This window comes from Cyprinodon tularosa, unplaced genomic scaffold (assembly GCF_016077235.1).
Source record: "Cyprinodon tularosa strain WSP-4 unplaced genomic scaffold, ASM1607723v1 ctg46, whole genome shotgun sequence".
NCBI lineage: Eukaryota > Metazoa > Chordata > Actinopteri > Cyprinodontiformes > Cyprinodontidae > Cyprinodon > Cyprinodon tularosa.
In genome coordinates, this window is record NW_024039185.1 from 1,352,759 (window position 1) to 1,424,847 (window position 72,089).

The 72,089-nt window shown below is 37.9% G+C and overlaps 3 protein-coding genes and 1 long non-coding RNA gene across 4 annotated transcripts; all 4 read left to right on the top strand.

The window, feature by feature from the left end:
- The first annotated feature begins 17,252 nt into the window (after positions 1-17,252).
- On the top strand, positions 17,253-23,862 carry stub1 (STIP1 homology and U-Box containing protein 1). Its single transcript, XM_038301048.1, has 8 exons — positions 17,253-17,387; positions 18,091-18,322; positions 19,316-19,514; positions 20,044-20,209; positions 20,297-20,372; positions 20,479-20,535; positions 21,031-21,147; positions 22,113-23,862. Exons 2-8 carry the CDS (start codon positions 18,209-18,211, stop codon positions 22,236-22,238), a joined length of 855 nt encoding a protein of 284 aa, XP_038156976.1. The 5' UTR covers positions 17,253-17,387; positions 18,091-18,208; the 3' UTR covers positions 22,239-23,862.
- A 2,992-nt stretch (positions 23,863-26,854) lies between these two features.
- On the top strand, positions 26,855-32,071 carry crp1 (C-reactive protein 1). The gene is made up of 3 exons (XM_038301054.1): positions 26,855-27,015; positions 27,122-27,191; positions 31,063-32,071. The coding sequence occupies exons 1-3, from the start codon at positions 27,013-27,015 to the stop codon at positions 31,671-31,673; spliced, it is 684 nt and encodes a 227-aa protein (XP_038156982.1). The 5' UTR covers positions 26,855-27,012; the 3' UTR covers positions 31,674-32,071.
- An 18,209-nt stretch (positions 32,072-50,280) lies between these two features.
- Positions 50,281-51,939, top strand: LOC119793724. The gene is made up of 4 exons (XR_005282129.1): positions 50,281-50,808; positions 50,895-50,958; positions 51,412-51,548; positions 51,846-51,939. It is a non-coding gene; the product is annotated as an uncharacterized LOC119793724 (long non-coding RNA).
- Positions 51,940-64,124: 12,185 nt separating this feature from the next.
- prr35 (proline rich 35) lies at positions 64,125-70,215 on the top strand. Its single transcript, XM_038300940.1, has 3 exons — positions 64,125-64,225; positions 67,554-69,093; positions 69,216-70,215. Exons 2-3 carry the CDS (start codon positions 67,715-67,717, stop codon positions 70,033-70,035), a joined length of 2,199 nt encoding a protein of 732 aa, XP_038156868.1. The 5' UTR covers positions 64,125-64,225; positions 67,554-67,714; the 3' UTR covers positions 70,036-70,215.
- Positions 70,216-72,089: the final 1,874 nt, after the last annotated feature.

Below are 72,089 nucleotides of genomic sequence, written 5' to 3' on the forward strand. Positions count from 1 at the left end.
GTTTGTGATCCAGATGAGGGTAAAGTTATGGTGCTATAGTAAATCTTTAGGATGGGATCTGCAGGGGGGGTGTTGTTGAAGCCCAGCTGGGGGGTCAGACAAGGGATCAGCACTGTCTTTCTTATGTGCAGCGACCCTACCCCCTACATCCCTTCTAATTGGCCGAATCACTTTGGAGGGAAACTTAACCAGAAGCAGAATCCCTCCAAAAATCACAATAGGTATAGTGTTTTACATATTGTTCCCAGACAGATGTTGTCTCTCCCAACCACATCCACATTTGAATACCTTTCTCTGGACACAATGAAGGAAAATACAAAGGGGGCTATATTTTGGCGGTCAGTGCAGATGCATAATTTTAGCCACTAAGAAGGTTTGAAACTGTTGAACCAAAGATTTTTCTAGTCTTTAGATCATCCATATTTTTCATCCAAATCTCTAAAATTGTTCTTAAGCTGCATTTAACCACGGAAAAACAATCCACCCTTTTTCCACGTTAAAGCAAGAAATTTCATGATTTATTCCATTTTAAACTTTATATGGATACTATGAAGACATGGCAAAATGAAAGCTGTGGTTGTGAAGTTCTATGATTTCCTATAAGTGCTCCATGCTTGGAGAGAGAGCATTTACATATAAGAGCTGAACTGCAAAAAAAAAAAAAAAAAAAACATAAAATTTCTGTTTTTGGATAACAATATTGGTTATTTACTGCTAAAATTGTAAATGCATGATGTAAGAGACAGCTAATGTTTGTTTAGGTCACTTTACAGACAAACCCATCCTTTTGAATCTAGCTGCTCCTTCCAGCAGCGCAGGAAGCCAACATCTCTCCCAGTCCAGTGATAAAGATTTAGGTATAAAATGAGTTAAAATACTTCAGTAACCATAAAGTGGTGAGATTGATTGATTTCCTCTCTTGATCCCTGCTTTTTGGACCTTCTGTTAAAAAGCCAAAAATAAAAAATAAAACATCCTTATTCTCTTAAAAAAGAAGTGATGATTAGAAAACAGCCAAACAAAATGACTTTACTTGATTGTTGCTTGCATGCTTGTCCCTTAAATGTGTTATTCATTTACTTACAGGTTTTAACATTGTTAGTACTTTGTTAAACTAAAACTATCATTGTCCATCTTTAAGCTATTACTCCTGTTTGTAAAGTAGTTTTGTAAATGGTCAGAATTACAGTGTGTCAACGCTGGGTCAAGGATCTGGGTTAATTGAGTTAAAATGTTAATTCTTCTAATTTAAACACCAGACCTATAATTAGAAAATGAGGAACCAAAATCCGAAGAATAATCTAAAAATGACCATGCTTCCTTTTAGGTAAATAACAAAGACTATTTTGATCAACAGTGGCAGTACATTACATTAAATAAACATTTACCACTCATTGGTTGCAAAATGTGAATGATTTAAAGCCCCAGGGTTTGTTTTATGAAGCAGGTTTAGTTTCCAAACCTGAAGCAGGGAAACTGAGTTTTTTTAATATTTCACAAATAGTTTCCTCAACCTCTGTGTCAGTCACAGAAGTAACATTCTCCTCAGAGCTCACCTGGTTGGTAGTTGGTTTTGTTCAGTAAACTGAGTGTCCTCTGTCTCTGCTCTCCTTACAGTCAATTACAGTTTTTTCCTGATTTAGTCCGATTTTTGTCTTAGTTTTGTGCATAAAAAGGAAAAAATCACCCAATAGGTCCCCCAGACAGATTAGCCTTCAAAAACAAACAATGCATGTCCGTTTGACGAGGATCTTATTAAACTGTGATCGGCCCTATTTGACAGAATTAAATATTAATAGGGAGAGGATTCTAAAACTCAGCTGACAGGATATGAAATTTATTTGTTCTTGGTTTAGTTATTTTTTAATGACATACTGTTAATTTTATTTTCATTTATTTATTTTTACAGTACAAGAAGAACTATTGAAATTAGTTCCAGATTACATAAATAGATTCATTAATTCCACGGGTGGAAAAATGAGCTACTTTAGGGTTTAGGATTAGATAACTGGCACAATCTGAAGCAATTCTATGGGACTGATAACCACTAATAACGACCATTTATTTGGATGATCATGATGGTCTGAAGCGACTGCAAACAGCTGCTTAGTATTTACTGTTTTAAAAGAAGACTCAAGAATCAAACCCGCTAGAACAATGTTTTTATTCCTTCTCTTCACGTGCTGCCAGATGATTTCACATAAATAGAACTACCGTTCAAAAAAGAAACTCATGATGTTATCTTAGTCATAATAGATTCTGCGAAGCCATTTTGATATGTACTAGTTTTACTGAACATGAATTCCTGATATCTGGAAAAAAAAAAAACTTTTCCTTGTATAAATGACCATTTGGAACAAAATACCATCCTTCGCATCTAAAATAAACATTCTAGATGTATAGAAATTAATTTCAGATCTCCATAGTCCTATTGTTAGTGGTCAGCATTTGTATTATTTTTACTTGAATATACAGGACTGTATTTCAGATATCATAAATACATATTCAGTCAAACTGATAAATTTCATAACGCTTAAAATGCACTTAAAATGCGTAAACATTTCTAGCTATGTAAAACCTAATTCTTACAAGTATCTTTTTTTTCTGAAATTCAGTTTCTGCTGCAAAAATGTAATTTAGAAAATATATTATTATAGTTCAGGCTAGGAATGTGATTTTGATCAGGAAGAATCTTATTTTAGTGATCTACAAATGGAACAACAGAGAGGAACATGTTATATAATGGTTAAAATGGCCTGACATACATTTGTGATGGAAACACAGCTACAGGCACTTAAAAAGATGTCTACGGTAAATGTTGTAATGGTGCATGATTCACACAAAACCTTCTCTTAGAGATAACAGGAACAAATCTGATGCAAGACATCAAAATCTACAATCGTAAAGCATGGGAAAGCACCACAGATTTTATTTTATTTTTACTTTGGTTATGTGGTTAAAACTTCACCTGATGTAACTGGTCAGATCCCATTAATCAGCAGCTCTGAACTTATTACAACTTTCTTACTTCTTTACTGTTCTAACTGTGATCTGTGACTACAGTTTATCCTAAAAAGGAACTTTAAAAAATAATGCTACTTAAGTTTGGCAACTCTGTAGTTAAACCTTTCCTTCTGTACATACGCAAACAAGCGTTCACATTAAAATACCTGAAACTATTTGCTGTTATATACTTTAAAATAAAAAAATCTTTCCTTGGTGTTTTGCTCGATGACCTGAGACGAGCGCCTCCTCCCCCTCTCTGTGCCTCCTTCTCCTTCCCTGCACCACATCTTTCTCTGAATAGAGTTTGGTCAGCCTATAGGTCATCCTAGGCTGAGCAGGGAATAATTGCACTGCCTACAGACTTTCAGACACACACACATGCATGTCATGCTCCCACCAACACACACACACACAGACTTTAAACTTTAAACCCCCCCTTATACAATGGCAAACCAGACAATAGACACATGCCAATACTATGACCCCCACAGCTATCTCCTTAGGCACAAAATCCTCCCTGTTTATCCTTAGTCATTCTGCCCTCTTGCATGCTCAATCAGCAGAATAATGAGAGTGATAAGATTAGATTATACGTATCATGTTTCACATTAAATCATGAAAATAATACAAAGTTATATAGATAATAACTTTAAGCTGCACCCGCAAACTAGCCACTAGTATAGGGTACTACCGGCGATGGATAACTGTATAGAATTACAAAGGGTAAAGTTAATGATGCCTTTTTCAAAGCTGAATGCAGTTAAGCTTGTAACTGAATATGTAGCTAAACTTAGGATTTATTTAAAGGGAATGAATAATACCCTAAAGTCTATGCTTTGGACTAATCTTGAGGATTTTGTTAAAAGAATCTTATTTTGTCTTGACTTGTTATAAATCTAAGCTTAGTTGGCTTTCATCTAACTGCTAGTTAGTAGGAGAAGCTTAACCAAGTGACTGTCTGAAAAATGTTTTGATCTCAGTGAGAACAGATTTTTTTTGTCCTGAGATTTACCTCTGTCATACATTTAAATCTACTTACAAAGAATGCCTCTCTTTCCTGTTCAGTTATTCTGATTAGAAACGCTTTAAATGTCGAATTCTGTCCAATGATCTGTTTTGCTAAGGAATATAATTAATGTCTTATGTTCAACCTTCAATTCCAGGGTAAATGACCATGAAATGCAATAAAATTATGATTTTTAAAATACATTAATTGGCAATAGCTTGATGTTAGAGTTGAAAATGGTAACTGGCTACTTTTGACTAGTTCTTATCTTAGAAAAATCTAATAAGCAGGTCAAATATTAAATGCTTAAAAATGTCATTGGATATCACAGCTTCTCTTTACTTCTTTTTTTAACCTCATGTATTCTTTGGCTAAGACATAAAAATCAGCCCTTTAACATTAAGATATTCTTCAGCATCAACAGTAAACACAAACTTTTTTACTTTCCATCCCCCAGATGACAATTAAAATCTCTAAAATGGACTCAGTGGGACTATAATTGTGAAGATCAGCGTCCACAGTGTCCTTTATCCCCCATCATCTTTCATCAGTTCCATTCAGATTCCTTGCTGACCTGCAGCTCATCCCTAAGTTCTCTTTTGATCCGATTTTTAAAAAGAAGTCCCATCCCACACGCCCTGCTGCCCTCTCCTTTTGCTCTCTCAGCACCTGCACTCCAGTGTCCTTCACCTCATCAATGAACCTGCAATCTTTTTTTGAAATTGTAGCTATGCATCTGTTGCAAATGAGGTAGCTTTTGTATAGGGGAGTGCTCTTGAGAGGACCGCCAAAAGTTTGTATTGCCCTTGGTTCTCTACAACTCAACCCCCACTTCTCTGCCTGTGCTCTTCATTCAGTCTTACTTCAGGGGTATCACATAACCAATCCCTTAGGGCATATTTGTGTGCATCGGTGGATGTTCTCAAGATAACAGGTGTATTTAACATATACAACAGGTGGGATTAGTGCCGGAAGAAAAGCAGCCTTCTTTTGTGATACAATTGTACATCTTTTAATGTTACAGTTTATAAATATATATTCAAATTAACAAAGAGATTACCATGAAGCCCTTTTTGGTTCTAAGTAAGTCTGCAAAACGCACCAAAGCCAAAATGCAAAACTGCCATGCTTGCTTTGTTTTTCTCTCTATTTTGCTTCTTTAGAAATAAAGACATCATAGCATTTTATTGTGAAAAGTAATACATTTTAAAAAAATTTTAATGATTCTTGTCTGTGTCTTAGCTCGTCACAGTCTGCCTCTTATCTTATTTGTGCAGCAACAATTTGGTTTGTTTCCGCCTCTTCCACCTTCACCCTACTGGGTTTAAATGCTGATCTCTGGCTAACAAACAGTGCCAGATTATCGAAAGCCATTGTACGAGTAAATGACCAGCTTTCTTTTCTTGTCTCTTTGCCTGAACTAGTTTCCCGCCCTATGGATTTCCCCATTATGTCTTGCCAATGTTGGACACTCTCCTGCCATCTGATCTCTGGACACTGACCTCGTTTCTGTCTCCACTATGCATGAGTTATGGGGCTTTCAACAAGTTTACAGTCACCAGGCAGTATCAGTCAAGCCCGACCCTCAGATCCTAGCTCCTATTTCTGCTTCCCCAGTTTTGACCAAGTTTCTGTCCTCTGATCACCGATTCCTGCCAACCTCCCAGAGTAGTAAAACTAAATGTTATCCTTTTGTGTTTTGAGTGTGGCTCTGTTGGATCAAACCTCCACATAAAACCAATGATTCACATTTATATCCTGTCAGTTCCACGATGACGTCACCCTGCTGTCACCAGCCTTCTACAGTTAAGGGCCAGCTACAGCATGCACACAACTTTTAAACATTGATCTTTTGTGTCTGACTTTTTTAGGTCCTCAGTGAAATCTGTTACATAAACTAAACCAAAAAATATCTGGTTTGCTATTTTTGTTTTAAAAATGTCAAAAATATGATGTAGAATAGAGTGCAATTAACTAAATAGGCTGTAATTTTAAGTAAAAAAAACTGGCCTGCATTAGTGTTTAGCAATCATACAGAAATATGTCCCTACAGCATTGTTATCCCACTGCCTTATTTCACATAGGTGATGATGTATTAAGGGGATCTACAGTGTCAGTTTTCTGCAACATGTTTTGAATGATAGCCAGAAAGTTTGACTTTTGTTTCATTTAATTAAAGCACTTTCTTCCACAGCTATATCCATGGCATATTGTAAACCTAAAGTAGGAGATCTCGTATCTTTCTACTTTCCATCTCTTATATAAAGCCTAGATTTGTGGAACGCATGGTTATTAGTTTTCTTGTTAACATATTCATACAGTTGAGCTGTGGATGCCCTCAAGAACTACTATAGTTATTGCTCTGCCTGTCTATTCCCATCAATTTAGGGGACGATGGATGGTCAGGTTTATAATTGGGCCATCATCTTTATTGCTTAACATGAACAGAGCTCTATGTGATGTTCAGAACTTGTGAAGTTTTTTAGAATCTAACCTTTTTTTCTTTTAAATATCCAGAAAAAAATATTTCTGTCCTGTCTGCTCTGTTTCTTGGTTTCTGTGTGTTTGTTCATTTGTTCATTAATATTATTTAACATACCTCAAGGCGAAGAAAAAAAGGAGATTAGACACAAAGACACATTTTTGACTAGTCGGGGGCCGATAAAAATGTATAAAAACAATTGAAAACCACTCATCCTTATTGCTGGACTTTGAATTTATTTGCCATTTATTTAATCAATTACATCAAAATATAAAGTGAAAAAAATGACATACTTAAAGGGGGGGTGAATACTTTTGCCAGGCACATTGGGTTTACTGGGCACTTATTTCCTTATCTGAGTCGAGACAGAGACTGGAAGTTGATAGAGGGAGGAAAGAGCAGAGACAAAACCCGGTCTGTCTTTTGACTGAGTCACTCATCAACAGAAATCATGGGGTTTTTAGCGTCACAGACTAGAAAGAAAACAAAAAGGGAGACAACCAAAAGAGGAAAATGGGAAGTTGCTGAATAATTAGAGTCTGGACCACAGGCCTGAATCGGTGCACATCCACCCACATCGATGAGCACTTGCCTCGTAAGCTCACATAATTAAAATGCACATTCATACATAGCTCTAAGTCAAGGATTTTGGGCCTATCTGCACATGTATGCAGGCTAATCAGGGCCTCTTCACAGACAGAAAAGGACAGGGTCACTCAGGGTGAGATGTTTGTGATGGAAATTTGGACGGCAGGCGTAGGAAAACAAAGCCAGAGGCAAGACGCCCTAGAGTCGACATACTTTACACATGAGATAACACATACTGAGGAGCTACAGAAAGAAAAACAAAATAAGATCAAAGTTGCTTTCTAATTAATTTTATTGATAGCTAGCTAGTTTACAAAGACTCTTATCAGTTTACAAGATAATAGGTTTTCTGTTAGAACAGAGAAACATTTTGTCCTTGATACTTTGGAAAAAACAGTCTGCAGGTCTGATGTTTCAGGTGATCCTCTGGAGAGGATGTCTTGTTGTCCCTCAAATTGGGTTTTCATTTTGTTTTCCATAATTTGAAAAATATGATATCAATTCTATACTAATTGTGAAGTCCTCAGAGATGTGCAGACATGAACACAGATAATTCTTTGCCTGATAAGATTTAATGATTCTTCGATTGAGTAGTTCTGAAAGGCTGACCTCTGATCCTCAGCCTCTAACCCCCCACCTCCCCTGGAGACTCTACCATCCTCCAGGGTCCAGTGCTCGTCATTGGTCATTTGTCAAGCTTCTCTCACTGATCTGATTACCGTCCAATTTGGGAATCTGCCGACTACACACTTGCAGGATCAGGACAAGCTGCTTTTCAGCAACTTTACAAGACAACAAATAGCTGGATTGTTCTGGGAAGAGCAAAGAGATGAGGAGGCCATTGGCTCCATTCAGACCGAGGCAGACAAAAACATTAGATAGACGCCAACCTTGAATTCAACTGCTGCCTGAGTAAACCCCATATGACAAAGAGAAGATTTATATAACATTTTGTTGGAAGATCGGTGGAGAAAAGACAGTTGAGTCATCACAGGTTAGAAACACAATGAGGATGAGGTTAAAGATAGGAAGGAAGAATCACAAGAAGCAGTGAATCATCCTAACCAAACACATTACTTCACTCCAGATGTACCATTTATGAGTGCATTCACTCAAGAAAATATCAGTTTTCACCATGAAAATATGCAAGTATTCTAAAAAAAAAACTAGTAGGGTCAGTACAACACAAAAAATACCCTCTATTACTTTATAAATATAAAAGATTTATTTTAGAGATGGACGGATAGACAGATTAAATATTTTTCCAACCTGTCTTTAACCTGTTTTATAATTTGTTGCACTTTCCAGATTGAAGCAAAAACTGGAGCAGCTGAAGGGTTCACATAGGCATTGGTCTCTGTGGAAGGAAAAATACATAAGCCTTTATGTTACAGAAGTTGGAACTGTTTCTTCTATAAGGACTGGATCCTTTAAGCTGCTCACAAATAACTACATATGTTTGGCTCCAGGTACTCAGAGATTCACTTCAATACAGAAAGCCCATATTCTTATCTTCAGCTACCACAGTGCACATGTCAGATTAGATAATACTACTTATACTACAGTGATAGTATCGAGGTGCCGCTTTATTGTATCTCTTATACTATATGCTTACTTATGTATTTATTTATTGTCTTATGATGGAATTTTTATAGCAGTGTTTTTACGTGTGAACGCAGTGTGACACATAGTTTGGACTATTTAGCAGCCAGAGTTTGTACCCAAATTAAACTTCCTTTGGGACAATAAAGTTAATCTTATCTTATCTTGCCTTGCCTTGTCTTGTCTTGTCCTTATCTTATCTTATATCCGTTGGTTGGGCTGTTCTTTTTACATCTCTTTGCAGGTGATGAAGCAGACTGAAGATGTTTTATCGTTATCTCCCATTTATCTCCTCTTTCTTTCATCTTTTCTTCTTTTTCCAATTTTTCCTTTCCTGTTCTACTTACATCGCAGTGTCCATATAATCTGTAATAATGCCTGCATAATCATAATAAAGCTATTTATATGGGTAAATGAAGCGGAACACTATGGCGATAGCCGTACTGCTTCACTTGTGAAAGTAAAATCTGTTGTGCCCTTTTTTGGCATCAAGACAATTATTCTTATTGCCACATTGCCAGACAGGACACTGTTTAGAGGGGGGGAAAAAAGCTACTCTCAACAAGCTACTTACAACACAGTCACATCCTGATGGCAGACTCATTAAAATTAACAGTTTAAATCTGCAAATCATAATCGATAGTATTCTCATTCAATATTATATATAGTTCAAAGAATAAGTCTTTGTGCCTCTGCATCTCAGTATTTGGTAAAAATTGGTATTGTAACACTTGAAAGGAATGTGAAAAACCGGATAAACATTTAGGGGGTTTCAGATTTTTTTAAAGCTACAGTGTGTAATTTTCAGCGACATCTAACGTCCAGACTGCAGACCGCAGCAACATGAACATCTCCCCCCCACCGCTTCTAGGTATTTTTCTTATTACATAATTAACATCAGTTCATTGAGGTTTGAGGTTATTTGGTTATTGAGGTTATTTAATATTGATGCCAAGCTTTTTAAAGATCCCACTACTGTGTTTCTATTAGTTAGATAGAAGTTATAACTTTGACCAGGCCATTTTAATCAGATTACATTTTTTTATTGGAGATATGTTGCTTATTTCATAATCGTTATGCTGAGGAACCAATTTTAACGTCAGTCCTCAGATGAATGGCCTCATGTCTGACTGAAGAATACTTTTTTGACAGAGTTTATCATTTAATTAATGACAGTAATTGTTGCTACTAGTTCCTGTCGAAGTAAACCAAGCTCAAGCATCAATCCACTGCTGGCCATGTTAGTTAAACTGAGTCAGAGAAACGGATATGCTTTTTGGTTCTCTAAAACATCAATACATCTCATCTATAAATATTTGGGACATACCGGTAATAAAATCTGAAAAAAAAAAAAATGCAAATCTTTAATGCATGTTTTCCTTTTCTAGAGAAAATGACATTCTTTGGGGATATTCTTCAACTTAAATCTTTTTCTAATTGTAAAATGTAACTAAATCATAACAAAAACTTAGCATTTTCTCAGTATTTCCATAAGAAGGTCTGTTTTTGTGTTTTGTGAACACTTCCAGATAATGTGGCAGTTTAGGGTCTAGGAAAAATAAACAACAAATAATGTGCACACAGGCCTAAAAACAAATGTCTGGCAGCCCCCCACCGCCCAGCCAACACATACACACCGCACACACACCCAGGCTGTGCACATAACCCACACCTCATTATGTCTGCGTTTACTCCTTTGAATTGAGTTAGAACGGTTTGGTGGGACGGAGCAGGGTGGGGTTTGGTGACCCTGAAGAGCTGACCTGAAGGGACATTTGAAGAGTTAAGGGTGGGGAACATTGTCGAAGGGGGAAGGGGCATCGACACAAGGAGGGAAAGTAACTTTTTGGAGTCCTGCTGCCTAAATTATTTCTCTCTCCTGCAGAGGTGTATATTGATTTTTCAAAAGAGCTGTAGATTTATTGTTGGGTGCCATAAAGCATAACGATAAATCTGATGATATGCATAAGAAAATGATGGCATATGTATACTTTAAACCCTTATTTTATTTTTTAGAGGTCTGCATTTTAAAATAAACTTATAAAACAATGCAATAGATAGTTTTTTGTTGTTTTGTTTTGCTGCAAGCATTCATTTATTTAAGGTCAAACATGGAAAGAGGGCAAAGTTCCATCTTCAACTGTTGAACTCATGGTTTCCCTCCAAAACTTGGGCTCCATTGTAAAACATCTCTGCTGCCACTTATATGAGTCACTCAGCAGCTGCCTCCCTCCAGCCTCCTCACATCAATCTATGCTGCTCAGGATGTCTGGAGAAGTGGGGGTGTCTCAACCAGTCAGCTGTTAACCCCCAAGGGTGTGAAAATTTCTGGACCAACATTGCGTGTTTCTAAAACAAACTCTTGGATATCAGTTTACTGAAGCATTTCTCTGATCCTTTCTTTGTAGAATTAGCTTAAATAAAGTATGTATTTTTTTTGTGTTTGGTAAATGCTCTAAATTTAGCTCTACATATAAATAAATATTAAATGTATTTATTTATATTCGCAATGCTTATGTTGCTTTTGTATTGAATTATTTTACATCAGATGAGAAGCTAATTGTTGACTATCTTCTAAATAGGAATGATTAAAAAAATATGTCTACAAAATAAGAAATGGACATATATTTATATTTATTTTAAATTTACATTGCGTGCCTGATGAACACAATTCTAATGTTTCATCCTTTTTTTTGCTAAAGTTTCTGTTTGTGTTTGTTTTTATTTAAGGTGACAGAGCCACCCTCTGATGTTGAGGTTTGCCCCCTTTACTTTGTCAGGAAGTTTAATCAGGGCCACAGGGTGTGTTTGATGACCTTTGACCTTTAGGTATCGCTGCTCTTTCTTCTTGCCTCTAGGGTGGCATCAGCATGACCTCCATTTAACGCTTAACCATAGAGGTCATCTTAACTAGCCCCCTAGTTTTATTTTAAAACAGGTAGATGCTTGAAGGTGGAATATTTTCTCATAAAGTCGGTCATCTTTAATAACAACCAACCAAGTTATCCTAATAATGATAAAAATTAATAGGCCTCTGATACACATCCGCTGTATTTTGTTGGGATTTGGAATAAATAAAAAAAACAACTATATAATTGTTTCTGCAATGTTTTTGTGGTTTCTACTCTGACACTTCTAAATAAAATCTGGTTTAACCCAAATACTTTAGAAGTCACCTAATGAGTAAACAGAGACCACCTCTTTGCTCTTTAAAGATCTCAGATGTTTGTCAGAGAACATTAGTCAACAAAATTGTTTAAAAAAATTGAAAATCTACCTGTGCTCAGATCAATCCATCATCTAAACCAGGCATCCCCAAAGTCGGTCCTCGAGGGCCACCGTCCTGGATGTTTTAGAGGTTTCTCTGCTCCAGCACAGCTGATTTACATTGATAATTAATTAACGGGCTTTTGCTGATCTGTAGTCATCATAATCAGCTGTGCTAAAGCAGGAAAACCTCTAAAACCTGCAGGACAGCTGCCCTCGAGGACTGACTTTGGGGATGCCTGATCTAAACCTTGAGAGAGGATAGACCAACTTTTGATCAGAGACATGCATGGTTGTCCATTTAAACTAAATCCACATCTCAGATTGCAGAACCAGCTAAATGTGTGTTTGATAAACATGCCTTCGTGGAAAAGCAGGAAGAAAGAGAAAACACAAAAAACCCAACTCACTTAAAAGTCTTAAATGCTTCATCTTTAGCAGAGATACAGCAGATAGAGCTAAATGCAAATGCATGGCAGTGAAGAACATGTGTTAGATATTGGGACTACAGGTCGCCCTCTAGTGAAAGATGACATGACTGTAATTAAATTATTTAAGTTATCCAATGTAAATGAATGTGTTAGAATGTCCCAGTCAAAGTCCAGACCATAATTCAACCAAGAATCAGTGGGAAGACTAGAAAAAATGTCCATTGATGTGATAAGCTAGGAGGAGATGATCTGCAGTTCTACCTAAAGCAAAAAAGGGGGTTCTGTGCAGAAGGCAAAATTCAGTAAATAAATATATAATAAAATAAATACATGTGAATGTCCCAGGAAATAAATATAGGTACAAAAATCAGTGTTAATATATTTATTTAATAAAGTATTAAATAACCAAATGCACCATTAGATAGTAGAATACACTAAAGAAAGCGCTCTGAGAAGGATGCAAATACCCGGTTCGATCTCCACAGCCTGCACTCCGGGTCCGTGAGCGAGACACTTAACCCCACACTGCTCCCTGGGCGCCGCACAATGGCAGCCCAGTGCTCCCTAAAGGGATCGGTTAAAAGCAGAGTTAATTTCTTTAATGTGAGATCAATAAAGATCACTGACTTTTTGCAAAGAAATGCACTATTAAGATTTTTTAAATGAAACATTTGCATCCATTTTCTTTGACCTCACAACTATGAACTGCTTTGTGTTAGATATTACATAGCTTAGTGTTTGTACTGTAGTTTGACAGTATGTGAAAATGTTTAAAAGTAATGATTAAATGAATTACACTCTACATTTTATTATTTTGAAAATTACCCAAATCCGACCCACTTTAACAGACTGTAACAAGTCTTTAAAACGTTGTCCCTTTTCAAAATGAGCAAACAGTCCAAATAAAGGCCATCATTGTGGAGACTCACAGCTATTGTGTTATGCTTTTGAACCTTAGGTTCCCCTAAATGCTAAGGAGAGTGTGTTCATCCTTTTTTCTCTACTTCTGGCACTTAGCCGTGGGCAACTCTGCCAAAAGGAAAAGACGACAACACACGCAGAAAAAAAGAAAGAAAGAAAGACAGACAGAAAGAAAAAGCACCCTCAATCAGGAAGTGTCAGCTTTTTAGTGGTGCCAAAGGAATCGGGCAGCTTCCTAGCCAAGTTGCCAAGATACTGGAAACCCAGCCAGATGGTGCAGCCTTTAACGGTGACGGTTGGGAAGTTTAAATGTAAGCAGCATGTAAAGTACTTTACATTACTGCATTGACTGTATGTTTAAAGACGCCTACAGGAAATCTCTATTCTTCATCTCAACATTGTTCAGCAGAAATTACATCTAAATTACAACAATTCACTACTGAGTTTCTAAGCATCTTTTGCACATAACCTTATGAATATTTTTAAATAATTATAGTAAAAAGCAACACAAAATCTGTCATCAATTATTTGGAATTTTATTTATAAAGAGTAGGAATTTCATTCAACATTATCTCATCACTTTTCCCAGATGCCCCAGTTTAAAATCCTCTGCAAACCTCTTAATTTCATGTTTGGCTCTATCGCCATCCCTATCAACTGACTCATGTCCAATCCCCACACCAGGATGCTTCCATCACCTTTTCAACCAGCATTTGTGCATGGAAGTTGTGTTCAGAAGGCTGTGCAAAGGTAGCATTATGAACATAGGCCAGAAAGTTTAGTTTGGCTCTAATTTGATCACAAAACCTTCTTCTACATGCGGCTTCAAGGCTAGTGAAAATTTTAACAGGACTTTTTATGACTGTCTATCAATACTGTCTTTTTTATTTCCTGTTTTCCATTAAGGTCCAACTCAAAAGCTTACTGTCGTACCATCAGCAGATGGAGTAAAATAATAACCAAACAGTGCAGATTCATGGGTGCAGGATATGCAAATGTAAACATTTACAAGGTGCAAAGCCGTTTTGCTAATTTCAAACTCAACTGTGATCACATTTTTTGCATCTCTAAGCATTTCTAAAGCTACCAATTTGAAATGCACAAAAAAATAAATATTTAGCAACATAAAGTATATTATTTTGATAATAATTTTCATTATTACTTCCAGCCTCGGGGCTAAGAACGTCATCTTACTTTTAAGGCTTCTCTCAAACTGTCAGTGTCACATACAATCCAATAATTTTTATGGGAATTAATCAGTTTGCACATATTATTATAATTGCAGTTTACCAGAAACAGGCCCACTTATTGCATGTGCAAAAATGTAATAATAAATCTGAAGATCGAGCCTTAAATGCTTTTGAAATCTTTTTAGAATCTGCTTGTAAGCTGCAGAGGTGGTTTTGAACAATGTTTCCAACAATGTGCGCCAACAAGCAAACATCTTTGTATTCTTGTGAATACCAGATTAATTTTGATGGGTGTGTGTTGTGGGGGATCAGTGGACCAAAATGATGGGTAGTATAGGTAAACACAGCTGGGGATTCACAGCACTGGTGGATCTCCAGAAGACCCCCACCCATTCACACATTTATCAGTGTGTTTACTCAGGGGATGCAGACTAATCTTCTCACAGAGGAACCTTCATGGAGGCGCTGCAGGCTGTGATGAAAGTGACTCTGTCCACAATCACAGCCTTGCTAATTCCTCCACCGTTAAACTTGAATGATCTCTGCATTTTAATGGCCTGTCAGAGTTGTCCACACATCTCTCTGTGGGTGGCATGCTTTTAAAAATTTCATTTTATCCTTTAATTGCACCAACCTCTGAATAATGTGAAAAACTGTGTTCTTTGAACTGAGAAACCAGGAATGATTCTTTATTGCAAGTCAAAGATGAACTTATCTACAGTATATCATTATCACTATAGTTCCCAGTAATGTTTTTTTTTTACTTTTTATTGTGATACTTATTGATTTTTAAAAACTGTCTAATCTGACCTAAAGAATTTTCAATTTCTGCCATGTAGCGGATTATTAAACCTCAGTTTCAAAGCTCCATCTGCTGGTCGTGACTCTGTATTGTACTCCTATTGATTTTGTGTAAATATTAACAACTGATGTATTATCTTGTAAAATGAAAACTCTTCTTTATTGTATGCTTTATGACTTTATTTTGAATTTACTTGTCTAATCTAAATTTTGTTTCTTAAATTTGTAGGTGGGATCTAAGAGTCAACCAAAAAACAAATATTATATAGAATTTTTTTCTAAAACAAAATACATAAATTTGGGCTTCTTAAATGTATTCTTAATCAACTTGTCTAGAATTGTTGCATTAAAGTAAGAGTTCACTCATTCTAATTATTAGGATTGACACAAGCTTTTTAACTATCTTATTGTACTATTGTTGCAATAAGTTTTTATTTTGATATAAAAAATTAAGGTGATACAAAGCTGGACATAAACTCAGTTGTGTTTTGCCTCATGTGATAGAGCTTGTTATTAAATTTTGAGGTTCTAAGTCATTACTGTCTCCCGTCAGTGGAAAATCTCCTGTTCCTATGATCCTTTATGACACGAGAGAGGCTGAATTACAGAGTTTGTGAAACAGTGATTTTAAGGACAGAAAGAAAATCTACATGTACTTTATCTATTAAAATTGGTTTCTCAGAATTAATTCAAAAGACTTAGTAAATTCAATACTAAGTTAATTTATTGATGCATTTTCATTTAAATTACTAGGTTTTGTAATCCTTGCATTGAAACTGTACTGTTATCAGCATTAACTGACTGAATTTAAAATGACTTATTTTAAAAATGATTTCTTTTTTGTCATGGATATTTGTAGGTGTCTTTATTGATGGTTATGGTAATTTGAGTTTAATCAATTATCATTAAGCAAATAATATATAACAAAGCAACAATGACATGATTTGATTTCAACTGTAAATTATATTGGTGGTTGACATTTAATGAACAAATATTTTAAATGGGAATTATTTCATTGATAATTTGCCTATTTAGAGAATGTGTCTAAATAAATTTGACTTTATGCGCACCCTAGAGTCTACGGAAGAGGATCAGAAAAAACAAAAAAAAGTTAATAGATTTTTGAATTTTATTTCAGTATAATATTAGAAAAAAGTCTGAATTCTGACTTTAATCTCATAATTCTGACTTTAATCTCAGAATTCTGACTTAATCTCAGAATTCTGACTTTCTGACTTTTTAAGTGCCTGAGGTGTCCCCGATTATGCTATTTCATTAATGGAAGAGCAGAAGGTCATTAAAACAAAAGAGCTAGTCTAGTATCTAAAACAGACATGGCTACAGCTTGATGCATTTTTGTTAGCTGTTAGAATTCAGTCAGAATTCTGAGAAAAAAATCAGAATTCTGAGATTAAAGGCAAAATTTTGAGAAAAAAAAAAAACTGAGTTCTGAGATTAAAGTCAGAATTCTGACTTTAATCTCATATTAAACTGAAATAATATTTAAAAATCAGTTAATTTTTTTCCCCCCCAGTGGCCTCTTCCGTAAGAGTCGCAATGAGTTAATATGGCAAAAATGCAATGCTTGTAATTTTGCACAATTTCCCCAATATTTTTATAGACCTGATCAAATACAAAAAAGATAAAAATTTTAAAAAAAGAGAAAAAAAATCGACAATGTCAAAAAATTTAAGAAAAATGCCCTGAATTCATATTTCAAAGTATGTATTTAAAAAAAAATAAATAAATATATATAATAAATAAATCACAAAAGGCAAACATAAAACAGCATTATAGCATACTTAAATTCCAAACAGCAACATATTAGGAGTACTTTTTATTTTTTATTTAATTTTATTTTTCATTATTTCCCAATACATTTTGGACATACATTTAGGGTTCAACTCCAAATACGACACTCGAAATTAAAACTCTGCGTTCCCAGCGTGCCTTCTCGGCTTCCGTTCTGAGAGCTTTTGACGTCAGCATAACAACAACCTGTCATGACAGCTCGAAGAAAGAAATCTCCAGAATAAAATTTACATGAGTGATTATAAAGCCACTTTCACCTGAATGTAAAACTCTCTCTAAAGGTAAGACCCAGACGCTGTGGAAGATTACAACAATCTCTAAAACATCGACAAAACCATATAGCAGCTAGCTAACTTAGCATTAGCTCAGCACTCTTTTCTGATGTTGCCTCGCGGCGATGTGGTTAAAAAGAGCCTAAATCCCAGGCTTTGGCCCAACCATTCAAGACTAGACAATGGTTTAGACTTGATACACGATGTGTAAATTGTGAATAATTTAATATTAAATAGAGTTAGATGAGCTAACTTAAGCTGAACTCTGGCAATAACCGACACATTAGCCTAGCTAACGTAGCATCGCAGCGGTTGACTAAAGTTAGCGGCGTTTTTTCTCTCTTTCTGAGATGACAACATCATTAGCGCTTATATCCCAAATGTTAACACTTAAGGGTGACATTATTTTTATAGCTAATACAAAGGTAATGTTCATAGATGGTTAAAGTTCCATTAAAATTCACTGTGGGTGTGTTACTATTGCTGATGCTAGTGATGCTGTTGATTTGGTGATCACCGGTGTCCGTCATATGAATAGTTAATTTAGACTAGCCACCTAGCCGTGTTTTTTTTATCGATGTGCACAGTCAGCGAGTTAATCTAACGCCTTGTGGCTGCTGTAAAGCAACATTGCACCCAGAGACACGCATTGCAGGTGCATTGCAGCTAATGTCAACTAAACCAGCACTGTGTCTTCATTTTCTCTGTTTAGTCTGTGTGCGATCCAGGACGGACAGGACATTCTGAGACCTGTCATTTAGCCAGCCGGAGAGACGGGGAACAGGATTGGGAAGCAGGGCGAGGCGGGCCCCGCGGAGCCGGTGGAGAAGATGGCTGGCAGCCCGGAGAAGAGCTCCACCGCGCAGGAGCTGAAGGAGCAGGGGAACCGGCTGTTCCTCTGCCGCAAGTACCAGGAGGCTGCCTCATGCTACAGCAAAGCAATTGTGAGTACATCTCCCTGTACCTTTTCATGTTTTCTTAAAATTCGAATTTGTTTTATGCGTGCAACGAGTTGGATTTGTTGTTGCTGTTGGATTTTGGTGTATTTCTGTACCATCTTTGCACTGTTAAATGATGTCATTTCTTTGCAGCAATGCAAAAGATCAGACACAAATCTGTGAAAATCAATTTTCTTACCTTTTTGATGACTGAAATGAATTCTACATAATAAATAACCGATTATCCAAATCCTTTGATTATATATTTGACTTCCTATTACCTTCTGTCTCAGTCTCAAGTCTTTTGCAGTCATTTGTTCTTTTCCAGAACTCAAAACACAAACTATCTCCTCATCAGTTTTGAACAGTCCCATAGCAAGACACCCCCACTACCATGTGCTGCCATTAGTGTTCTATGTATGGATGTGAAATGTTGCTTAATTCACATATACAGACTTACTAATCAGGTGACTTTCTAAGAGAATTTGTTGCTTTGTGTTTAAGTCGGGGTAATAGTGTAAAAGTTCCTGAGTCTCATCAAAATACATTGAAGTTGGTATTTGGCATGAGGTATCAACAGGATGGCACAGTGTGTTATAACTGTATCATCATCATGTTATTCAGTGTTTTTGGCATTTGTATTCTGCTGTCATGAGTCCACATTGTTTTTTTTACACCTATCCCTGTGGTTGTGAATTACTTGCACTAGATGCTGATATCTGAGACAGACTACAGTGTTGAAGATGCAGAACATTACAGAAAGTGTTACTCCTGGAAAGACAGGAGTGAGGAACATGTGGACTTATTGAAACTCATGTCCACTGCTGTCTGTAGAAAAATGATAGTCTTTGTAGTATTTACCTAAATTGCCATCAATGCATGACTTTATATTATTGTGCAGAGCTAGCTAGGAATCCACTAGCAAAGCACAGTAAGGGTTGTAAAGAATGGGGACATGTCTGACAATGCATTTTTATTCTGTGGTTCATCTATCCTCAGAACCGTAATCCGTCGGTGGCAGTGTACTACACCAACAGGGCTCTCTGCCATGTCAAGCTGCAGCAGTATGACAAGGCTCTGGCAGATTGTAAGCATGCCTTGGAGCTGGACAGCCAGTCAGTTAAGGCTCACTTTTTTCTAGGCCAGTGTCACCTGGAGCTGGAGAACTACGACGAGGCTATTGGCAACCTACAGAAAGGTCAGAGGACACTCTTAAAATATGGCAAAATTGTTAAAGAATTCAGTGAATATGTGCAAAAAGAGCCCTTCTAGTGTGTTGCAATATTTTCAGCAGCAGCTTCCTCTGTTGCAAATAAACATTTGCATTTCCTGCATAATTGTTGTCATTGTTGCAAGGGATCAGAGTGTGGGTGTTCAAATGCGTATATATGATTATTAAACTAATTCCATCTTATGCAGAACTGTATGTTAGTTGTTTGAAAATATGAAAGATTTGATGTTTTTTTTTTTTTTCCAGTATTTGAAATGTTGATCACTAATTATAGAAAAGAAAAACAAATTTTAATCTCTGATGGATTGATTGGTGCACATCTAGTTTTGGCTTCTTGGTGTAAAATCTTATCTTTAATCCAGCTTCACTATATATAGTTATTGCTGATCTTTTCTTTATTCAGAACTATTCATAACCCTTATTACTAATCAGATCTAACTTTATAACTTAACCTTTTTTGCGTCAGGTACTGTTATTAATTTATATGTGCTTTTAGCCTATAACCTTGCAAAAGAGCAGAGGCTAAACTTTGGAGATGACATCCCCAGCGCATTGCGCATTGCCAAGAAGAAACGCTGGAACAGCATTGAGGAGAAGCGCATCAACCAGGAGAATGAGCTACATGCTTATCTGACTAAACTCATACTGGCTGAGAAGGAACGGTGAGACAGGAAATTAGTTCAGAACGCCTGACGCTTTTTTCAGTCTAAGACTGAGTGATGAATCATCTACACTTTGTATTTTTGCAGTGAACTTGAGGAATACAATGAGAAACAGGATGACAATCAAAACAGAAGTGACGCTGGAAAGATTGCATCTAAACATGTATGCTTCTTTGTCATGCTGAAAACATACAGAATTAATTAGTTTAAAAATTTTGTTCATTGCAGTGTGCTTTTTTTTTCTTTCTTCTTTAATGTGACCAACTAAGGACAAGTATTTAATGGAGATGGAGGAGCTCTTCTCACAAGTAGATGAGAAAAGAAAAGTGAGTGTGGAGAATCATTTCTGTTTCCTAGTGTATGTTCCAGCTTGTATCTCACCACATACACCTGTAGATGCATAAGTTGAGGGAAAAACAAACTAAAAGTAGACAACAAAAAAACAGACGTGAGATAAAATAGCTTATAAAGACTGTTTCCTTTTATTTTCTTTTGTTCAGCCAACAGGAAATCACCTAATTTAACAAAACATTGCGTATTTTTCTTTCTGTGTTTATTTCTGGTTTGTTCTTTTTTCTTTTTTTCTTTTTTTTTCTATTTACTTTTTTCTCTTTCTTGTTTTTGTTTTTATTATATACAGCACATTGAAACATTTTTGTTGTTGTTAAAAGGCGGGATGAGTTATTAAATCACACAAAACTCTGTAGTTGAGGATGTATTTTTTACATATATTTTTCCTCTCACAATTCCTATCTTACTTTCTCATCACTTTCCTTTGTAATGTATGTTTGTTGATTTATTTATTTTTTTTCTCTCACCAGAAGCGTGAGATCCCCGATTACCTTTGTGGAAAAATCAGTTTTGAGCTGATGCGGGAGCCTTGCATCACACCTAGCGGCATCACCTATGACCGTAAGGATATCGAGGAGCACTTGCAGGTAAGGCTGTGATCTTCTGCTAATCTTTAGTGTTGTATTGTTTAAAATCTCAACTTTTGTTCAGAACCTGGTCAATTGACTTTTTAGATTTTCAGATCTGTTGAATTTTGCATTTCTGCTGACTGACTTTTATTGCACAAATTTTATTCCTTTTGTCTGCAGCACAGGATATAAAATAGCATTATATCAATTAGATGGTTAAAACAATTATGGCATTTCAAACACAAATTGCTCACACTGATATAGAAATGGTGACATATTTCTTAGTCTTAGATGCCTTTAATATTAAAAGTTAATGTTATAACATGACTTTGTTTGGAAATGCATCATTTTTTTCCCGCTTCTTGGCGATACATTATTTAGTGTCGGTTTTTCACATTAATTCCCAATGAGGTCCATTAATGCTTTTAATTGCACCGTCGGTTCGTCAAGAACTAAATCCTCTGCAAAGTATTTCATCTTTTTAGTGTGATTAAAGTAACTAAATGTTGACAGTTACAGTTAGGCTTCCTCTCCATGTTAGACAGCCTCCTTTACCGTCTCTTTTTTTACATGCTTTTTGAGAACTTAATCCTTTTCCTGCTTTTTGACACTGCAGGAGTTGTTTGTTCTCTGTGTAAGAAGTTTTGCCAAAGATTGTTTTGTCTGTTTTTGAGTATTTTGCTTCAGTTTTTTTCCATGATTTTTCTGTGTTATCTTCTAGCTGTTTAATAAATTGAAGTAGTTCCTCTATGCTTATGTTACAATGATCTGTTAAATGCCACATGTAAAAGGTGAAGCACAGGTTAACCCATCATTTTCATGTTTTATGTTGGTTATTTCTGCTTACGTAGAAGGGATTTACCAACCTCAGCCCATTTCTGTTTTGTGCAGCGTAGACCTAAAATATGCAGATACTAAAAATGAAGTCCATACAGCATATTCTATTAATGTTTTAAATGCTTCTTTTTGTTGCCTGTGTGCAGCGGGTAGGTCACTTTGACCCCGTCACCCGGAGTCCCCTGACCCAGGATCAGCTGATCCCCAACCTAGCGATGAAGGAAGTGATCGATGCTTTCATCCAGGAGAACGGTTGGGTGGAGGACTACTGAAGAGACAAGCTTGTATCCCCATTCAGTACAATGCACAGAGCCTGGACAAGACAAGACTGTAGAGAACAGATCACTCCTTGCGTGGATACGTACCTTGGAAGCAGGAAAAGTCACACAGAGGACTACCAGACAGGAGCAACGTGTCTCAACCTGCCTCTCCTCTCCTCCCCCTTTATTTTTCCTTGTAGATCAACTTCTTACTCTTAACTGAGGCTCAGTGTTACCGGCCTGCTGCTCCCTTTAAGACCCCCTTCACTCTAACATTTCTAGCCTTTCTCTTCATCTTCCTGTCTGTCGTGCTGTTTCAGGTCTTTCTGTGCTCAGATAGGGACCGTGCTCTCAGGTCTCTTTTGCACTCTGCCTGGTTTCTCTCTCTGTGTCTCTCTTTTTTTCTGAGCCACAGTTTTCTGAAAGAATAACAATCCAGTGTTTCACCGATTCAAATATGGAGAAAGAAACAGACTTTTTTTTGCGTCAGGACTTATACAGACACTGGCCTTTTATTTCGAGGTTAATCCAAGTATATTTTTGTCATTTTTCATTAAAAAAATGGACGATCTGCCTAGTTACTAAAGTATATCTTTTGGAGAGGTCACTACAATGCCAAAAACCTATCCTCATTCAACAAGAGTGACTTGATAGTGAGTTTGACACCGTTCTAGAAGAAGGATGCAACACAGCTCCGCCTCTTCCTGCTGGTGGCACCCCGTCCGTTCATGCCCCTGTCACTTTACTGTACATTGTTGAATAGATCTTTATTTGGCATCTCAATCAAACCCCAATCCAGACAATTCAGATAAGCTGAATGTATAGATAATATATTTCTTTAGATTCAGCCATCATTATTACAAGATGTTTTTTTTTTCCGAACAGTTTAAAGGTTTGGGGAAGAAACCTTGAGCTAAGAACAGAAAATGAATAGCTGCATAAAAAAAAAAAAAAAAAAAAAAACTAAAAGAGTTTTCACATTGCTGGATATGAATATTAATTGCTTAAACGTTTAAACTTGAGAGGAGAGCCATTAGCTGTTTTGACTGTTGCTGATATCTGCTTTGACAAATGGTCTGCGCTGTAGTGTTTACAGAAGATGTTTCTGGATGTTAACGTGCTGTCTGCCTGGAATGGAAGCGGATGCTCGAATCAAATGAATTTTGTTCTTTTTAAAAGCCTGAAGATTGAATGGTTGCATCTTTTTAAAGAAATTGACAAATCTTTGTACTGTCACAAATATATGAGCTTCATTTGCATCACTGCCCCATAGTCGGCCATTCAGAGGATTGCTGGAAGAGTTCTGATCATCTTCATCTGTACCTTAGTTCAAGTTTTTGCGTGCTGGATTTCCAGCATTTCCTGTCATAAAAGGAGTTTTCAATCCAGTGCTTAGTAGTTTACAGCTGATTGTGTCTGTGGTGAATTAGGCCCGTTTGGTTGGTCTTTGTGCTGGGGTTCAGGCTTTGTACATAATTTGCTGGTGTTAATCAGATTTTATTTCTTGACAAGTTAGGGTTCTTTTTTTGTCTGGAGAAGGCCTAGAGCTTAATAAACTGTATTAAATGTAGATATGTTGATAACATGAATGACTTGTTCTGTTTTCCTTTTGGCCTGATTAAATCATTTCCTTGGATGTTTGTTTTTTGTTTGATCCTGAAGATAAAGAACTGCAGAGTATTCATCGCTTAATGCCTGCAGCACAACTCCTCACATAAACACACAGGAAATTCTCATCACTCTCCCCTAGATCAACTATTTGATGACTATTTACTGCACATATGTTGAAATCCTCCTTTTGAACAGAGAATTATTTACCAAATGACTTTTCCTTTCCTTTAGTGGCTCAGACTCACCAGTCTATCCTCCCTGTTCACATTTTGAACAGGGAGGATTTGTTTTAAGCTATGAGGAAAAGAAGCCTCTATATTATAGATAACTTCAACATAAGTACCTTGCATTATCATTTCTTGGATGAATTAAGATTTTATTTTTAATAGGATTTTTTAAAACCTTTTCATTTTGTTTGAACCAATCTGAAGTGGAGAAATTAAATTTCTAAACATCAGTAAAGAGCTAAATTTGTTTATATTATTGCAATTCTTGTAACCTATTATGAACCTCATTATAAAGGAAGCAAAAAGGTTAATATGAAGATGATGTTTAAATTTTTTTCAAGTAAATTAACAAACTGATTTATGGGGCTACATAGTGGAGCAGTTTGAAGCACTGTTGCATTGCAGCAGGAAGGTTCTGGGTTTAATTCCCAACCAAGGGTCTTTCTGCATGGACTTTGCATGTTCTTCCTGTGCATGTGTGGGTTTTCTCCGGCTGTTAGATTAATTGGTGTCTCTAAGTAGTCTTAATGTGTGATTGTGTGGGTGTGCATGGCTGTATATCTGTTGCCCTGCAATGTACCGCAACCTATGCAGGGTGGACTCCGACTTCAGCCCATAGACTGCTGGAGACAGGCACCAGCCCCACAGTGACTCTGACGGATAAACAGGAGAAGATGAAAAGCTTTCATTTATTGATGACCCCTAGTGTGAATAATTATATTCCTCTTTACATCTGAGTTGATTTTCACTAGCCTGAAACTGTGGCCTCATTACCACCAGGCCTGTGAAGTGCAATAAATCATCTAAACAAAACCTGTCCAATGAAATGAAATAAAGTAACATTTAGGAGGTTAGAAAAAAACATTATGAGCCGACTTACATGGAACAGGAGGAAGACTTCCCAGGAATGACTGGCCAACCAGTTATCCAAGATTTTTTAACTCCTTTATGAGGCAACTAAAGAACTGTTGTTACACCTGGTAAAAAACTAACACAACATCCCTTACTGAGATCATAATGTCAGTATGGTGAATTTTTGGTGCTGTTGATCTTTGTCTTTACTGATCTGGGACCTGTAAGACTTGCTGTCATTAACCATAAATTCAGTTCTAGTGGGTATTTCTGCAGTCTCCAGTTTGACCTGGATTGTGTAGAAGGACAACATTAAAATCAAACAGTAAGTAGACCTCTAAATCACTCAAACACACACAAAAAAAATGTGAAAATAATGTACCGAAAATATGATTAACTGCTAGGGAATTCCTATACAACCAATATGGAACTATGGGTAGTTTATCAATAGTCACTGATAAACACCCAGCTCCACCTTATTATGGATCTACTGCTTAGTTACCAGGGAAATTAAGAGTGATTAAGACAGAACTAATGTGTAGTTACCATGGAAACCAAAGAGGAATTAATAAGGAAGTAAATGGTAGATATCTAGTAGTTATTAGGGAACCACTTATTAGGTACTGCAAATTTGGAGTTATAAATTCTCACTGTTGGTTCTGAATAAACCCCTGACCTGTGAGGTCACAGCTTATTAAAAACCGCTTTACTGAGCACCAAATTATTGCCTTTTGGTTATTTTATGGACTTCATTGAGTCGAGCATCATATCAAGCAGTTACTAAGGAACTAGTAATTGCAATTATTCTTTTTCCTGCCACCTATTATGTGTAGACATGACATCCAAGGACAGAACTAGCCTTCAAGTTTGGACAAGATGCAGTAGGTAAAATAAGTATTGACCACGGGACCATTTTTCTCAGTAAATATATTTCTAGAGGTGCTATTGACATTTTCACCAGATGTCGATAAAAATCCATGCAATCCACGCAGACAAAGAAATCCAACCACAGATGTCCAGAAATTAGGGAAATAGCACAGGGAAAAGGCATCAAACACACTGATATTTATTTTACGTTTTGTGCAAAAGCCTATGTTGTCAATTACAGCCTCAAGACACCTGCTGTATGGAGAAATTAGTCGCATTCATTACTCAGGTGTGATTTTGGCCCATTCTTCCACACCAACAGTCTTCAAATTTTGAAGGTTTCATGGGTCTCTTTTTTTGAACTATGATCTTTAGTTCTTTCCATATAGTTTCTATTAGATTCAGTTCAGGTGATTGGCTGGCCATTAAACTGCTTTGTTTTCCTTCTCTGAAACCAATTTAGAGTTTCCTTGGTTGTGTGTTTTGGGTCATTGTCTTGCTGAAATGTCCTTCCAAGTTTCATCTTCATTCCTGGTAGATGGCAGCAGATTTTTATCAAGAACGTCTCTGTACATTTTTCCATTCATCCTTCCATTATTTGAAGTTTTCCAGTACCATATGTATAAGTACCAGATTTGGCTGGCTCCCTTTCTTCATGTTCCACTTTATTACACATAACTTAATTTCTTGACATCTATGGTTTGATTTCTTTGTATGTGTGGATTGGATGGATTTTTACAGACATCTGGTGAAAATGTCTTGTCTTGAAATATATTTACTTATTTTACGCGCTGTAGATGTTCAACTGAACAGTTTATGTTGATTTCTTAAATACTTCCTCTCGTCTGTAATGTTATAAAGCAACAAACTTATCAACCTGATACCCACTTGTATGAAGTTACAGATATTTTCCTCTTCTGAGCTGATTAAATTCTGTGTATATTGGCCAAAAGTCCTTCATGAACCCCATACACTAAAGCAGAAATTCTATTTAAAAACTGTGTATATCTGAAATCCCTCATCCTTCATGTGGCGTGTGTCTATAAAATGATGCGAGGCTCTGTCACATGAACTGACCATCATCAGGCCTGACATACCGAGCCTATTGTCCGAGCGTCTCTTCAGGAGGTGACATAATGTTCTGTGCCAGGGGGAGAAGCGGACTGGGTTGCTACAGCTGATGAGTTCGACCGACTGAGCTGCTGCAGAAAAAGGCAAACTGCTTCAAAATGGTAACTGTATTTATTGTTTTCTTAAGCAAATTTGGCAGCCATTCATAGAAATTTGTTCAGAGATTAGAGCTTTTATCTAATCTAGACAACCTGGGTGTGTTTGCAGAGTTTCAACACAGTGACGATGGTGACAGCTCTCCTTGCTTTCCCTTTGGCTCCTTCCTTAGCCACACAAGGTAAACATTTTGAAATTGTTATTGCTAGAGTGGTTCTATAAGCAAGAGGCATCAACTTAACGACTAACAAACTATCAAAGTTTATTTTTTATAGCACTTTCCAAAAATGCATATGGTGCACAAATCCCTTTACAAGTTAATATAAAAGCAAGTTTTCATGACCAAAATCGATAAAATATGGAAATGTTAGGCATAAATAAGCTAAAAGAGATAAAGACTAAAAAAATGCACAATAGTACAATCAACAACACCTTTAAAAGCTATATAGAAAAATAAAACCACAATATAAGCTAAAAAAAAAAGCAGGAGTGTAAGGACTGTCTGAGCAGATGGGTTTTTAGCTGTGATTTAAAGACTCCTCTATCAGTAATGGATTGTAGCTCTAGTAATAAAGTGTTTCACAACTTGGGAACAAAGATAGCAAAATAATGATTTTGCAGCTAGTCCTGGGGAAATGTAGGGTTATGAGCTCTGATGACAAGGTTTGAACATTTAAAAGTTCAGACAAATATCCTGAAGCAATGTGATTTAAAACCTTAAATGAAAACAGCAGGACTTTAAAGTCTAAGCAAAAGAAAACTGGAAGCCAGAGGAAAGAGAAAATAGTTAGAAGTGAGTTTGGGAGCATTTGAGGGAAACCAAGCAGCTGCATTTTGGACCACTTTGAACCTTATCAAGAATAGACTGGCTAATTCCTGCAAACAGAGCATCCTTGAACTAATGAATGCATGCATTCCCGTTTTCAGGTCAACCAGGGAAAAAAATGTTTTGACTTTTAAGCTGAAAAAAGCCAACTCTGACTACTGAGTTTACCTGTTTTTCAATCTTCACACCCTTGGTTCTTACAGCTGAAGTAAAATATGGGGAACTGGAACACGAGCTTGGAGGTTGACAAGACTGCTTTGAATAAAACTGAATCTACTCAGTTTTTCCTTCATTTATGTGAAAATATTGAGACAAACTTGATGTCAAACAAACAGTTTTGCAGAAAAAAAAGAACTATTTTTATTATTCTCTTTCATTGGTATGTAGATTTGTACATCATCAGCATATAAATGAACAGGAACCTTTTGTTTAAAGATGATAAATTTATTGCTTAGATATGAGGCAAACACCCAGAACTCTGGCCTAGACGTGCCAGATGCGTTCCAGAAGTGAAACAGGAATTACCTGGACTACACTATCAAAGGCAGCTTTAAAGTCAAACATCACAAGCACAACTGAATTATTTGTACCAATGCTCTACAGGGTATCATTATGGACCTTAGGAAATGCACACTGTGTGCTGTGACGGGGTCTGAAGCCTGAATTAAACTTTTCAACAGTTTCATGCAGCAAGACGTAATCTTGTAGCTGTGACAGGACACATTTTTCCATAACCTTAGACAAAAAAGGTAGAATTTGAGGAAAATTTAAACAAATGTATGGTTCAAGATTGCATGTTCAGAAGTGGCTTAACCATAGCATGCTTAAAGGCAGGAGGGACAGTGCCCATCCTGAAGCAATAGGAGGGGCTGCTTCTCTCCCACATCAACATATTTTTCGGATGCCCCCATGATGCCTCCCTTAGGAGGTGTTCCAGGCATGTCCCACCAGCAGGAGGCCCAGGGGACAACCCAGGACATGATGGAGGGACTATGTCTCTCGGCTGGCCTGGGAGCATCTCAGGATTCCCAAAGCAGAGGTGGAGGAGATGTGTGTGTGGAGAGGATTGTATCGGAGTCTCTGCTAAGACAGTTGCCCCCTCTTACCCATCCTGGATGAAGCGGAATATGGGGAGTACAACGTTAGATAGATATTTGGACTTTGCTTCCTTTACAGCCTATTGGTAAGAAGCAAGACACTCTCTCCATGCATCCATTTTCTCCCGGCTATTCCTTGTCAGGGTCACGGTGGGGCCGGTGGCTATCTCTCTCAGTCTAAGGGTGAGAGGCGAGGCACAAGCTGGACAGGTCGCCAATCTGTCGCAGAGCAACAGAGACACACACAAAGACCATGCACAAACACACTCTCACTCAGAAGGACAATTTTAGAGAAGTCAATTAACCCAACAATCGTGTTTTTAGACTGTGGAAGGAAGCGGGAGTACCCAGAGAGAACATGTGTGGACACAGGGAGAACATGGAAACTCCATGCAGAAAGACCCTGGGCATCAAACCCCGAACTTTCTTGCATTCTCTCCAAATGTTCACATGTAATATTTCTTCAATCTACTCTCAGCTTGTCTGCACTGTAGCCTCAAAGCACGATAGGAGTGATTGAGCCATGGCTAAACAAGCACATCTTGCAGTTTTGTGCATGAAAGGGGCAACAGGCTAAAATCTGAGAAATTATGGATCGAAAAGATTAAAGAAAAATTTAGAGGTCCATGGCAGCTACCAAATAAGGTTGGTAGCTGAAATTGCAGAAGCTGAAAATGCTGCAGCAAATTCATTGGTCGCTGTGGAGGTAATGATACGACAGCTGTGAGAGGTAGAATGTTTAGGTGTTGGTGAAGGAATTACGAGTTTCAATCGGAGGAGAAAATAATCAGATATGGTAAAATATATATTGATATATAAGATACGTAAACTGCCTCATCATTAGCTCCCACAGTGAGCCAATGAAAGACAACTAGCTCCAGAATGAGTCCAAGCTCATAAATAGGGCACGGACTGAGATCCAGAGAATCCAAAAGGGCAATAAAATGAATCGCCATCTTTTTGGAGGGTCAGTCGACATGGTGGTTAAAGTCACCACAAATCAATAGGTTATTAAATTTAGATATACACTATGCCAGAAACTCTTATACATTTCAGGGTTTCATGATGGAATTTCTCCAAACTGTTTTAATCCACTGAATGTATGTGACATAGAAAAGATGATTCTCACATTCTGGCATCACTCGCCATCCGTATAATCAACTTTTACCTCTTGCTTTGCCTCAAAACCACGTCAAGTATTTTCCGTATGATTTTGTCTGGAAAACATTCAGTAACAACAAAGCAGCATTGTTTACTTTTATGTAATGTCACATAAAATATTGGATAAAATAAAACACTTCTCCCAGCATCTCATCATCATTGTTGGTGGCGGTTATTAAGTTTCTAGTTGTGTTTACCAGTTGGTATATCTATTGCTTATTAATAAAGGCATTCCAAAGCTACTGGGAAAAAGCCTCCTATTAACTTAAAAGTATGCCGGATATCATGAAGGTGGAATAAATACAAAAAAACCTTGCCATGACCTGCAATTAAATGTATTTATTTTAACCAATTTTCTGTTTTACACTCACTAAACCTCATTCCTGCTAAGTAAAACATAGGTGGGAGAGTCCTCCAACCTTCTGAAGGACAGCATTGCAGCCAGTTTAGCATTGGTTTGGTGTGTATTGCTGTAAGGCTCCCACCTATTCTAGTGTAGGGGAGTCTGTGGACGTCCATGTGCCTTTGATTATCACACTCGTTTTAAATCAAAGATCCACCGGATACGCCTCACCACAAATCAGTATTTATGGCTCACTATAAACAGCTCGGCAGGGCAAATTCTTAACCTGAAAGGGTGCCTCACGTAGAAGAAACAATGTTAGCAGGGTCCATGACACTCATAGTATGTCTGAATATGAGGGAAACTTTAGCATCTCTATTTAGCTTTTGGTCCGATTACATGTGAATGAATATAATACTTTTCTTGTACCGTTACAATTCTGATATTTGTTGAACAAAATGCTCTCAGTAATGTTATCGGTTTAAATCCACCTTGCAAGATATCTAAATTTAAAGCCTACTTCCCAGGAAAGCATTTTGTTTACTAAACCATCAGAGAACTTGATTGAATGATGTTATTTTGTAAATTTACACTCTTGAAGATGTTTTGGTGTCTTTAACTCCAGTGGGCCTGAGTGAGAAAGTCCTGGTCTTCCCCTATGAGACGGACTTCAGCTTCGTGGCCCTGATCCCCCAGAAGGAGATGAGTCTCAGAGCCTTCACGCTGTGTATGCGTGTTGCCACAGAGCTGCCGGAGGAGCGGCAGATCATCCTGTTTGCCTATCGCACAGTCGACTACGATGAACTCAACGTGTGGCGTGAAAAAGATGGCCGTGTCTCTTTCTACCTGAGCGGCGACGGCGTCTTCTTTCACCTGCCACCGCTCGGCACCTTCCGCACCAGCCTCTGCCTCACCTGGGAGTCTCGCACAGGTCTTGCTGCATTCTGGTTGGAAGGGAAGCGCAGCACATACCAGGTGTACAAACCAGGTCACAGCATTCGTCCGAAGGGTACCGTCCTGCTGGGCCAGGACCCGGACAGACACCTGGGAGGACTGGAGGCCATCCAAAGCTTTGTTGGGGAGATGACTGACGTGAACATGTGGGACTCTGTTCTTTCTAGAAGCATGATCCAGGCCTGGCACTACGGGCATAAAGTTCCCAAGGGAAACATTTTCGACTGGGCCACCATTGAGTATGAGCTGAGCGGGAACGTGTTGGTGGTGGATGATGACTGACTCGATGAGGTGGTTCCATCAGATAGAGGGCAAGCTGTAGAAGTGAGTTCTGGACTGGTAGCTCTTGTCTTTCTTAGCCTTACAGCTTGCCAGACTCTGTTTTTGTGATGCTTCTTTTCTTGTGTTTGTCTTCCATCATCTTGACTCAATGCCCTCATACTTTGCTACAGCACAATACCCCAATACAAGATCCACAAATACTACTACCAGAGACCCACTAACACATTCTCAAAATGGATTTGGTAATTTTGAGAACAAACAACACAATATAAAAGATTTGTAAACTTTAATCGAACTTTCTGCTCATTGATTCCCAATTAAAGTTCTTAAAGGAGAATTCCGGTTTTTAACACTTTTAGCCCATTTTCTGTAGTGTCCAGGCGGAAATCGAATGATCGACACCAAAATTTTGACAATTGGTCCTGTCTCTGCTTTTTGGCTCATGCAGAATCCCCCCCTGGCTGCTTCAGAATGGCTTCCATTGTGCATGTCCGATAATGTCCTTAAAACAACCTTAAACGTTCTTTTTTTAAAATATGCTACTCACCGGGTCGTCAGCGCTGTTCAATGACGTTCCAAAAAAAGTTTCGTGAAGAAAAACCGTTCCTGTCTTGTTTTATTTAGCATTTTGTAAATCCCAGAACAATTTTTTCCGATACATCACAACCGCTTATAAACTTCCGCTTCCCGTTCGAATCTGAAGCGTTGCACACTCCAGACCACTAGTTGGCGACAATGTCTCTATATACTCCTCCTCAGTATATTCCGGTTCAAAACGGTATCCTCTACCGTCAAACTCAAAGTCCAATATGTCCTACTCAAGAATCCACCTTTCGTATTCCATTTTCAGAGTTTTTTTAAAGTGTTTAACAGAGACGTTAGCACCTACACACGTCTGAGTACACAGAGTGAAGCGAAAAGACTACAACTAAGTGTAAACAGGCCCCATTTCCGGTGGCGGAGGGATATTGACTATTCCAACAGAACTCAATGGGATTTACAAAATGCTAAATAAAACACTACAGGAACGTTTTTTCTTCACAAAACTTTTTTTGGAACGTCATTGAACAGCGCTGACGACCCGGTGAGTAGCATATTTTTAAAAAAGAACGTTTAAGGTTGTTTTAAGGACATTATCGGACATGCACAATGGAAGCCATTCTGAAGCAGCCGGGGGGGATTCTGCATGAGCCAAAAAGCAGAGACAGGACCAATTGTCAAAATTTTGGTGTCGATCATTCGATTTCATCCTGGACACTACAGAAAATGGGCTAAAAGTGTTAAAAACCGGAATTCTCCTTTAAGTGGGTAAATATAATGACTATTTTAATAGAATAAGTTATAAAACATATCAAACTCCAAAAATAATGCAATTTTTTATGATTTTTTTCTTAGATTCAAAAGATATTTGGTTAAATGATGGTAAAAAACTTGTGAAAATTTCTTGTTAGCAAAGCACATGTGCAACTTTCAGCACCTTTGAAATTTTGCCCTCAGAAATCCTCTATGCAAACTAGATAATTAGCAGATGTTTGACCACATGAACCTTCTGAGCATGCTCTGAAAATTCATGTTTATTAAAACCAGAGGCTGTTTTCAAGCAGCTGTTTTGCCAAGTTTAGATTAGACAGATTTTTTTTCTCTCTCCCAAGATTTTTTATTTTATTTTTAAAATTAAAACTCTATTATTTCCAAAACATGGATCTGATCTCATACACATATTTATATAACATACATAAATCCATTATTTATTACAAGAAGTTAAAGGTGTGCATCCATTGGAGCGTGCTGAGGATGATACGAAGAATGATCAGTGCATGTTCATGGAGACTACACAAAATAGATAAAGGTCTTTAAATGAGGATGTGGCTTTCAGAGGATGCAGAAATGTGTCAAAGCTCTGTTGAGAAAATAATACTTAATTACTTAAGAGACACAACTTTTGTCCTAAAAAGGTTTTTTCTGCATCAGCAGCACCATTTTCTAGAAGTTGAAATCTGTATTGCTTGTAAACTGTGGTCTGAGGGATCAAAATGATGGTCCCCAGGCAACAAATTAACTTCACAGCGATAAAACTGCTCCATTTTTTCAGGAAAACATTTTGTTCTTTTATTTGAAGCCTCATGTTTTGTTTTTTTTTCTTCCCTCCTACCTCTGATAAAGCGCTCCTCTTCACAGTCACTCAGATCAGCTGAGCAGCTGTTGGAGACACCTCTAAACCCTTTGTCTTTTGACCTGGAATAAGTTTCAAATTTCATTACATTTTTTTCTTATCTCTGTAGCATTTTTAGTTGCTTTTACTTGGATATTATTTCTACGTTTAATAAGGTCAATATAATAGTACCTTTTTTTCAAATTGCCTTATAAGAAAATTGACTTGACTTGGAAAAAGATAAGATAATTACCCTAAAAGTGGCATAATTTTTTACTTTTTAAAGTACATTTTTCTCTAATCACTGAGTGGATCTGTGTGTGCTACTGAGGCTGGCATGCCGGATGCATCCATAGGAGGGCAGTCTGGGCTTGGTTCCATAGAATCACTACATGCATTCATTAACAGAAACTGGCAGCGATAACTTCAAAACAAGCATACTGTAAAATAAAATTTAATGAATTTGTTCATTATGTATGTAAATACACACATAATATAGAATAACAACAATTAACTACAAAAAATTCCCTTCAAAAGAAAAAAAATCTGTTTTATTCTAAAAACACTTAATAATAACACATAATCCAGCTGAAATTATAGATTTGTTTTGCTTAAAGATCCTGAAAAACACTCCATATAAAAAGTATAAATATAATTATGATTAAAGCTTTAATCTGCTGTGAAGCATTGATGGTTTTAACTTCACCGTGAGCCAAAAGAGCAATTTTCTTGTTGTAAACCCTCTTGCTGGAATGTTGCCTTTGGTTATCACACTCACTCATGAATTTTCTATGTTTTAGCTGATGTAAGAGTGCTGTTGGGCCTGAAATAAAACATCCCCATGTGCATAACTAGAACTGGCTGTCATTAAATTATTTTGTCTTTGAACTCTAAAAGTTTTTTTTTTTTTTACATTTTTTAAAATAATCATCCCATTTTCAAAACGTTTTAGATTGACTCCTTTGTAATAACTGGTTACTTTTTTGCCACCAAATGATTAAATACTCAGTTTCACCAGGTTCCTCTTCAATGAATTAGGATACAGCAGACTATGTCTGATCATTAATTGAACAACAATATTATTAAAAGAAGTAGTATTTTTTTGTACCAGAGCATGATCCATAATTCAGATCTATAAGCTGAGATGAAGTGATCCGTTTACCTTTGATGCAGAAGAGCAAAAAGTCAACTTCTCTGTTTTTATATCTCCTGAGTATTCGTTAACCAGACATGGCAAACAAACATGAGACACATGTGTTACATATTACTTGCAGAAATCCAGGCATATGGAGTTGCTTCAGTAACAGAGGCCCCTCAGAACAGGCTTAGGGTCAGATCTTCTCCATTCAAGTGTAACAGTAACCCTGTGTGTTAACTCTGTTCATCTCCATGGCTCCGTGCACGCATCCTCCACCGCCTGCACCAACATGGTGACCTCCTTGCAGAGACAGGGAAGAAGTTTTTCCAGCGCACAGCCTACACAGGCTTTCCTTCAGGGTGGGAAAGTGCTGCTGTTCAGAGTGTGTGTTTATTCCGACCAAAATCACCCGTCGGCTCTCTCGCTGCAGCTAAATAAGGAGAAGGGAGGGCCAATGAGTTCTGACTGCGGGTCAGCAGCCAAATGTTCCACCTTCTTGGATGTTGCAATGCATCAATCGTGGTGCCCACTCACTGTGTGGTAACACCTTTGTGGACCATCTGCCCAACCCTGCCTTCTCAGCCCTCTGGTGCGCTCACAGTGACACACATAGACCTTCTCCTTCTCTTTTTGCGTCTCTGCCCAAGAGCAGTGATAATCCCTCATACATTTATATATATATATATTCATGCAAAATTTTTAAATTAATTGCTATTTTTATTTGGAATTAAAATTCAGATAATATGGAACTAAGACATCCATCCATCCATTTTCTGACACGCTTAATCCCAAGTGGGGTAACGTGGGGTGCTGGTGCCTATCTCCAGCTGTCTATACAGGCAAGAGGCAGGGTCCAACCTGGACAGCTCGCCAGTCCATCGCAGGGGAACACGGAGACAATCAACCATTCACACACACACTCACACCTAAGTAGAATTTAGAGAATCCAATTTTTGAACTGTGGGAGGAAGCCAGAGTACCCAGAGAGAACCCACACATGCTCAGGGAGAACATGCAAACTCCATGCAGAAAGACCCTGGGCCTGGAATCAAACCCAGAACCCTGTGGCGCAATGCTACCCACTGCGCCACTGACTTACACATTAAATTCCATACATTGAATTTTTATCTTGTGAAAATTTAGCTGCAGAAAAAAAAAAGATTCAGCTGCAAAAATTTCAGCTGCAGAAAAATTCAACTTCAAATGTGTTGACCTTTTGGTGATCTCAAACCAAAGCAATCTACACTCGATGCAGCCGAGCAGCTTCTAGCCAATGAAATTAGCTCATTTTGTCAGAAAAAAAAAAAGGAAGTTTGCCACCGGCCGCTTCTTCCTAATCCCGAAGAAGCGGCCGGTGGCAAACTTCCTTTTTTTTTCTGACAAAATGAGACAGGGCAGACAGGGGTCCTGCACTGCCTGTGATTGGCTCAGTTATTTCACCCAATCTGATTAGATGAAAAACTCTAATTTCTGTCTATTAGTAGCTACCTGACTTTTTTTAATCATATATATTTAACAAGAAAAACTGCTTCATTCAGCCGGGAACAAAGTTATGCCCAACTGTTGTGACCAAATGAGCTAATTTCATCGGCTAGAAGCTGCTCTACTGCATCAAGTGCTGATTGCTTTGGCTTTAGTGCACCAAAAGGTCAACACATTTGCAGTTGAATTTTTTGCAGGCAATTTTTTTTTTGCAGTTGAATTTTTTTAAAGCTGAATTTTTTACAGATGTTTTTTTTTTCACAGGCACAGTTTTACCAGATTTAAATTCAGTGTAAGGAATTCAATGTGTAAAAAAAACAAAATCAGTTTTTAAAGTTTAATGTTAAAAAAAATCCGCTTTTGAACTTCAGTGTACAAAAAAAAGGCAGATTCTAATGAGAGAGTTTTTCTTCCATAAGATAAGAGTTATTGTTTTGAAGCTAAAGTAAATTCAGAGTACATTGCAAAAATTCATACCAATTCAATTATTTTCACATTTTGCTGCAACAACACATAGAGATCTCAGATCAGGATTTTATGTGATAGACTGACAAATTTGAACATTATTATTTAGTGGAACGAAATGAATTTTTTCAAAACACTGGACATCACCCTGAGGATTTAATCTTCACAGCAAACCATATAGTAGCAGAATCATTCTGTGGAGATATTACTAGTCTCTAAAAACAGGGAAAACTGGTCATTGATGATGGGGAGATGAATTGAGCTACATACAGGAGTATTTTGGAGAATAAACCTGAGATCTTCATACTATAAAAAGTGAGAAGAGGGAAATCACTACTGAAGGAAAAGAAGTTAAAAAGTCCTGTTTTTTTTCCCACCAGTGATGTATGGAAAAAAAAAATGGAAGAAGGTGCTCTGGTTAGATGAGAAAAAAAATATATAAACATTTGTTTCCCTAAATCTGTCATCTTGTTCTGTAAAACGCAGTGGTGGCAGGGTCATGCTGAGGGGCTAGCCTTTTATCAGCAGGGGAAATGGAGTTAGATTTAAACAGATGATGAAGAAGCTAAATAAATGGATGAAGAAATGTGCAGAGTACAAAAGACAATATTAATGTCTAAGAAGTCCTAGTCAAAGTCCAAATCTAAATCTAAATGCAAGGGGAAAATGAAATGTTTTTTGACAATGTCACTTCCTTAACCTTGTCTCTCTGCACCAAACTGAATATTTGAGGTAGTTAGCATAAGGAGAAAATCTACAGAACGGTTAATTATTCCCTGTGTCCTTATGTTGCATGTATTATCCAACTGAGCAAGCAGTTGCAGGGCCTTCTTGTTCTGCTCGCGGACAGGGCCGCCATGAGATCTGCATATTGGCCCATGGTGGTGTAAGCTGTCTGGGGCGAGGCGGTGCCCACTGACTGACTGCGTATCCACGCGAGCGGAGCTGGTGAAGATGTTTTCCACGCGAGAGGAGATGGACTGCGAGAGGGAGTCCCGCACGAGGCGGTGGAGGAGGGAGACAGAAGGAGGACCGTTCTGGATTCCTTCGAGCAACTTCTAATAGATTTCCAGGCAAAACATATTTGCATATGCAAGACAGTGCTACAAGCTATCTGAGTGAGCAGTGGCGTGTGTGCATTGAACAGATGGATAATTTTTTTAGATCTTTCTTGCAGAAATTTCAGCCCATTAAAGAGAGATTTTGAGTATTACTCAACCTGCTTTTGTTTAAATGAGCTATAGTGGATTTTTAAGAGTTAGTGCCGAATGCATGATCAGAGACATTACAGAAAACCAGCTTGAAAAGTCATATATCATAAAAGCACATGATTAAAAAAATCCTTTTTAAGTCAAGTTTAGATTTTTTGCAAATTAATTATTTCTACTAAATCCTCATTGCAAAAATAAAATAAAAACATTTATTGTTTTTTTATTCATTCAGGACAGCATAAGGAAAGCAAACGGGTATCTAAACCTGATCATGATCAGAGACATTACAGAAAACAAGCTTGAAAAGCCATGTATCATAAAAGTACATGAATAAAAAAATTAATTTTAAGTCAAGTTTAGATTTTTTTGCAAATGCAAATTGTTTCTACTAAGTCCTCATTGCAAAAAAAAAAAACATTCACTGTTTTTTTATTCATTCAGGACAGCATAAGGAAAGCAAACGGGTATCTAGATCTTATTTTGTTTTCACAATAATGCACTTTCTTCCTTTCCTCTCAGAGGTTGTAACATGTCAGTGTGGTTGCTCTTCCTCCCCCTCCGGGCTGCATGAAAAATTCACCAGGGCTCCCCATTAGAGTCACCCCGAATCAGGGAGCAGGCGTTACAATGGCCACTCACAAGGCACTTTTATCACTGGCCGTTTAGCAACGCAAATGTTCACATTTCTCAAACACAAAATCACAGCAGAGGCAGCATTCTTCATTGCAGGAGGAGTCGAGTGTGCAACGCAGTAAGTTCAGATGCACATGCAGGGATGAACTGGTAAAAACAGATTTCCATAATGCTTTTAAGCTGCAGCTTTTCACTCTGCTGGTGCCAGACCTGACCTTTTCTGGGTGTGAGTGTAAAAGAGGTTGGCTGGGCCCGGCGAGATACCTGCAGGCAGGACACCTAACACCAGATCTGAGTGTGCTGAATGTCCTATGTCACAAACATTCCCTTTAAAACGATGAGGTGGAGAGCTGGCAGAATAAGAGCAACAATAACAATAGAGAAGACCTTTAATAAGAGTTTTCGGACAGTTTTAGAAAAGAGCAATTGTCATTTAAATGCTCCAATTTTTTGATTAGTTGTGTTACAGTAATTTTCACACAGAGCGCAAAAAATCATATTAAAAAAAGACAAAGAAAAAAGTCAAATGTTGAATAAGATCAGCATACGAAAAATATGTTTTCAGTTTTAAAATCATATTTTCCAATTAAAGTTTTAATGGACTTGCATGAAAATGTAGAGGGTTAAAGATAAAGTTTGGAACAAAATTTACTGCGATACACTGCTTCCGAAACGTTCTGGTCCCAAAACAATATAACAATAGAAAACAGATTTCTAAACAAAACATTAAGTATACAAGCATTACAGGAAGTAAATAAAAAAAAGTGTTAGAAAAGCAACAGAAATAGCATCAATACATTTGCCATAATACCATAATTCTTTCTTTTTTAGCATCTATTTCATTTATGAAATTTGCTCTTCTTGATATATTTATTGAGCTGAATCTCTGAAAAGGATCTGAAAACCCCACACTGGATGCCTATTTCTCTCTATTAATTTTTCAATTTTAGAAATAAGGAAAACCTTTTCTATTTTACCTTTACTGAAAGTCTAAGTAAAGAATTTATACCAGAATAATCCAGTCCAAGAAGTTGAGATTTTAAAAATGATAAATGTATATATAGTTCAGATATAGTGTCCAATTTCAGAAAATAGTGATACAGACCTTTAATTGTGAGCTGTGCCCTTTTTCTTGGTGTGAATAGACCTCCACATTTTTTCTGCTGTTCTTCAAAAGAAGGGCACTCTGGGCGGGAGTAATTTTAAAAACTTCAATTGCTTCCAGAGCAGTTTAAAATAAATAAAATCCCATCAACACATCCCCTTAGAGCTTTCTGTTCTCTTAACTCCATGGCTTAGAGGAGCACAGCATAGCGGAGAGAAGCAGCACGTGGGGCTCTGTGGTTGAATGCACTGTGGCTTTTAGCAGTGAATTCCCCTCTGTCGCCCCTGGGCTGGCCTTTCCTGTGAACATATGACCCACGCCACAGCTTGTGGTGCTGGGAGACGGTCCAGGGCCTTCTGATTAAATATTACAGCCTGCTAAATGGATGGAGATTAGCCTCTGTGGGAATGTTGGGGCTTAATTTCCCCCCAGGCCAGATGTGTCTGCGTGTGTGGATGGGAGTGGGTGAGCATGCAGTGTTAGACTTGCTGAACAAGCAATCACCCCTCCAATCCCCCCTCACCACCCGAAAGTGGATTGCATGTTTTTCTGAATAACAGATCAATTGACGATATGTTGTGGCTTCATGAGGGGATCATTCTCCAGCGGCTGGCAGGCCTGACTTTACTGATTCATTTAACCATCAAACAAATGCATCAAAAACAGCAGCTAAGCTTTGTTTTAATGTGATTTCTTTCCATGATAATTACTCAAAGTTTATATAAGAAGGATTTACCCCACACTTATTATTATTTTTTTTTTTAAACCTTTTTCCTTTTAAGAAACATAAGAAAAATTGGCAAGTTAGGAATCTGCATGTTGGCTGATAAAAGCTGTATTCTTAACAAAAATGTCTATTGTAATTTAAAACATTTCATTTGTTAGTCTCGAATTAAAAAAGAACAAAAAAAAAAAAAAAAAAAAAAAAAAACCTCTCCAAAAAAAACAAAAAAAACTGGGTAAAATTATTGGGAAAATGTGCAGTTTTCACAAATACTACTTTATCATTTACTACTATTTAACAAATTTTTAATTAGAACTATCTGATTCTGTTAGAGTTTTACATGGTTGAGTGTTTTAGGGTGTAGTAATTTTTCTCTTTTTTTGGCATTTCAGGGTTGCCATATTGTTGCATTTTGATCATTACAATATTTACTACAGAATGTCAAAATACTCTCACTGTAAAAACAATCCAGAAATATGTTAAGATTTCTTTAATTAAGTGTATTTACCCCTAAATTTGACTTGGTAAATAAGATGATTTGCCAATGAAATGAGATTTTTATACTTTTAGAATAAGATAATTAAATAACATGTACCTGAAATATGACAATGTAATTACTTTTTCTTGTTCTAAATGTAAATCCTCTTGGCACAGAGTCTCACTTATCTCCTCAATTCAAGAAAAAAATCACTTATTTTGAGCAAAATTACTTATTTCAATTTTAATCTTATGCACTGTGTACCTTTTATTTCCAAATCAAAATGAGAGTTAGTCCTCTTAATCTACAAGCCCTATTTGATTTAAACGGACACACAAATATGATGAAAAAACTCCCATTGATGTTAGACTGTTCTCCCTCTGCTGTTATGCCGTTTCCACTTCTATTGTGAATTATTGATTAGCTGGTTTGTAGTTCACTGTGTTTAAATGCTTTTAAGGACCGAGAGTGTTTTTTTCCATAATGTTAAATGCAAACCTTGAACTTTATTATTTATAAACACGTGTAACCTTTATGGAAATAGCGATCTTTTTAAGCGTCAACGTTATTCATGTCATAGTCCGTGGATTCATGATGACTGATATCTAATGAACAGCTTCTTTTCTGCAGAGAAGTGTGCATCAGATGTATCACTGCAAGGCCTTAATTCTCTGTTAATTTTCCCTCTCATAACAGGGAGACACATTCATCAAACACACACCACATATGTGTGCACAACTCAGAGACATTTCAGTTTAAACACATGCCACGTGGGCACACACACACACACCCACACCATAGCACACATGCATGCAGACAAACACTCTGTGCCACTGGGCAGGGACTAGCCTGAAAGATTGAAAGCAATTAAAACTATCATCTGCAGTGGCTCTAGGCAGGCCTGTGGCTGCGAGGGGGGAGCTGCCACTGTACATCAGCCTCTCCGTCTCAGCAACGCAAAGCGACATAAGAAGAGGAGATGCAACCTTCTCCAAAACACACAGAGCCACAGCACCCCTCACTACTATATGCTCAAACAGAGCAGCATCGGCCGCTGACACTTTCACCTGCTTTCCGCTCCTCTGTGTTATGCTAAGAGCACTGAAGTAATGCTTACATAGTGGAGCATTGCAACATAGATGTAAATGAGATGGAGAGATATTTATCAAAGTTTGCTGAATTTTTAAACCCCTATAAGGAAAGTAAAAATCACAAAAGTTTAGAATAAATCTAACACGCACCAGCTTTAGGCTAAAATAAAACTAATATGGCATAGATTTATCTTAGCAAGTTTTCACGCATTAAAAATGTATGGTCCTAAGACCAAAACCACAAACAAAATACCACCTGCTTATCTATAAAAAGAAAAACACAATGTCTAGACTTAGACTGATTTATTTTTTGCCTTTTTTGTATACACGAAGGGAAAAAAAAGAAATTTCGTTTAAAACAGCTCTAGACAATTTTATTTTTGAAACTGCAGCCTTGAAAACAGTAATAAATACATAAAATATAGTAATATAAACATATGACTGTATATTTACAGTTCTAACATTATTTTTTTTAAGCTCTCTAGTTGATCACTAAAGTGAAAACTGGTTGAATGATAGTGATGAAGAACCTATACTAAACTTTCCGTCTCAAACAAAAGAAAATCAGCAATGATCTTACCAACACATTACTCAACTACTCATCACATAGTGAGAGGCTTCACAAAAATACACATCGCAAATGCTAAGGGGAAAAACAATGGAAGAGTTTGGTAAGGACCCATCATAGAGGTCCTACTGTGGACCTCATGGAGGGTGTTGGAGCAGAAGCTAGGCGCTGTAATTAGATTACTTTGGACAGAGCCCATGGCTTGATCCAATTGCAGCAAAGCAGTCAGGATTCTTTTGACGGAGCAGAAATGCATCAGCTGCCGCCATGACAAGTGCTGTCTGAATAGTGCTTGCAGTGAGAAAGGAGGTTTTTAAGCTTAAGGATCTTGCAGAGTAAGGGAGCAAGAAAGAATCCCACAATCCTTTGTGGCATATGACCTATTAGCAAAGACCATCTAACGGAAATGAACAAAAATATATTATTGTTTCACATGTACTGCATGTGATACATACTAACTTAATTCAGCCGTTTCATGCATTTCTATAACTTGTACTATTTTTAGAAGTCTGGAGTCACTATTTGAATAGCAATATTCCATGTGTGTTTCGGCCAAGTAATGACCTTTAAAAGGCAAAAGGCTGATTGGAGTTTTGACAGCAGACTGAACTTCCTTTCCTACCTATGATACAATTCTTACTGGTTACCCCAAAAAAGGTGAAGGAACAAGAGTTAGGGGCTACAATTTGATTAATTCAAAAGCTTATATGCAGACTATTAATGAGGAGGAAGTGACATCAACAGAATGAAAGTGTGACAGCAGGCTGGAAATATAAAAATAGAAGAACACGTTTGTTGTTAAGAAACTCCTATGAACAAACTTCCCCTCCTTAGAGCACTTAAGCATTTTAAAATACTAAAGTACTCATACTTTTAAATGCTGCCATGTCTCTAAAGCATGTGTATTAATTTCTGCGCTATCGTTCTGAATAATGATTGTGTACTGAGATCAGTGACGTAGAATTTGCAGTGTTCTGCTTTGTCCTTTATGTAAATTTTCTATAATATTTTTATCTGGTTTAGCATTATTAGTTCAAAATGAAGCATCAACTGACCACCAGGGAATAAAGTTTTGACGCTCAGTTAGTGCCCCCAGGTGGTCGGAGTATCATTAGTTGAAACAGTCAACAGTAAGTGGTGGCCTCATTTTCTCTTGCAGACTTTCAGACTTTAGTATCCATCATTCTTGAATGACATTAGAATGAGCTATTTTGTGTTATTGTATTTTTTTGCATACTACAGTGGTGCAAAATAACATAACATAGCCTAATAACATAACATGGTAATTTGATTTTTTATTTATAAAAGTATGTGATGGGTGCTCTGCAGAAGTGTGATGTGGGTTTGCAAGAGGAAAGTTGAAGCTGGATGATCTGATATCTGATAGCTATTAGTGTTTATGGTAAGATCTTGTTAGAACATCGGTGTAGCTTTTTTAAAGCCAAGTAAACTCTACAATAGAGCAGAGGAGACTCTCCAGAAACAAAAAGCATGATAATTGGTGAGACAGGTAAACCATTGTCAAGATATATATTACTACAGATCATGTAATACTGATGCAAGGTTGTTTTGGGGTCGTAGGGGGAAAAAAAGTTATTCTCTAAAAATATATTGGCCTTTGCTAATTTCTTAACAAAGAGCTGTAGATAGCTTTCCGCTAATTTCATTCAGTAAATACATTTTAAGTCGAGGATGTGTCAACTCAGAAATGATATTCGGAAAGATAAAAACTATATTTGGGAAAAAATTCAGTGCAATTTCGTTGGTTTAGAAAAACTTTGTGAAGGTAAAGTGTATATTATTCAACACTGTATCGCATTAAGTTGTCTTTTTATCATGATCTCAGCACTGATGCCTGATCTGATCACTAATTCTCACTACCTGCTCATCTGATCAACCTTCATTAGTCACTAAATAACCAGCCTTCAGACCAGTCATCAGTGCCATATTATTTCGAGTCTTTGGTGAGACGTCTTCTAGCGTTCTTGTGGTCTGACTACCTTATCCTGACCTGTTCTGCCTCTCGATCTTTAATTTGTTTGCCTGAACTGTCATCTGACTCCTGCCAGATCTCTGCCTGCTTGAGTACCAACAGGAACCGTTTCCCAACCACTGAGTCTGCCTGCCCTCGTCCAGCCTGTCAGCTGCATTGTGTACTGTAACTGAAACTGCGACCCGACTTCGTCCTGGATTCTTCTTCGGCACCTAACCGGATCTCTGACCTCCCGGCTCTGACAACCGACCATGTCAGCGATATTGGGTTTGGCTTTGCACTCTGGATCATCCTAAGCAGAACTGTCTGATCAGTTCTGATCTCCTGCCTGTCCTCTGACCATGATACATCGGTGGCTGGAAGGCGACTGCCGCACCACGTTGGCAGCCGCTCGGCTGGAACCATTCTCTAGCTCTGGATTCGGACTGAACTATAAGACCAGGTTAGTGACTTGCACATTCGTGATCATTCACTTCCAGAAAATCATGGTCACTAACCTGCTGTCTCCACTGCTTACTGTGATTCTGTTGTCAGTAAACGTTCTGAGAAATCTGTTTGTCTGCCTTGAATACTGGATCCTTCAGCTCTGAGCCTGAAACTTAGGTTATCTGCAACTTTTAACTCAGCTTTAAGTATTTTTTCATTTTTGTTTTTTTTTATCAATACAGCTGCTGTATCTTTGGAAGTATTAAAGATAATTGAAGTAATTTCAGGGCTGTCTAGATGATAGGAAACAACAAATCTTGACATAATAAATTTAGTTTAGAACTTTGAACATGACATTTAATCCTCTGGCACAATATCCTGCATCTCACAAGCTGTTTATTTTATGTCTCCCCACATTTCTTATCCTGTCTACAAAAATAAACAGATATTTGACATTTTTCTACAGCAGATTTGGAATCTATCAGTGATGACCTAGAACCCTCTCTTAAAAAAAATAGAACCATCCCTACACAGAAAGACCACATCCAGTCCCCGACCTTTGATCTATTTACAGCAAATAAACTATATGGTTTCATAATGGCCTGAAGCGTTTGCATCTGCCTCAAGAGTTAAATGTGGAGAAAGTAGAGTCAGTTTAATTCTGTATTTAAACACACAACAGAAAAATCTGAAAAATGCCTTTGGTGCTCAGATAACTGCTTGTTATTTTATGTGCTTGCTGACACAAATAGTTAGCAGAGCTTTGCAGGCCGGCTGAGGAAATAGTTATTGTTCCAATAAATGGTTTAGTGTTTTGGGATGATTGGCTACTGCGCACCAGCCACACACATACCTGCCCTCATGGTGCATCAGTCTGATCTCATTAAGTGGAAGAGCTGTAACTCTGAGCGGTTTGGGCCAAACTTGGAGCACTTTACCTGCTCAGATCCCTGGGAACGGTAACTGTCTGGTTCTGTCTGGACTTGCCCTTAACAAGTCTCCTCAGGACAACCACACCACCATTATAAACCAACATTACTCTTTTTCTCTATCTCTCTCTCTGCTTCTCCGTTTTTTCCTTTTCCGATCAGCTAGCCTACTGTCATTCTCACTTAGCGTCGACATTAGCACCGGTGGTTTCCTCATCCTGGTCCTCTCTCCTCCCCTCCACCATGTCCCCTTGGTGCGTTTGAATACTCTTCTCCGATATTCAGTCTCTACTTAATTTGACAGGCCCCTGTTTTGTCAGTCTGACAGGCCCATAGCAAGACACTAATAGGCCACAGAGACCACCAGCAAAGGCACCAGCCAGGACAGCCCCTCCGGTGCCAGTCCCCATCACCCTCTACGTCTCTTGAGGCAATTCAGGCAGGGTATTTAGGAGTGGTTGTGGGCGTTACGGTGGGGGTGGAGAGGCTGCAGCGCTGTCACACCAGACCACAACAGACTGGACCAGAGCTCTGTACTGACACTCATCACTGCTCCGCTGTAATTTCCAATACCACCACTCCCAGTCAGCACACACTCAAAGGGGAGCAAAAAGAGCAGCCAGTGGGGGCGTCTAGGGATCTAATGAATGGGCCTGCCACTCACAGCCATGGCAGCAGCACTCAGAGAGTTGACTGCTGGGAAAGCAAACTAAGTCTGGTTGGTGATGGAGCAGCTGAGAAGCTGTGAGTGCATCCCTGAGGCCACCAGTCTGTCTAATCATGACCTGCTAAACTCTGATCAGAGCTAATTGGCGGTCAGTGAGTGCAGAATATACATTTGACAAGGTGAGGATTGTCTGTTCTGTGAACTAGGCGGTCACTATACAGTAAAGAATTTGCATTAATAAAAGGACAGATTTATTTTAATATCTCTTAAAAACTAGAAAGAGGAGCAAATTACTCAGAATCCAGAAGAATTGGAGTCCAATGGATGCATGACAATAGGTTCTTAAACAGAAACATGAGATCTCACTTTGTGTATTTATGCCTCCAGTAGTATCATTAATATTTATGATTTGTAAAATAAGTTTATTTTTTCTCCTTTTTGTTTGCTTTTAGTAGTGTGAGTTATTTTACTTGGGCCTGTCAGATTACTGGATGTCATAACCTGTATAGAATAAGAACTCAGGTTTGTATTGCCACCACATAGTGTGGGCATGCCACTCAAGGAGAAAAAAATCCTATTATTGACTAAATGCAGCAAAAAGGGCCCTCCTAGAGTAACTATATCTCCATAACAATTTTCAGAAACTATGCAGTCTAACAAGGCCCACAGCAGTACAGATCCTCCACCATACCTAACAGTGTCCATAAGGTACATTTCTGCATATTTATCATTTGTTTTTAATGCCTGTAAACCTGGAGGGTTTGTTCTATGAAGCAGGTCAGTATCGGCTTTATTTCATTCCTATATCCATTTTTTATCTGTGACAATAAAGATGCATGTCTTTGCAGCAGATGTCTTTATGTTTCCCCCCCCCCTTTTATTAATATTACTCTAACTGTGATAGTGGGAATGATAAGTCTAGGTCCCTGTTTAACTTTGTCACATCTTCCATTGAGCTTTAATTGCTGCTCTGTCTGTTATATCTGTGCAAATCCTAGTAAATTCTAACTTCTACCAGTCTTGCTTCCTGGCTTACATGAATGAGATGTTCTGTTTTTCTGAACATTTTAAAAATATAACTAAGGGAAACCACAATGCTAAGGCAGTTTTCCACTAATTTTTGTAACCTTGCTGTATTACCTATTGGGTGTTTCAGTGGTTAAAGCATTTCTTTAAAGTTTTGTTTCACAGATATTTTCTTTTATCTCTTTAGATTGAGGGCAATACACTGTCTTTATTTGGTCGATGATTTAGCATCATCTCTCCATAAGAGCTGGCCCAGGCAGACAGGAAAACATCAGCGCTTGGATGAGAGCCAGAGAGTCGGGGGACTCCTGGGGTCTTTTGTTTAGTGAATTATTAAGGTTTACTAATACTTTATAAATCCCCTCTTTGTCCTGTCCATTACCAGCCTGTCACATCCTCTCGTTGCAGCTATACTGACTCACTTGCTTCATCTAAATGACAGAAGTTAAACTGTGTACCAAAGGAGGATGGAGGGGGGAACCGAGGTGGAGAGGGAGGGGTCAGCAGCACTCTGTGAGGGGGGCCTCAGGGCTCGGTGGCTTGCTCAGGCTGTGTATCAGACCTTGTGTGTGTGTGTGTTGCTGCCCTGGCATCCCTGCTGCTGCTCTGTGTGTCGCTATGCAGACTCTCTTAATAAGATAATAAAAATGATGAAAAGAAAAGTGTTTCTGTAACACTGGATCTGCACTTTATAGTCACCTCTCTGTGTACCCGCACCACCAGCTTTTGTAACTTCTATCCATCCTTTAACCCCTCACCCCACCCCACTTTCTCTCCTCTCCCTCCAAAAACAGCCAACCTTGCCTCAGTGCGTGCCTGGCGGACTCTCTCCGCCGTCTCGACAGCCGAGCTGGTCGTTGCCTGGAGCGCCAAGGAGCTGTCGCCCCTCGTTAGTGTCGCTGTTGTGACCCACAGTCCTCCCTGCCTCCTTCCTTGATTAGAGAATGAGGTGGATGGAATACGTTTATTTGTGTATGTGGCTATGTAAATGTGTGCGTTCGGTGCCATTCAACCCCCTCTCTCATTATTTGCCTGCAGAGCCATTCTTAAAGATTGGTGATATGATCAATTGGCCTTACTGCTCTGGAATCTGGAAAGGGCACTGATGGCTCAAATGACCAGTCAGGCTGTCATGTCACTAAGGGTGCGTCCATGTTTGTGCATGTGTTCTACTGATAAAATCAATAACGACAAAATGTATGAAGTGGTGATTACCATGTTAACCTTTTTAAAGGCCACTTTAAATCAGATGACATCTTTTTTTTAAAAAACAACTTAGAGGTTTTCTTTTAGCATTTTTTTACACGTAAAAATAATCAAATAGCAACAAGTAAAAATGGCCAGCAAAAAGTCAAGAGGATTATCCAAGGAGACGTAATATTTAACTCATGTCAGAGTATCCGGGTTTGCTTCTAGCCCAAAACAAACGAAACCCGATAAATCCCCCCTGCACACACACACTCTCACGGATGCACGAGCAGAAAAGTTGTGCTTATCTAAAAAGACAACAGGAAAGTATAACGGTTTGCTTTTTTTCTTCTTTTTGATACCTTTCAAACTATTGCCTTTGCAGGTAGATATATTAAAAGTAGTTCTATTGCAGATGCTTGCTCTCAAGGGAGCTTTGCTTTGAACTTTTAGCTGAATGCTTTGTGTGGCCTTTTAAATTGAACCTTTAGAGCTTATGTTCTACTTTGCTATATTTGCTGTAGCGGGTAAAAAGTAGTTTTAATATCTTTTAAAGTCCACATCAAAACATCATCTGTGCAGTGAGTTCAGCAAGATTACGATCCTGCCTTCAAATATTATTTCGCTCTCAGACCAGCATGAAAACCCAATGCACCGCTGGTGTACTGTCACTGGAAATCCCTGGCAACAGCTGCCTCTGGCCCGGTAGCCTCTTGGGGGTTTCCGCCGCTACCCTGGTAAAAAAAAAATGTGCTTTATTGTATTTCAAGTATATTCATATTTCCTATAGTTTACTGAAAATGTACTTAGACAAATTGTACTTTTTGTAAATATATAAAAAGTATACTAACATTACGCTTTCATGCTAATACTTTTAACACACTTTAACATAATTACACTATGTTACACTTTATAGAAATATATTATTAAAAAAGTATACTTTAAGTGAAAGTTATGTGTAATTTCTAAAGTGTACTTATTTTAAATTTGTTTTTACATATATTTTTGCTATATTTTAAATTGTATGCTCAAAGTTGTCATTGTAACGTACATTGAAAGCATATTTTAAAAGTACACATTTTAATATCGACACTGTAATATTAAGTTTGAGTGCATTTTAAGTTACATTTGAATCTAATTATGAAGTGAAGTTATATACGCTTGTACTTCAGGTAATTCTTTTGGAAAGTGTTCAATAGTATAACTACAAAAATGCACTTAAACCCTATTATGCAATTTTGTGCTGTGTGTAAAGTACACAGATAGCAATTATTGCAGTTGTTATGTAATGTTTAATAAGTTTTGAAAAAGAAATACATCTTACACACAAAACCACATTGAACAAAACACTAAATGTTCACTTCAAAAGTACAGGTGCACAAAAATGTGTGTTCTGCTGAAAAGCAAGTGGTTTAAAGCTGGTGCAGTGCTACATTATGATCTAACAAATAGCATAACCCACATTGCAACAGAAAAGTTAATACTGGCCAAATGCAAAAGAAATAAACTTAACACATTACAATTGTCTCAAGTGTTCAAAAAAGAACATTTCATTAGTATTGTTTAATGGATCAAAGCAGGGCTACTGCAAACAAGACCAATTGGTGAGTGCACATATTTAAAAGTCGCTGACAGCACTTCATGCATATAGGAGTGATATGTGGAGGTTGTTTGGCCTTGATGTCTGTAAAGTAGTAGCTCCCCAAGAATTTTAGTCTTGGGGAGTTTTTGGTTCAGTACTGATATCAGAATTCCCATAGACTTTGAATGCACCACACCTGCACAGCAGTTAGTCACGGCTCCTCCCTGCTCAGAGCTAGCGTGCTTTTCTTTTAAGGCCTTGGTCTGCATGGAGAGAGGTAACTTTCAAAACATTCCCATTTGGTTTTGAAATCTTAAGATATCTGTATAAAACGCGATTTTGATTATTATATTTGTATTGTAGAAACAGGAGATGTAATCGGTTGAGCAGGAAGATTTGCTGTATTATTGTGTTGAAGAATATCCTGGTGAGTTCACATGAACCTGTGAATGAAATATATATATTTTTTGAGATGTAAAACCAGTCAGGATATAATGTTTTGTAATATATGTAATTTTACTAGCTCTTTTGATTTATTGAATGCATTAGCACAGTGAGAAGGAGGCTAACACACCCCCCATGTGCTCTTCTAAAAAAGAAAATGCACTTTCAAGCTAGCTACATCTTGTGTGATGTTGCTGTAAAACCCCCACAAGGGGTTAACGTAAAATTAACCCTTCATAGGTGTCCTGGATTGTTTTTTCCAGATACAAGTATTGACTACTGACCATAATGATTTCTTAGACAGTGAACCACATGTAAATTGATAATTTTACTTTATATTTTTGTCTGTATAAATGTGGTAAAAACCAATTTATATTATGGTGATTACATGATTTATTTTCCAATTGAAGTAATTGCTCTGCACATTTGTGTGCAGGCTGTTTTTTTTTTTACATAGTTGCAGAATCTGCTGTTACAGCTGAGCAGTTCATTGTATGGACTGGACTAGACTCCACCAGAGATGTTGATGCAGGATGTTCCCAATTTGAATGCCATCCGGTTCCCTGGAGGGTGGTAGGAAAAACAAGGAAACTTAAGGATTTTTCTTCCCTTTCTTTCTGCGGATTCATAATTTTTTTCTTTTCTGAGATCTCTGACAATTTTTGTTGTTACTTTGTTTAATTTTTTTGATCAGATCTGATAAAACCACTTGATGCATCAGATTTATTTAAATTCAACTGAAATGGACAATTTTTTTTTCTGGTGCACTTATGGACCCTGGTATATCATACTGATACAATTTGTCAGACTTTTCTGATGTACTGCTCAAAAATACTATGAATTTACAGTATCTCTCTGTTTGGTTAACAGACGCTGTTCTTCTGGAGTTTCCGTAGACAAGTGTCTCTGATGTGCGCACGGCCATCAGACGAAAATGTAACAATGAGCAGTTCAGCCAAAAAAAGGAAAATAATGTGTGGTGGGCGTGTTTTTGTATGGTGGGAGGGTTTAGGGGTGCAATAATAAGGAATGTTGTTTTTCATTGTTCAGTATTCCTCTGCGTTCTTTAAAGTTTATTTGTAATGTTTAGGTCTGCTGCCTGAAATTGACATATTTCTACAAAGTGTACTAAAGTACCAATATTTGAAAATGTGTTGTAAGTTTTATAATGAAAATGGTTAACGTCGATATGTAAATGTTTATACATTCTGAGATAGTACAAGTTATATTATTTGTAATGTACTATAATTTGGACATGTTTCAAATACATTAAAGTATATTTTTTCATCTGCACGGAAGTATATCCACAAGTCTTTCAGCATTTAGTATACTGTTAATACATTTGCAAGAATGTGCAAGGTAGAAAGTAGTATAGCAATGTAAGGATAAAGTATATTTACTATTAACTGCAAAGTATGCTTTTTTAGTAATTGGAATAAGCCAACAGTATAATTAAGCATATTATTACCACAGTAAGAGTATATTAAAAGTATAAAGCTTATATATTTTTAAGACACTAACAAATCATTTTTAATGTAGTTATAATACAACCATAGTGCACTTTAATTTGACTAATTAAGCATATATTAGTACATATAAACTCATATACTTAAAGTATACAAAATATACTTTAAGTTGTTCCACTTTAGCACATCAAAGTACACTAAATACACTTCAAGTTGAGCTTGTCCACAATTTAATTACAATTAAAATATATTTAGTACAAAATTAGTTGTTCCAAAATAGCATCCTTCAAGTTAACTAATCATAAACACACTTAAAGTATAGTAATGATTAGTGTGCCTTCAAGTACACAAAAGTATGCTAAATTTTAGTACACTTAGCACATTTATTTTTCAGCAGGGTATTCTTGATGTTAGCGTTTTTCATGAACGTAATCCAAACTACAGGAACCAAAATAATAAAAGTGAACGTATTTTACCGGCAGGTTCGACAATTTAAGTTAATTTAGGTGTTAATAAACTGTTTCAGAGGAGTGATCATAGCAATTTGCATTAGCAATGCTTTCCACCTCTCTGCCAGCTCCCAGATCAGCTTCTCTGATTGGTTATTGTGGAATCTTTGTTGGAATCTTGCAGTGTTTTCTACATATGAAAACAGTCACAAAAATCTATATCATAAACTTTATTCAGCGGGTTACTTCCACTTCCTAAAACAAATCTTCTTTCTGGTCTCTGTGGTGCTTTTTCAGCATCATTGCTGTAATCCTTTAGTGCAAAGTGAATTCTAAAATAAGTACATAAATAAACCAGATAAGAACAGGTTCAGTAGAACTGAAGAGATGAAAGCCCTTTACACTTACTATGAAAGGTTAAGGTTTTAATCAGTAAAACAAGAATTCTTATCAGGAGACTGGCACAAAACTGCTGAAAAATATTTGTTTTGCCAAATTGTAAGATAAGTGTCTATAAATCCATTACCTTTGGAAATTTCACTCCATTCTCATCTTTATCACCTTAGTTCCATCTAATTTTATATGCACACAAGTGAGATGCTCTATGACCTATATAACTTTACTGTAAGATTTTTAAGTTTTAATATTGAGTAACCAAGAGTGAACAACAAGAATTAGCCTTTTAAAAAACATCAGAATTTAATGATGTTCAGAGTTAAAAGTCTGGCTGAGGACTGACCTCTGTGAAGAACTTTGGTTCGCCAACTGGCTGCCTGTCGGCTGCTGGATTGCAGGTCAGTGAGTACCCAGACCCTGAGGGAGCCTTAAATACTGCTAGTGAATGCCCGGCCTTGGGCACATCTGTCCATCTCTGGACAATTTCTCCTGCCCAAAGGGTGGACTGATTGGCTCTACATGTGCCCCTCCCATCTGTTTCCTCCTAACAGCCGGACACAGAGGCCTAAACTGGAATTATGATTCTTTAGGATAATAGGAAAGTGTTTTTAACTGAAAATGGAATGCATTTAACTGAAGTTGTCTCTAATTTCAGATCCTTATACACTTTGGAATCAATCAGCTATACTTACATTATTGTTTGTTATAGCTAAAATCATTTCAACACTAACTGACTTTACAGGTCATATTTCATAATTGATGAAAACAGCCTAAAAAACTTTCAGTACAGCAAAGTTGTTTGCTTTAGGTGTTTTTTATCTATTCCAAAAAAGGTCATGTGCCAAACTGGAGGTGGAAGCAGACATGCAAGGTAACTTCTGATGTAACTGATCAGCTGTTTCCGCTGTCGGCTTCTTCCAGGGTAAGAATAAGAATTGCATTCTCTCTCTACGGCTCCAGGCAGGATGTGACATTGCTGATTCGACTTGATCTTACAGAGCAATTACCTTTTTTCTGAAAATATTTCTCTATTTTTATCAGATGTGTTGTCCATGCTAGTTTGCGCTCTCTGTATCTTGTATATTACAACCATGCAAAGAGTGAACTTTTGCTCTGCATGGCTTAGTTAAAGGCACGCCATGTATCTTTTGGCCACTAGGGGGCGCTAGACCTGTATTTTGGTTCTACCAAACATCTGAAATAATAACAAAGATACAGTATATGACTGTATCCTGGGAGCAAAGCGTTATCTTACCAGTCTAATAATAAAGTTGAGAAAAGAGAATTGGTTTTCTATCCGGCTTCTTTCAGCCTACGCCATCTAACAAACTTCTTTCCATGATCGCCTCTTGTTTTTCCTAAGCAAAAAGTAGTATACTTGAAGTAAATTCTATTAAGAATACTTAAGTATAAGTTTAGAAAGTATACCGAACACTGTACTTTTAGTGTACTTGAAGTATTACTAAAGAAATACGTCTTCGAACTAAATTGGGACATTTTTAAGTTTACTAAAGTATACTTAAAGTACACTTTAGTAAACAATAGTATAGTCAAGTACACTTGATTATACTATTGTTAAGTATATAAACTATAGCTTAGAATAAGTAAACTCTAAGTGCACTGCCTGATTTTAAGTATGAAATTACTGCACTTTTAGTATACTTGAATAAACTAATTTTCTCTAAGGGTGGTACGATCATCCCCTTCAGGTTTTTTCTTTGTAGCCTCCTCAGAAGCTTTAAACTGTTTTCCTTACCTCAGCCATGACCTGTAGCATAGGAGGCAGAAAAATAGTAGAGCAAAGCCTTATCTCCATGACTACATAAGAGCCTGTCGCCGTAAAGTGTTACATTCTTACCTGGTGGTAACGGTGAGTCTTTTCTCAACTTACATAGTTGGTATTTCAAGAGGGGAACTCTGCTTGTAGCATTGATAGTGTCAAGCACTGTATATTGGCCTTAGGTAACATTTAAAATAACTCAAATGCTTCAACTCTTTAGGTCACAAAGTCAAAAGTGTGCCTTTAATTCCCTCCAAACCAATAGATGCAAACATTGCAAACAATGCAAACATTTTAAATTACAGCAGGCACCCATGCTGGCTCAGAACAGGAACTGTAGGTTGATCGCTGCTTTTGCATATAGTCACCATAGTTTCCAACAACTTAGTGGACCTGCAAGATTTGTCACCAGTCATTTTTAAAAAGAAAAGTTAATTAGATGATTAGAACTCAACAGCAGAGTGGGATCAGAACCTCAGTGTCAACCATCAACCTCCTTTTTATAGCTGCTTTTATAAATATTTAAATTTCCTCCAACTCTGCAGTTTGCACCACTCGTGTGTCTACAGTGCATTTGGACATTTCATATTTTAAACTGTCTCTCTTTAAAAAGCAATTTCCAGAAATTCAAGTGGTTGGAGTTGCTGACTTTGATGCTGCCTCCCCAATGAATGATGCAACTGATGCCTGTAACAATTACTTTACTCCCCGCAAAATCGACTGAGAACCACCTGCCTCAATCAACCTGAGCTGAGAAACAAAAGCTGAAAGTAACGCATCCTAATGTAGTACAAAACAGCAACAAAATGGCCACAATGAAAAATGTCATATCTAGATGCCTAAAGAGAAATTAAAAACCTGTAAATCTCATATGTCAATACTATACAAAAAAACTCCAAATGTCTTTAGATCTCTTTATCAAATGCGAAATAACTGAAAATAAGGTTATTCAACATTAACATTTCCCCAAAAACATACCTTGCTGACAGTCTATGAGCAACAAACTGTTTATCCCATCTCCAAACCGTGGTTTGTGAGACAAGAGAGTCTGCATGAAGTCGAGTAAGTACGAGGAAATAAAAGCCAGTGAGAGGGAAACAAGACTTCCCTCTGGCCATGGCTTCCTGACTTGTTTATTTGCTAACTGGGTGGGTGAGGGGTTTGGGTAGAGGGTGAACATATGGTTTGCTAAAACACGGACTTGTAGTTGGGAGGCCAAGGCACCCTAAGGGATGAGCTGACGGGCTTTGGTCCCTGTCTCCCTCAATTCCTCCCGCTTCGACAGCCACAGCCGAACAGCCATCCTCTCCGAGTCAGCGGTGCAGAGGACACTCTTGCTCTCCTTCTCTTGTCTCAGTGGCTGCTCAAACCCATACACCCATCCCCAGTTAGGGAAGGGGGGCTGGAACACCATCCTCTTGTCTTTGGTCCCTAGGGTTTGGTATTTTCTGAATCATATTGCTGAGGCAATAAAAGCACTAATAATGATATACTGGTACTAAGGTCCGAGGACATATGGATACTTGCTGCCTGAAGTTTCGTCCAATTGCTAAATTGTAAACACTCTTTGGGCCAAAAGTCAGGATAGTCTACTAAATAAGATCAGGAGCTTTTGCTTCTGGAGTTGAGGGCTGTCAGGGACCTACCAGCTACAGCAGCTATTTCATACAGATCACTGCACTGATACAGACACACATACTCATACATACACCCTGGAGGTCTATGTGTTTACGGGTGCACTCAATCGGCGCGATCGGGGCGCTAATATACACACACATGGTCATGCACACCCTGCATTGATAAACAAGCATATGCACACGTTCACATCCCTTCCCCGTGGGTCAGTGGCTTAACGTGCACACATTCCCAAGCACGCAAACACTTTGAGGGTTTATGCATGCACACATAGGCAGGCCCCCTGAAGGTCACCAGTGTGATAGACAGCAGCACTGATGCGCTCTGACAGAATCGGCTGCTTGCTTTCATTTCCACTTGCTTTTCCCCCATCAGGTGACACCCACAGGTGCCCCGGCGAGAGAGACCTGGCTTCCTACCGATGCATTCAGGAAGAGGTGGTGGGGGGGGGCTGGCTGGTGCAAACAGAACGATGGAGATTATGAAGGTGAAGGCATAGGAAGGCCACACCAGCTGCTTTGTATCAATGGTGACATCCATGTGAACCGTTTCATCATTGTCACTGCTGAAACAGAAATATATTTGGCACCAGCTGGATCCGTTTCCGCATGGATGCCTCAGATGGACGGAGAGTAACAAGTCACTCTCACCTACTGATGCTGAAGTTGCATCTGTCCGACGCTGAGGCCCAGAGAAGGGCACACGTATCTGCAGAGAAGAACCCAAAGACTCAGGCCTGAACCTTGACTTTTAAGCTATCGACGCACTGATACACACCGGCGACTGTGATTTTAATTTGGAAAACGGCCAGGACTCATCCTCCCCTCATCAGAATAATTGTGAGCATATTATGAAATGTGAAGCTGAAAATGTCTCATGTGTGCTCCAAGCATTCTGCTGTGACATACAGTCGAGTCAGTTCAGCCCTAAAGTGGACATTTGTCTGTCATTTTTCAACCTTTTTGATCTAAAACATGGTTATCAGAGATTAAAACACTTTCCTCGTGTTTCCCTATTCTTATTGCAAATAGCTTTTCTTTAGAAGTATATCTGGTATTACAGTTTTTAGATGATTTTTCAACATTTAGATAAAATGATGTGCTGTTTATGCATTAAAAAGCCAATTTAGAAACATGAGAGGAGCATGGACAACTTGTTTTATACTGGAATGATGAGCAGACTTTGACTAGATGTTCAAAAACTTCTGTTTTCTCCGATGTTAAACATTTTTCATGAACTTTAACATTGAATTTTGGAGAAAGAAAGTGAAAAAAACAGGAGCACTTTTTCTTCATAGTGTAATTTTGACGATAGGATTCATCCTCTTAAAAGCTATTTAGAGTGTAGATATTTCTAATTAGATTTCATTTTGTTTCAGATATAGTAATTGAAAACACCTTATTTTGGTTGGATATCTGGGGCATCAATATATTCCTAGGTACCATAAAGAGGGATAGAAATAGCTCATTCCCTTAACATTGAATGTCTTTCTACTTTTTCTTTTTCATTGTCTTTAGTCCAACTGCTTTTAACCCTGTAATGCCAAATGTATCATATTTGATACATATGGTTTCTGAAACGTTTTGCGTTTGACACCTTTTGCATAATTCAATGGTAAAAACTTTGCTCAAAATCCTATTGTACACAATCAGATATACCTGATAACAGAGGGCAGAAGACTGCACAAAAAATAATCTTGATTTATCGCATAGTAATAAATTATTAATATCAAAAATGTATTTCTGTTTTGTCTTTTTACATATTTTGTTAAAAGGCCAAATGACTTTAAACCAAAAAAAAGTAATTTTCTGTTTTGTTTTATCCTTGGATCGGGCTTTAAAGCTACAGTGTGTAATAATTACAGGGATATACAGTCAGAAATGTAATCTATTATACATAACTATGTTATTTATCATCATCTACGAGCTCAGCCTCTTAACCTTAATATTTGCGTTGCCTTAGAATTCGTTATTTATAATTACATAGGAGCGGGTCTCGCAGCCATGGAGGCTGACATCTTTGCGCTACGGCAGCTCAGAGCCAACAAACTAGCGATTGCGAGATCGCCCATTACGCTCGAAAGTAACTACGGCAACTGAACACACAGACTAATGAAATACTATTGGTTAATTATCTATGTAAACAAACCTCATCACTTGAGAAGGTAGGTGATGCGGACGTCGTGGAAGATATTTTGTCCCGTAACGCTCGCCGTACTGTTGGGGGGGAGAAGCGGTGGGGGGGAGATGTTCATGTTGCTGCGGTCTGCAGTCTGGACGTTAGATGTCGCTGAAAATTACACACTGTAGCTTTAAAGGGTTAATGTTCTGTTTTATTTTCCTATATTTTAATCACGCAAAGCACTTTGCATTGCCTTTGTGCTGAATTGTGCTATACAAATAAATTTGCCTTGCCTTGCCTTACCTTACTGAAATGTGTCATATAAATAAACTTGCCTTAGCTTAACAAACCATGATGGTGCCATTGCAATTATTAGAAAATCCCAAAAAAATCAGGAATGAAGGGTAATTTTCCAGAGAGTTAATAGCTGTTTGTGTGACACTTTAAATATGGAAATGCTGCTCTGCTGATTGAAAAGCAACAGTTTCATTGTTCTGTTATCGATGGAGTGTAGGCTATTTAAAAACGCACAGATTATCTAACCGATCTGCTGTTCATCAGCTTGTAAAAATTCGTATTTTTTAGAAGGTTGTAAGAATGATCAGCTTTTTGGAGAAACAGTGTACCGAAGCTCCAGCACTGATGGCTGTAGAAGAAGCTGAAGGAAGTTATCAAAAGCACAAGGTTGTTCTGTGACTGCAGTAGCTATGCTTAACGTTAAGAGTTTTTCTTCTTTGAAAGTAGGGAAAATAGAGGAGGAGGTGGTGAATAATTAATAGTGGCTGAGAGCGATATGAGTTTAGTTAATGTGCCCAGCAGCGTAGGCTAAGAGAGGAGCTGTTAGCTATTCTACCCCAGGCTTTAAACTCAGGCAGTGCAAAAAGGCTGAGGGCTCATCCAGGGTCTGTGGTTGTTTTCAGTCATTCATCTCTCCATTCCTTCACCCATGCACAGGTCTTTTCACACAATACAGTCCGTCTTGTCAAGTGGTGGGAGCAAGTTTGTTCTAAATGTTTCTCCTCATTTGCATGGTTTTGGTTGTGTGTACGTTTTGGAGGCATCTGCACAGCTGGATCTTGCTGGTAGCGATGCTGTTGCAGCCCTCAGGTTCCTTTCTCTGAGTGGTAATAGAGTGCTCCTGTCAGCCTCCCAGATGCTGCTCCATAAGGATGCTCCACTCGCCGGGAGAGTTTTGTGTTGGTGGTGAAAGTCTCAGCTTCATCACAGCTCCTCTTTCTGCCTCTGAAGGTAAACAGGGCAGCTTAAAGAAGTCTGCAAAAAAATCTAACCTTTCATTTTAGGACAGCAAGACAAAACAAAATCCATAGTTTGATATAATATTCTACTCGTGTCACACTTTCTTCCAACATTGACATTGACTTTCAAATGAACACAATTCAAAATTGTTTGTTTCATGTGTTCATTTCTTAAAGTTGGTAATTTAGGAGAGGAACATTTAACAAGCAACCAACAACTTCTTCTTCCCTTGGATATTAAAATCGAGATCCATGGTCATTTTTTTAACATGTGTGCAGGATAAGTTCAATATTAAAAACAACGTTAACTTCTTTCTTGTTGAGATTTGTGTCTGTGTTACAGGAGGGAGAGGAAAGGGTGTCGGCCGTGCATTTGTTTTGTGATGTAGCACAGAACTGGGGGTATTTAGCTGAAGCAAAGAGGCATTGTCATATAGATATCAGTGCATACCTTATGTAACTGTATTTTTACACCATTTGTTCTTTGCTAATTTTCAAATTGGAAAATCATTAGAACATTTCAGGTAATGGTATGGTGTTGCTTTTCATAAAGACATAGTTATAAAATCTTCTTTTCTTTCCTAAAGTTGCCCAAATCAAGTCAGAGCAAAAACAAAGAATGTTAAAAATACCCAACTTCTAGAACACGGCTCAAAAAGGAGCAAAGTTTGTCACCCCCACTATGAAGAAGATACCTAAAGGAGGCAAGAAAAAAATAATCTGAAGCTCAGAGTTAAAGATCTGCTCCGAAGAATGGCATCATGGTGTCATCAAGTCTCCATTCAGACTAATTTCCTTTTCTCTTTTACTTTTTCTCTTCTGCCCTCATTTCCAGCCCCAACCCCTTTTGTTTTTAATAACAGAACAATTGCAATAGAAAACAAAAAGCAAAAATCTATGAATACTTTAAAGCATAATATTTATATATTAAAAAGAGCCTTATATCCACAGAGCTTGTCTTGGCAAAGCAAATCTGCTTGTTAAACTATTCGGCAGCCAGATCTCTGTTTTGCTGCAATGATACTGGACAGGACACTTAAAAAAAGATATAAAAGAAAGTCTGTATTAGATGTTGGATATACCGGGAGGAATGCTGCATGATAAAACCATTTCTGTCTCCCCTATAAAAACTGTAAATGTGGTGATTTTATTAAGCTCCCCCGGGATTTTAAATGCAACCATTAAATTTGGTTAGGCTGCAACAAAAAGTAAAAAAAAAAAAAGTACGTCTTTCCCAGTGACTTTAAGCACTTTGTTTTTAGTTTTAAAACCAATGGACCCTCTTCACAGAAGATATTTTTAAATATATCTTAAGAGAGCAGTGATCCTATGAGAAGAGGGTGATGGGCTACACCTCTGACATTTTACTTATGTTACTAAAAGACTACTCTGCAATAACCCTGTATTTACTTATATATTTCCCAAACCTGCAACTGCACTGTTTACACTTTGCACAATACTGTATTTGCACTCCAATAGATCATACCTCATAAGATCCCTCTATTGTATATAAGACACCTTAAATCTCTATTATTTTGTTTTTATACATTATATATATATATAGTGTGTAAAAACAAAATTATATATGTACCCTTGCATTCGGTTAGGATGAAAGGGATAGTTACATGATTACACTTCCTATTGCATTTAATCTAAATATATGCACTAGTTTGTTTGAATTATTTCATATCTCAGGGGTCACTTCTTGTTTTTTTTGTTTTCTGTGAAAGTGTTCTCCACTTGGAGACATCATTCAAAAGAAAGTAAGTATTTTCTTATTTTAGTTGTTACCCATCATCTTTGATTAAACCATGAAACAAAAGGTTGAGGTTTATGTAACACATTGGGCTCCCTTAACATTGTTGGTTTGTTTTCACATTTCAATTAACTGTTAATTATTACAATTACTTAATGTTTGGTTATGGAAAGATGAAAATACAAACTTTAAATGAAAAAGTTTATTCAGTTTCTAGCATAAAATAAGAAACTTTATATAACCAGCCCAATTTGGACCCATTCAAATGCTCCTTACTTTTACTTTCTGAAGCTAAATAGGCCTTAAAAAGAGATTATCTGGGCGTGCAGGTGACATAGTGGTTAGTGTGCACGACCCATGTTTGGAGGATTTAGTCCTCAACGCAGCTGACCCGGGTTCAGTTCCGACCTGTGGTCACTTGCTGCATATCTCTCCCCCTCTCTCATACCACCTTTACTGTCAAAAAAACGGGCCACTTGTGCCGTAAGAACAAAAAAATAGATTAAATAATTTTGTAAAACATAAAATTTTCTCTTATGAAACAATATTACCTTAGGACAAATGGTAATACTTGCCGTATATGTATTACTGCAGTAAATTCAATTGTTGCTTGTATGATATAATATAAATGATGTGTTTTAACAGAGGGATGCAAGAGTGTTTTTTTTGGTTAATGAATAAAAGGAGGAAGGTATGTTATTGTAGTAAAAACAACTTTTTAAAACATTAACGCAGTTCTTTCACTCTTATCTGCCCGGTTTTGGATTTGTCATTTAAAGGGGTTGTGTTGAATGTTAGGATTTAGCTGCAATTTGAACAGTCGAGCCGATGATCTGTAGGCTCAGACCAAACAAGCATGTGCAGAAGTTTAAAGACAACAGGAGAAACTGAGTTTGTCTTCCAAGTGCTTATGGAGGGACAGAAAAAGGAGAATAGAAAAGATAAACTGACATCAGCCATGTGCCGTAAGAAGCTGTAGATCTTCCCCTTTTTTCCCAGCATCTCCTCCTCTGTACAGCCTCCTCGTGTCACAGTGTACTCCTGTCATTCCCTCTGACTTGCTAGACATCCTCTTCCCCTGCTGTCACATTTAGCACAGATGGTTAGGCTCTATGGAGTGGCCTGTCAGTCTCCATTTAGCTGCTTCTGAGTGACAGCGGTGGCTCATGAAGGGCCCCGGCCCACGGAAACCAGCGGAGATCCTCCAAACAAAAGAGAAAGATTAAGAGAGCAGATTTGTCTGAAGAACAGAAAATAATGAGGGTTAAAAAGGAACAAAACTGAGTGTCCTGAAGACACGTGAGTCATCCTCCGCTTTTTGAATTTTAAAGAATACTAGATGTTTTAAATCAGGATAAAAAAGTTTCACCTCTGGCTTTAAAACATACCTGTCACATAAATGTGGGATTAAATGTTGGGTCTGCAACACGGAGGGATAGTTTAAATGCACTTTATAACCCAGAAGAGAGCAGAACATCAAACTTTATTGCTTTTCTACAATTCTTTCATTTTGTTAAAAGTCCTTAATGTCTACCGTCCATTTTATAAAACTAAGGTGTCCACACAAGAAAGAAATCAGAAATCCTATATGTTGATTTACTTAATAATATGTAACAGATTCATTGTAATTGTCTATATATTTTTACAAAACTGAACATAACATAAAGATTAATAATTTACCTTTGGGGATAATAAAGTATTTTTTTAATTGAATGGAAAAAAATATAAATTCAAATAAAAGAAATATATTTACTTTGTCTAATTTTCAGATTTCTTTTAACAGCAAAGGTTAAAAAAATGTTTTCTACTAGCAGAAAAAAATATAAATTCAGAAAATTCCAATAAAACAAGAAACCTGTAAATGTTATTATTATAATTTTCTTATATATCTTACATATTTATTGATTTCGAGGAGCTCTAGGTCATTTCACTAATATTGGAAAAAAAATTGCTCTGAAAGCGTAATTCTAATGTCATAAATCAGTTAACAGGATAAAATGGGAGAAAATGCCTTCAAATCTGCCTTTTGCTTTCTAGTCTAAACAATGCAAAGCAAACTGTGTCTTGCAAACCACAGTTAAACAAACATTCCTACAGTAATCTCTGTTTTTACCAAGAAGCATTACTAACCTAACCTTTGCCAATAATCTGTAAGCTGGTATTTTGCATCTGGGCTGCTACTGTAGGTATAGACCACATTGGAGGATCCAGTGGGGGGCTGCAGGGAGGAGAGGGGGAGCTGCTGTATTGTAGCGCCTCAGGGCAGCGCTCCAAGTCAATATATATCTCAACACTCGCTCCTGCGCTCCCATTTGAGCGGGACGTGCTTCCCTGCTGCTACTGCTGCCGCTGCAGAAAAGTGACAGACAGCCACACCAGGAGCCTCTCTAGGTATGAATGAAAACATTTCTATATGCACTATATGCAGGTTTGAGGAATGCAGGCAGACTGATTTGTTTTGAACTAATATATTTAAAAGAAAGGTAAAGAAAAGGCCTGACATGTTTTTCTCTACAGGATCTTTAAGCAGCTTTATTTTCTCATTTATGTTTTGCAGTATTATTTTTTCTTTCATTGTAAAATTCAAAATAACTTAATCTAATGTAACATAATTGTAATGAAAAAAAAAGATTTATTTAGATATTATAATTTGTTTAACCCAGATTTTTTTAAGTATTTGATAATATCTCAGAAGATCTATTTATATGTTGCCTTTTTAAGAGACTTAAATGTAACTAAATAGTTTTTAAACACTTTAAACTCATGGGATGTTGTGTGTTTTTGAAATTTCAGGGGCAAAAACATACCTTATTTTATAGGGATAAACAAACAATAATTTCACATTTTACAAATTTGTAAATATTAGATATAAAGAAACCACCTCAGTCTTTATTTAATTTTTAATTTCAAATCTAATCTCGTTTAGATCCCTTCTAACCGTGGTTGCTCTGGCATGTAACCTGTCAAAGCTTTTAGTGTAGTCAACCTTCTTAATTGCAACGATAGATGTTCAAGCGGCTGGGCTTGTTTGATCCCATCCCTAAAAGCTTAAAACAAGACCGCAGGGTTTGGTTACAGAGTGTCAGGGGGGAGGAGGAGAGGCTTTTGCAGCGGCCAGGAGAGAGGGCGAAATACAGTAAAAATTATTTTTATTGATTGGCTCGTAGTTGCAGCTGTTAGACTCCATTATGAGCATAAAGCTCAGGTCAGAGCCCTGAGGGGAACAAGTGAGCCAATCAAACGGGCCAGTACTGAGGGTCCGGTTGGGAGGACAGTCTGACATAATGTGTTAAACTCCTCACCCTGTTTCTCACCATCATCCTCGACACGTTGGGTCGCTCTTCCATAAAACTGACCATCCATCTCCTGTGCTCGCCTCACTGGGTTCTATCTCCAAAACTATGCTGTATATGAATAAATGAAGCAGAAAAAAATATATTTTTTAATCTATTTAGTTTAATGTCGACTTGAAACATAAAAAAATATATACTTTCATCTCTAAATGGCCTAAAGAAAGATTTTACTGTTGAGGAGAAGCTGCCTCCTCCCTAATTCATTGTAGGCTTCAGCTAACGGCTTGGCTTACAGTATAAAGATAAAGTAATTAAACAATTAAAAAATATATTTCATCCATTTCAAAATAATTAGATTAGAAATGAACCTATCAGGCTTTTCCCGGTCAACACCAACTTTCTGTTGTCCTTCAGGGTCTGAGCAGCTGATTCTGTATTTGAATGATTTATATTATATGGTTTGTTTCCCAATTAAACGAAAGAAGGAAAAGTTAGAGCTTCATTGGTATGGAAAGTAGTTTTAAATTATACAGAAAATTAAAGAATTACAGCACTATCCTTATATTTATGAATCTCTAAACTCTTTTTTAGTTAACTTGTTATTTGCTGATGTCTCAAACTGGTTTTGATTATTTATCATTTATCAGTGTTTTAGATATTTTTATAATTTTATTTACATATTCCATATTATATGTTTCATGTTGCACAATTGTACCAAAAAAAACTCCTAGTTTGTGAACTCCTTCACTAACAATGGCAATAAACCTGATTCTGATTCTGATCAATATTTTTCTGCTAAACCACTATCAAAATAGATTCCTGAAAAATCGTCCGGTTCGGTCACAACTCGTAGGTGCATCTCTAATTAAGATAAAAGGATATGAAAAAGACGTTAAATGATCACCAATAAGGTCCTTAGCTGAGGAAACGAGACATGAGAAAAAAGGAGGAAATTAAAAGAAGACATAAGTGGAACAAAAGTAACTATATGCAAGCATTTTTTATAGATACCATCAATCGGAATATTATTCTCACCCTTTGACATATTCATCTTTAGAGTCTGTAAAATGTAAATTTTAATCTAAAAAAGGAGTTAAATTTTATGCAATAGAGAGGAGCCCTTATAATTCAAAATTTGTATGAATTTTTCCTTAATAAATATAGACCTAACTATGAATCATTAAAAAACAAAACTGTGGAAACTTGCAAAAGCTGGACTGATGTATCTATGTACCTATATTTTTGATCATTATTTATAAAATGTAAATTTGAATCCTCTTTTAACGTTAATTTTCTTTTGAGATTTTGAACTGTATGGAAGCGGTTCAGATTTTAAATAATAAAAGTAAGGTAAGATCTGTAAATCCAATCGTGTTAATTTGGGCATTTAACAGAGATTTAAAAGGTAAAGTTTGTGACCAGATGCCAAGAACATTTTAACCTTTAATTCTTCTGCTATTTATGATCCAATCTAACCGAGGAAGCAAAGTGTTCAGGCCAAGCAGTTGGACTTATTCTCCACATCCTGACCCAGATCTCGGTCCTGGCACTAATGAGGCCCTTTAGGCATGATGCCAGGCTCTCTCATTAGGAATCCAGCCTCAGACCCCCAACTTCTCCTACCAGCTCTACACCATCCTGAGCATGAAGTTGCCTGTAGCCGCCCTCTGAGGGTCTAACCTCGCCTTGCTGAACAGGTGCAGGGTCCTCTGTGATAGCTCAGTTAGGCCCCCCTTCCTGGGGCCCTCCTACTGCCTAGTGCTGCATCGGAGCTAATGAATAGTGGCAGATACAGTGACAGAGGGGCAGCACTGGCCTCCCTGCAGTTATGTTAGTGGCAACCCTCATCTCAGGTTGAGATGGTGGTGGGTAATATATATATTACAATTATTAGTACAATCACGCTGCAAAAACTTAGATTAGATTAGATGAGCTTTATTGATCTCACAGCGGAGAAATTCACTCGTCACATGTTGGCATTGAAGTTACAGAAGGTGCAAACAGGGAGGAAAAAGATGCATTAAGAATAAGCAATATATATACAGTATATAGTACAGGTATATACAGTATATCAAGATAGAAACGATCTAGAAATAAAAAGATTTTAAAAAATAAATCAAAAATTAAGGGTATTTACCCTTAATTTGAGCAGGTAAATAAGATGATTAGCCACTGGAATGAGGATTTTTACTCTTAAAATAAGCTAATATGCGCTTGAAATCAGCCAATGCAATTATTTTTTCTTGTTTTAAATGTAAATTGTTCTCTTCCATTGGCAAAGTGTCTCACTTCCCTCCTCGTTTCAAGAAATTACTTATTTTGATTTCCATTTTTTCCAGTGCAATATACACACAACTTTATTTAAAATAATGTCTTTAATTAATTTGCAGCATCCCTTATGAATTTGTCCTCTTTTTGCTTCACAGGAATAACGGCAAGTTTAACAAAAGGATCCTTTTTTTTTATCCCACAAGTTTGAACCAAAACCTGCAGCAAATGAAATGCATTATAGCACAAAAACAACGTTTCTAGATTTGCTTGAATACATTTAGTTGTTTTGGACCTACGCTTGAAATAATCTTTAATCATGTCAAAGGATGAAGCTTGCAAAGTCACATCAGCTGGCAAACACAAAGAGCGAAAACCAAAGAAGCCACATTACATCCCCCGACCATGGGGCAAACCCTATAACTACAAATGCTTTCAGTGCCCCTTCACCTGCATGGAGAAATCCCATCTGTACAACCACATGAAGTACAGTCTCTGCAAGAACTCACTTTCTCTGCTCATCGAGTCAGATTGGCCATACAAGAAGGGCAACATCCTGCATCCAGATCAATTGCGACCCTTTCAGCAAGCGCATGGTCTGCATACTACAGGGAAAGATGAACTAGAGCAAGTAACACAGACCGACGAGAAGCAGGGGCAACATAGGTCAGAGGAGGAGGACAGTGAGGGCAGAGAAACTCGGGGAGAAGGGGATGAAGAAGATGGAGGGCGACTGGACCGGGCAGAAGTTACTGGAATGGTCAAACCAAGCTCCAACAACAGGAGAGTAGAGTCTCCAGAGGTCACAGCCAAAAGGAGCAAACAGCCAGAGTCAGAGTTGCTGATGGCTGACATGCTTTCTTTTGAAGACCAGCTGTTACGAGCCCGATCTGCCGAGCTAGAGGCCCAGCTAAGACACTATAAGCTGCCAAAGACATGTCTAACAAGTCCTGCGCTCCTGTCGGAGCAGTGGCGGCTGTTTGCATCCAGCAACGCTAAAACTAAAGAAGAAGGTGCTCAGCCACGAGTGAACGGCTCAATCCCCTGTTACCCTCCCCCACCCAACCTGGTGGACTACCAGGATCCCAGCGGACTCAACTTGTCTGTGTTAGGAGTAGGTTATCCAATTAGCCCAAGCCTGTTCTCCTACATGAACTCAGCGATTCCGGCTGCAGCTTCCGGTGTTGCCGCACAGACCCACGCACAGTTCGCCCAGCTTCCCTTCCTGGCATCAGCTGCTCAGCTGATGCACCCGGCATCCAGCTCCAATCCTGACAGAGCCCTTATTCCCCCTCGTCTCTATTACCCCTTTCTGTGTGAGCACACTTTTGGACCAGTGAGCACCCAGGCTGATGCCAGCAAATCTCTAAAACACCCATCAAGTGGTGCAGATGCAAGCTCTGGATTCCAGCCTAAAGTAGGTCTGTGGAAAGTTCCTGCTTTGAGGGCAGGAAACACAATGTCCCCTGCTGGCTGGTTGTCACCTCAAAGAGGCTCACCTGATGAGGGCTACAGAGTGGGGGATAAAATACAAGCTGCAGCTAAGGAAGGCAAAGCTACCAGTGGTCTGAAGAGGACAGGAGGTCCCCTGAGAGGCCATGAAGCGCCTGTAGAGAAGAAACAAGCAATGGGTTTCACTTTGGACCTTTTAAGGAGCATTCAGACTGCATCAGCGGAGAAACTTCTTCTAAAAAGCAGGTAGAGTTTATCAGAAATATATTTAGCTTCTTTTTCAAATGTAAATGTTAAACTATGATTTTATTTTTTTAACTTCCTAGGGTTTCCAGAGTAAAGCTCATTGTTTTTTGTTTTTTCTTTAGTTTACAAGATGCTCAGCTTCAGAACCGTCGAGATGACCACTTGTTTGACAAGTCTCTCATCAGTCCCAACAACGAAACGGTCTCTTTATCCGCTGCTGCTGAAGCCACCAGCCAAGACTCTGCTGCGTCCAGGGCGCTCGAAGAAGGTGCTTCAGAGTCCGTGGCCGCTCTCCTCACTGATCTCTCCAAGGCTCTGCAAGAATATCAGGAGGCAGAGCGCAAAATCTCCCACCTGGAAAACGAGGACCATCCTGCCCAGCAGCACCTATGGGAGCACCTGAACAAAATCCGCAATGAGTTGTCGCACATTCACCAGGCTCTGGAGCGCACAGCCAGCCAAAGCGACGGACCTCTTGACCTGTCAGTGAAGAGGGAGTCGATGGAGTCGCCTTGTGAGCAAACTATGAGAGAAGATGGCAAACATAAGGCAAGCACTAGAGAGACGGAAGAGGAGGATGAGGAGGTGGAGGAGAATGAGGGGGAGAAGGAAGAGGAGGAAGAGAGCGAGAGGAGGCTGATGAAGGCTTCGCTGGAGAAGCGTAAGCAGTCATTAGACATGCTGATCAAGATGAGTCAGTCATCGGTCGTGAACAGTGAAGCCTTGCCTCCGAGCGGCCTAGGCCTGAGGTCAGCTGAGGCCTTGTGGCCGAGCAGAACCACAAAGTGTGAAGCGGATTCTAGCGTTCTTGTCTGCCCCGATGGCCGATCAGCCGTGTTTACTGACATACCTTCCTCCATCCAACCTCCACAGAGACCCTCATCCCTCCAGCGACTGGAAACCCAGTGTCCTCCAAGTCCTCTCACTACCCTGGAAAGCTAAACTTAAATCTACCGCACCTACTCCTGCATTTGTTGTTTTCTTTAGATCAATTTGTCCTTCAACAATCATGCTGAGAGACAATCTTGTAAATGAATATGTATAATACTGTAAATTAAATAAATGATCTGTTTGTTTCTTCATTTAATTTCATGTATATTAAATGTATTATACAATATAAAACCATGAGAATCAGTCCTTTTAATTAAACTGAGGCAAAAAAGCTTGGTTTATTAGTAAAGCTGGATCAAAATTCTCCAAATAATAATTTAAGGCTGTACACAAATGAATGCATGTGTATACTTTGGGAGGATAAAACAATAAAGAAGTTCTTCACACAATTTTTATTAACAAGAAAGACAAACATCCAACATGGCAGAACACCTTTAGCTGTAGGTTTACAGGTTGGCTGTGATAAAGGTGAAGCAGCTCCTACAGCCAAACCATCAGAAGTGTGGTTAACCTGTGCTTCCCCTGCTGAAGGTCGAAGATCCCCCCAGGGCCTAAGGCCGGGGGCCCCTCATTCACCAAACCTAAAGCTTTCTGACTGCTGTTAGGAGGAGAGCGGGGCCTGCCCACCTTACATCCTCAGGCCCCTTCACCAACATCACCTTCAGATCATAGAAGAAAAAAAGGTCAGCTGTCAGGACCAGAAGAGACACCAGCGGATACTTAAGTTGAAATGATCAGGGAACTGTGTGAATACTCTATTTTACTTACGTTATTCCCATCTTCAACATGTAATTGTACAAAATAAGAGCAAAATGATAACAAATGATCGATTAAATACTTTGACGTGCATGTCCCTGCAACATCTTTACATTCCGTCACATTGCTATCTGAAATGAAAATAAAACATTTCCTTTTAGAAATTTTATTAATAAAATGTGAAAAGGGTGACGTGTAGTTTCATACGTTTGATATAAGTTAGCCGCTGTATTTCTGGCTGTTTGTCCAGCTGGCAGTTGAAGCTCAAACCAGGCTCATGTTTTTGCAGCTTTCCTTCCAGTTATCCTGGATTTAGCCCCATTTATCTTCCACTTTGGCCTGTTTCCTGTCCAATCATGCATGTTAGGTTCAGCTTTAGTCTCATCAAATCAGGATACTTCTTCCATATGTCTGCTTGATCCCCCTACTTGGCTTGCCGCTCTGCCATTAAGGCGTATGTATGAGGTATATGACCAACATTTGTCGAAACATCTGTGGAAAGGACAGCTCCTCCACAGCTACCATGGGGCTCTTAAATGCTCTTGACCGGTAAGGTGGAGGGACTCCCACGTCTTGGTCTAATTCTATTTTTCTTTTTTTTCTTTTTTTATGTAGATTTAAAAACCACAATGGGAGGAACAAACATATATTTCTGGTGAAACTACTTCTGCGGCATCAGAACCCCCCCCTGTTTCTTCTTTAAAGCAGTTTCTGGTGCTGCACCACTTCAGAAAAACTTCTTTGGTTTACAGAAGCAGTGATGCAATGATTAGGACTTGGCTTTTTAAAGACCTCTCAGATCCCTTTGCCTCTTTTTGAAAATGTGTTTGCTTCATGCTCAGAAACGATGCTGATGGCTCACCTATATAGATAAACCTCAGGTAGGTTTTGTTGTTTCGCTGGTGATTTTTAACCAACACTGTGCTTAGGAGAGATAAACTAAGAGGAAACATTTAACATACCAAAGTAGCACAAATAAGTGTCTATTAACAGAAGTGTGAATGCTATAAGATTGAAGAAGCACATTGCACCTCATAAAAAAGAGGATGTGACATGCTTTCAAAATAAGCATCAGTCTATAGCTATGGTCAGTAGATAAAGGGCAGTTGTGCATTGAACACATAAGAAGAAAGGTAAGTTCAAATGAATTCCCTATTATTTGATTAATTGATTCCCAACTTTCATCAGTTAGGAGACAAATCAAATGTTTTGCATGCTCAGATGCGATATTTGAGAGGTTATAAAAGTGTGTTGTCTTATTTTTTAATAGCAACAGACAGTATCCATTTTCTTGTATTTTATTATTAGACTAATTTTCATATAGATGCTAAAAAAATAAACTTCTTTGT

Coding starts and splice junctions, on each gene's coding strand:
- stub1 (XM_038301048.1), top strand. CDS start 18,209: ATGGCTGGCAGCCCGGAGAAGAGCTCCACCGCGCAGGAGCTGAAGGAG. Junction 20,210..20,296: donor ATACTGGCTGAGAAGGAACG/GTGAGACAGGAA, acceptor GTATTTTTGCAG/TGAACTTGAGGAATACAATG. Junction 21,148..22,112: donor ATATCGAGGAGCACTTGCAG/GTAAGGCTGTGA, acceptor GCCTGTGTGCAG/CGGGTAGGTCACTTTGACCC.
- crp1 (XM_038301054.1), top strand. Junction 27,192..31,062: donor TCCTTCCTTAGCCACACAAG/GTAAACATTTTG, acceptor CTTTAACTCCAG/TGGGCCTGAGTGAGAAAGTC.
- prr35 (XM_038300940.1), top strand. CDS start 67,715: ATGTCAAAGGATGAAGCTTGCAAAGTCACATCAGCTGGCAAACACAAA. Junction 69,094..69,215: donor AAACTTCTTCTAAAAAGCAG/GTAGAGTTTATC, acceptor TTTTTTCTTTAG/TTTACAAGATGCTCAGCTTC.